Source organism: Gymnoscopelus microlampas (assembly GCF_963454915.1).
Source record: "Gymnoscopelus microlampas genome assembly, chromosome: 10".
NCBI classification, from domain to species: domain Eukaryota; kingdom Metazoa; phylum Chordata; class Actinopteri; order Myctophiformes; family Myctophidae; genus Gymnoscopelus; species Gymnoscopelus microlampas.
In genome coordinates this window covers 21218201-21290289 of record NC_139947.1, presented here as the reverse complement: position 1 = coordinate 21290289, position 72089 = coordinate 21218201, and the positions used below count along the sequence as shown (strand labels likewise).

The following is a 72089-nucleotide window of genomic DNA, read 5'->3' as shown; positions in this document are numbered from 1 at the left end:
CAGCAGAGGCAGTCGATTGCTACACCAGGCCGTTTGGCATTGTGTTGCTGCAGTATCCACATCATGGCACGCTGATAATGTTATAGGACATTGTTTACTGGACTGACCTTCAGTGTTGGCTAGTTAGTTCAGGCCATATAAAGTATGGCTATCAACAGATACTGGCTTTTAATTCATGGGCGTGAGCCAGAGGAGATAAAGGCTGATTTATACTTGGTTGCATTACGCACCGGAAATTGTTATTGTGAAAAATATGCCAGTGAAAATTGCAAATATAAAATAATTTAATAACTTTAATAATTAATTGATCCCCAAGAATATTATTCTGAACCCATTATTTAGAACATTATAGCCTAAGCAATTTTGATCATGTATTTGTAAAAAATGCTAATATAAAAAAAATATATTTATATGATGGTTTAGTCCTTATTCTGGGGTGAACTTTCGAGAATCATCGAGAATTGGTGTAGACTAGAGGCAAAAGGAGCATATCTAGTATAGAGCCTAGGGGATGCCAGTCAAATATAGGTTATAACATATAAGTGGTTAAGTCATATAATGAAGGCCTGTTAAATGTGTTTTGAATAGATGTCCTATGACACATTGTCACACCACCCCAGTAATAACATTTAGGAAGGTACAGCGTTTTGGATGAATCTTCACCCTGTGTTGACTTAACACGGAACTCTATCTAATCTGAAACCAACAGCAAAACGCTCATAGTATACGTATGTGACAACAGATATATGTGACACAGTCTGTGTGTGTTCATGTGTAAATCCAGCTGTTCTGCATTCGTGCGTCTGCATTCGTGTCTGTCTGTATGTCTCTCTGTCTGTCTGTCTGTCTATCTTTCAAATGCATGCGTACACACTTGTCACACTACACATGAGTGCCCTCATACACTACAATGCACACTGTAGGCTCTCCCTTGTGTGCATGTGCATCCATATTGTCACTTATACTTAACCCCTTTCAACCCGGTGTCCCTATTTAAGGCATGTCATTATAGGTGATTTTCTGTTCTTTCTCTTTTTATAAAAAAATGTATGTATAAAGATTTGTTTTCTTTTTCTTTTCATTCTTTTTTTTTTAAATAAAAAAAACATTCAAAATATTCCAATTTTTCTTTTTATTTATCCCTGTGGGGCAGGTGTTGTAGCATCAACAGCAGTGAGCGTGAAACACACAGTAGAGGTAAGAGTAGAGAGATGAGAGTGAAGTTAAATAAAAAATGACTCAGAGCCTGATTCATATAGTTGCACACCAGTGTCGCACACTGACAAATAGCAGATCTACAAGCTCACAACATGTCACGTTGCAGTCAGCATGTTCAGGTTTGTCAGTCAGCTACGATGTCAGTATTGTGACATCAAGCATGTGACTAAATAATAACTAGATTGGATCCTTTCGAACACAGGTATTCTTTTCCATTTCCTGAAAAGTAACAGTTTTGTGCATTTGAAAGGTGTAACATCTAACTCATCGCATTGGGTCACATCTTGTAGATCGGGTATTTCCCGGCGTGCCACACCATCGCATGACGAAGTCAAATATTCGACTTGCATAGAGAGAGGGCAGGGGCAACAGCATTATGTCACATAGCATTAATGTCCAGGCTAAAACGTGTCACTTGTACCTGTCATGGCCACTCCAGCAGGCTGTCAGAGGGGACATGTGCTGTCAGTGAGGTGTCTTGTCTGTTCAGCTCACTGTGGCCAGTAGACCTGTCACCTGGTGGAGTGGCCAATAACACACACACGCACGCACATGCACGCACGCACGCGCGCGCGCGCACGCACGCACGCACGTACGCACGCACGCACGCACGCACACACGCACACACACACACACACACACACACACACACACACACACACACACACACACACAATTTTAATTCCTTTTTGAGTCCATCTATAAAATACATACACAAGGGCCCAAATATTTTTCAGTTGCTTGACTTCTGATGCCATACATACTTGAAATAACATGTGCATCAGTGCATGGCTCCAATGTAAACAACACACATGAACACATTCACGGTCAACATAGGTCATACACACGCACACATCAGCATCATACACACACGCACATGTGTGCGCCACACGCACAAGCATAAAAGACACACGTCAAATAGAGAACATAAAACAGAACACACGTGCACTCTGACACACACAATACTAATAGTACACGCAGACACTGTAGAACAGCACATAAAGACATACTGTGTATACACACACACACACACACACACACACACACACACACACACACACACACACACACACACACACACACACACACACACACACACACACACACACACACACACACAAACCATTAAGCTCAATGTCGTCGGAATTTCATCACATTGTGACAAAAATGTCATCGTAACGCGATAATCTGTTAATTTCAGCAAGTGGCACCCTCATATGAATATAAACTAGAAAGGTGTGCTCATCAGAGCGCAGATATCCGCCAGGAGATATCCCTTCATTGTTGTGTGTGTGGTGCATGTGACAACATTGTTTTGGGGTTGTGTGCGGCGTATGAAAAGGCACAGGGCAAGGGGGGAAAGGCTATGATAAAGGATGCTATGGTTAATGCCTTGTGTTGTTATGTTATAGGGCATGTTAGAGACTGCAATAACCAGCTGGTCAGCCAGTCTATGAAGGAAATTCACTAAAGGGAGCAGCATTATAGGACCAATCCTTTACGTGTGAAATAAAGTTATCTTTTGGTGGCACTTTACATTTTGGATGCTATGAAGGAAAGAAATATTCAGCGATTGAGTCCCTTGGCCTGCTGGCAGCATGCACAAGAAAGTAGACTGATCAGCCTAGACACACTCAGACAGACAGACAGACAGACAGACAGACAGACAGACAGACAGACAGACAGACAGACAGACAGACAGACAGACAGACACACACACACACACACACACACACACATACCCCACCCTGCTTTCTTGGCAGAATGAACAACACTAATCATACGCATCAAGAGCGCTCCCTATCGTTGTCTCTGAGCTACGACAGCTTAAAGTGAGTTGAATGTGCTCGGACATTGAGCTTCTAGTAATGTGGTGTTTTGTGGTGTGTTGTCACGTTTATAAATGGATGCTGGTGTTAATCAAACGTGGGAGTGGACCCGAACTGACACGCACGCACGCATGCTGGTGTTAATCAAACGTGAGAGTGGACCTGAACTGACACGCACGCACGCATGGACACGCAAGCGCGCACGCACTTACGCACAGAACACACACACACACACACTGGCAAACGCCATGCCTGTGGCCAGAGATAATAATTACTGTCTACTTTGCTCTTCCTCTTCATTTAGTCCACGTATCTCTTCTTCTGTCCTCTCCTTTTGGGTGGCTGTGCTCCAAGCACCTTGTACCACAGTGGGGTTCAGTTTTGCTCACCCTCTCTCTCTCTTGCGTCCCTCTGCCTCTCTGTCCTTTGCAGTGGCCCTTGTCTAAGTGTGTATTAGTGAGCCTCTCTGAGGCCCAGTGCATTAGTGCCAGATGACCTGAGGCCCTCGCCAGCCACTGGTCCAAGGCTAAAACGATAAGGCAGGGCACTCCTCTCCGGTCCTCTCTTCTCCTCTTTACCCTACAGTCCTCCTTTGTCTCCTCTCCAGCTCTTCTCTCCTCCACTCCTGTCCTCTGATCTCCTCTTCTCTCCTTTCCTTCCTTCCTTCCGATTTTTCAAGGCCAGTTAATGTGGTGAGAATATTAACCACTGAAACTCTATACTATGTTATTGTACGTCAAATAGTGAAATAGTTGAGCTTGTAGATCTGCTATTTGCCTATTTGCCTATTTTTCGCTGTTTGGATGTGGGCCTTCTAGTGGGTTGAAACCTGGGTGAACTTTTGTTGGGGCTCACACACGCACCACGCACACACATGTCCATTCAGGAGAAATCCCAGGAAAGCTACTGTATGCATCCAATATTATAGAGGATTTCTGTCAGTTTTTGGAAAGGGAATACTTCTTAATAAGTGCCGAACATATTTGCCTCAGAACTCCTCCAGGCAATGTGAACGTGAGTTTAGACCTATTGCATTTCCTCAGCAAACATGTTGACATGCCAATGAGCTGACACAGAACCGGAACACATGTTTGATTTGAACTGACAATGATCCCCTGAAGGAAACGTGTAGGCATTCCTATTACACATCTGTGATTACATTTATTTTTATAATCAATTTCCTGTAAGGTGTCCCTGCAGCCAGTAACCAGTGGAATGATCACATATCAAAATGCGAGTGCAAGTCAATGGGGAACTGATGCATTTGTCCCCCAACCAAAATCTTATTACATCTTGTGGCACGTAATGGAATGGCTTGCAAATGGTTTTGCAAGAAACGGCCCATGTCCCCATTGACTTTCACCAACACTGAAGCCTGCAGTCTATTGGTCCCCCCCCACCCCTCCCCAGAGGTTTTGGTTAACCAGATCTGGACTGTGCGTTTATTGGGATTCATCACTGCAAACTCTTTGGCAATTAGAAAGGCCTTCATTCGTGTGAAATCAAGACATGACTGATGGGTATTTGGGATAGTGTAATTGTGTGTGTGCGTGTGCGCGCGCGTGTGTGTGTGTGTGTGTGTGTGTGTGTGTGCGTGTGCGTGCGTGTGTGCGTGCGTGTATGCGTGCGCGCGCGTGTGTGTGTTTGTGTGCACGTGCACTATTTGCGCGTGTCTTTGTGTTGATAGGTATGCAACAGAAAAATCTGATTAATGATGCTCATCTCGCGCTCCCTTGGCTGTCCAAATGTAAACAGAAGACTCAACTGTTAGCTAGCAGTGCAATTAGTCAGCGATGACAGGCCTCTCTCTATATATCTCACGCTCTTTCTCTCTCTCCCTCCTTCCCTCTGTCTGTGTGTGTGTGTGTCTCTCTCTCTCTCTCTCTTGTCAACAGGATAGACATCTCTGTACGCACCAGGATGTCAACAAGTCCGATGGCTGAAAGGTTAGTATTTACATAAAAATGAGCTTAGACTCTCTGCATTGGAAGCCTTTCCAATCATTGTGTCATTTCCTTTCTTTCCTTCTTTTTCTCTCTCTCTCTCTCTCTCCTTTTCTACTGCATACATATTCTGTTTCTACGTGCACAGCTCTGCCTCTCAGAGACACACACATATGCAAGCACACACGCACTCAGCACACTCGCTCACACAAACACACGCACGCACGCACGCACGCACACAAATATACACAGCTGCAAGTGTGCTTAGCTCACATAAGTATACACATTCTACATTCAGATGCACGCATGAGCACACAAGGGTATACAAATGTGCACGCACGCACGCACGCACGCACGCATAATCATAAAGGCTGTTGTGTGAGTTCAGTAGCTTGTAGACGTTGAAATAACGGCCATCTGTCATAGTCACTGCAGTCCATGCTCCTGCATGTGGCTGTGAAAGTACACGCATATATATTTATATTTGGAACCTGTTATTCCATTGACGCTACTTCACTGCTATTTTATTATCCCCTTCACTAGCTGAATAGAACAGAACGTGTGTCAAATGACCGTGATTCAGAGGCCCATTTTGTAGAAAATCACAGATCCGATTGTGAACACATGCGTGCACTGTTCTGTAGACCAGTGGTTCTCAAAGTGTGGTCCGGGGACCCCCAGAGGTCCTTGACAGGGTAACCTCCAGGGGGACCCCAGCAAGTTGAATCATTTTAATCCTATTTTACAAGTAGTGAGTAGTTTCGAAACATTTGGAAAAATCTTGAAAAAGTTTGTCAAATTTGGAATAATGTTATAATTTTTTTTAACAAAACACATCTTCTGTTATGCAGGTCCCTCGCACAATATTTTCAGATGGGGGTTTGCAGCCAAATACATTTGGGGGTCCTTGACATGAAAATCTTTGAGAACCACACAGTAAAGTCCAGAGTGTTCATTTAACTATGAAAGTGTACAAATGTAACCAAATGGATCCGTAAGCGGCGCAAGGATCCATTTGTACACTCTCAGAGTTACAAATGGATACTAACACTGAGTACTTTACTGTGTACACAGAACCAGTGCACAGTAAAATTCTGAGGGTTCATTTAACTCTGGCAGTGTAAAATGGACTCTTATGGGGCAAGAGCACTTTGGTAGAGGTTTGGGTTGTGTAGTCACCTTGCCATGATGTAACTCCAAAGGTGGAAAAGAAATAAAGAATAATTGCTCCATTGATTAGAATCAACGCTCCTCATTGACTTACATTGTACAGTGAAAAGAGCTCAACAAACAAGTCACTCTTTTAGCACATAAACGAATGCAAACAAAGCTGATTCAAAACAATATGGAACATCACCAGACCCAGTTTGTTTTTTAAATAAAAATGTCAACTTCCTGTTGATTTTACTATTTGAAGATCCAGATCTAGATCCGCGGATCCAGTCCGGGTTTTCTTCCTAATGAAAATGCCTAAATCAACAGAAAAATCACACCCTGTGTGAAGGAAGCGGTGGGCGGGGCTTAACTAATTTCAGTTCGTCCCTATTGGTCGTCTGAGTCCACTTACCAAATTTGTACTTGGTAGCATGCTGCAAACTGTAATAATGGCTGTTTAAAGCCCAGCCAATGGGCAGACAGAGGGGGCGGGGCATAAGTAATTACAGTTCGTCCCTATTGGTGCTTTTAGTCCATGTACAAAATTTGTACTCCGTAGCATGCTGCGAACTTGAGTTATGGCTGTTTAAAGGCCAGCCAATGGGAAGACAGAGGGGGCGGGGCTTCAGCAATTCATGCTCGTCCCTATTGGTGGTCTAAGTCCACATACCAAATTTGGACTTGGTGGCATGCTGCAAACTGGAGTTATAGCTGTTTAAAATCCCGTGCTCATCCCGTGCTCATACGGACGGACGGACATAACATACGCTGGGGGTCCCTGGAACCCTGGGGCGGGGCTTCAACAATTCATGCTCGTCCCTATTGGTGGTCTAAGTCCACATACCAAATGTGGACTTGGTGGCATGCTGCACACTGGAGTTATAGCTGTTTAAAATCCTGTGCTCATCCCGTGCTCGGACATAACATACGCTGGGGGTCCCTGGACCCCTCTTTGATAAACAGTGGTACGTGTGGGCAATGAGAGGAGAGATGGCATAGGCAGTGTCCACGTCCGTGTGTGTGTGTGTGTGTGTGTGTGTGTGTGTGTGTGTGTGTGTGTGTGTGTGTGTGTGTGTGTGTGTGTGTGCGCGTGTGTTTGTATGTGTTTCTTCGTTGCCGTGCTCATCCCGGGCTCATACGGACGACGGACGGACGGACGGACGGACGGACGGACGGACGGACGGACGGACGGACGGACGGACATACGGACAGAGTCAAACGTAGAGCGGTTGGCACCGCTAAAAACAACAACTTTGAGAGCTGTTTCACTGTACAGTCAAACAGTGGTACGTGTGGGCAATGAGAGGAGAGATGGCATAGGCAGTGTCCACGTCCGTGTGTGTGTGTGTGTGTGTGTGTGTGTGTGTGTGTGTGTGTGTGTGTGTGTGTGTGTGTGCGCGTGTTTGTATGTGTTTCTTCGTTGCCGTGCTCATCCCGGGCTCATACGGACGACGGACGGACGGACGGACGGACGGACGGACGGACGGACGGACATACGGACAGAGTCAAACGTAGAGCGGTTGGCACCGCTAAAAACAACAACTTTGAGAGCTGTTTCACTGTACAGTCAAACAGTGGTACGTGTGGGCAATGAGAGGAGAGATGGCATAGGCAGTGTCCACGTCCGTGTGTGTGTGTGTGTGTGTGTTAGGCCGTGTGGTGACCCACCAAAAAGTGCCTAGAAAATGAATTTCGTTCCCACGACTTGGGTCTACTTTTTCAATGCATTTTTGCATAGACAATACCCTTGTGGACTTTGGGTTAAAGTATCTCCGCACAAAATCCTGCAGTATTTTTTCACAAGCCAGAAATGTATATTAAAGTGAATAACCAAAAAACGAAAATCTTTTGCTGCTATTTTTGCTTGTAAAATATTGAAAACTGATTTTGGCAACACAAAATCTTTCTCAAATGTCATAAATACATGTACCTAACATCTGAAACAAGTATTGGTGCCTTAGTGTACTCATGTTTGAATTTTGATCATGAAATGTATAAAGAAAACGCTTCTACTGAAGTGATTGGCGCCCAGCACAATGAAACATACACATAGCACATTTAGCTAAAAGCTTATATTTCATACATAGAAAATGTCACAACCTACTGTGTACTGAAAGGTAGGAGAAAAAAAGCAGCACTCCTTGGCCCAAAATGGCTGAAAATCAGCCCTCTAGATTGGAATAATGCCAAAAATGGACTACAGTAAAATAAAAACACTAAAGCTCCAAATTATTACAACATATGGTATGAAATATTTATTAAAATACCACAGTGTGTCACAGCTTGTGTCATTTGTACATCAACCCTCCCACCCACCCCCCAGATCAGGCCTTCTGTGTCACTCACAGGTATGAACAGAGAAATGTTGGTTGACAGTGCAACGGCAGCTAAATAGTATACAAATATGACAAAATATGAAAGTGCAGACTGCATCTCCTGTGGATGACCACTGATCACACCATTGATGGATTTGGGGCACCAACTTGACTCAATGAGTATATCTTGCAGCCCTGCATCACCAAACCTTTTTCCTAAAATACCTAGGAAGGACATGTATGTATGTTCAGAGATGTTGCACTTGGTAGGGCAGTGAAAAACCAGCTGGGGGAAATCAGGGGTCAACCTCTGCTTCAATTTATCCTGCCTGCAACATAAAATGTTAGGGAAAGATGAGCACAAGTGTATCAATAAAGACGTATTAACAATGATCGCCAATTTAGTTTAAATATACTCTCATAGACGTTTTTGTGAGGGAATACATCTATAATATACTTTTCAGCATAAAGGTTTTTGTTTTGTTTCCCAGAACTGTCAAAGACACACATAGTATTTGAGTTACCTGTAGTTTGAAGCATCAAGATCCTCATGCTTCTTCACTGTGTTTACGAACATCCTTCGTAGCTGGTTTATTTTCAGTACCTCTTGGTCAACTATAAGCCATGGCGGATGACTCTCACCGAAGATCTTGTAGCGGTCAGCGAAGGGTGGTTCATTCACTCACACACACACACACACACACACACACACACACACACACACACACACACACACACACACACACACACACACACACACACACACACACACACACACACACACACTTATTATAGGTGCAGTAAGGTTACATTCACATAATCCTGGCATATGACTTCACAATACAATAAACATGTACTCTATGGGTATAAGTAACACCCTCTCCGCCATATATGGCGGCTGCCAATTACAGCACAATACTTTGCCAACCTTTTTGCCTCCTTTTTGGGCATCCAAAGCTGTTGAAACCCTCTAACAGCCAGTATGTGGGTATGTCCTATAGGCTGCCAAATATAAAAACAAATAGTCTGCACCTAATAGCCCAGCTCTGAGATGGTATGTAGTAGTGGCTGCTATTTAATGACCTTTGTCATAAAGGCTTCCTCTCGGCTAGAGTCAAAGCAAAGGTGCAGGCTATCTAATACTGAAATGACACACGGATGTTTAAAATACAGTAATAGCACCCATACAATCATAAAATGACAAATCAATATTTGACAGTTTGTTTACAATCTCTTACTTGGCCATATTGCCAATTAGCTTATGGGCTTTATCAGCACTGGTGAGATGCAGTGGTGGATATTCACTTGAGTACTGTACATGTTTTAGTACCTGTACTTTCAGTGGTGTAAAGTAACTAAGTACATTTACTCAAGTAGGCTACTGTACTCAAGTAGAATTTTGAGGTACAGTAGTTTTACTTTCACAACGCCACGTGTGAGCTTATAGATAGGCCTATGCTATTTTCAATTGCTTTTTTTCATGTGATAACATAAAAAATGATTTCAGTCTCATGTTAAAATGTGTCTCCCCCAAATAAATCTATTTAAAATAGCAGATCTACAAGCTCACAACGTGTTGTGATGTGTTGTGAGCTTGTAGATCTGCTATTTTCAATGCTTTTATCTGATAACACAATAAATAATTTCAGTCTCATGTTAAAATGTGCCTCACCTGCTGACGTTTCTGTTTGAGAGAGTTGATCCTTCTGCCGTTTTCCTCTCACATTAATCACATTAATGTATTTTTGTCAATAAAACGCGCTGGTAGAATGTTGCGTGAAACCCAGCGTCCTCAGGAGGCTTGTAAGAACCCATCCACACAATGTTGATGTTTATAAGTAACGTTGATGCACGTTCTAGTAGCCCTGAAACATTCAACCAGTCCAGGTGTTTGCACTTTCTCCATTAACGGCCCGTACATCTACATAAACGTTCATATTTCAGATTTAAAATGCTTACCCATGGCCATGGATGTTACAATGATGTACGGGCCCAGAGAAGTACCTGTATCTTCCGTATTGTTCAATAAAAAGCCTGTTAATCCGATCGGTAGCCATTTTCACCATATCCTTTCAACCATGCGACCCTATCGGATGGGAGGTGTATTGCATTCTGATACATTATAAATCTATGAGAAAATGGCCACCGATCTGTTAAGAATACTCTTTATTGAACAATACGGAATATACGGGTACTTCTGCGGGACCATATAGAATTGTAACATCAATGGCCATGCGGTAAGCACTTTATATTTGAAATCTGAACGTTTATGTAGATGTACGGGCCATAAATGGAAAAGTGCAAACACCTGGTTGAAGTTCGGTCGGGACAGACGACCGTCGTGTATCCATGGCTTGTTGTTCATGTATCCCATCTTGTCCGTGTAAATTCCTGAACCTCTTCTTTCTGGACAGACATAAGATCCATATAGCATCGTTTCGAGTCCTTTTGACGTGCTTTTGAAGGATATTGTCTTTGTTTTGATGTATTTTCTTCGGACATTACGGTTGCTATGGCCGTTGTTGCAGGAAGTGGTGAGGCGGAAGAGGCGACTCCATTGGTTGTAACGGGAATCACGTGTCAAAAACCGCACCACCGCTTTGAATGTATTACTGCGCTGCTAAGAAAATAGTACCGACTTTTAAACTCTAATTATAAAAATACTGCGCCGAATCAGATGTCGGTACTTTTTTTTCTTACTTACTACCAATAAATCTTTTTTAATAAGCAGAGATTATTCAGGTCCACTTGATGGGAACGAAACTGAACGATAAGGGGGTAGACAATACGGCCTATGTGTGTGTGTGTGTGTGTGTGTGTGTGTGTGTGTGTGCGCGTGTTTGTATGTGTTTCTTCGTTGCCGTGCTCATCCCGGGCTCATACGGACGACGGACGGACGGACGGACGGACGGACGGACGGACGGACGGACATACGGACAGAGTCAAACGTAGAGCGGTTGGCACCGCTAAAAACAACAACTTTGAGAGCTGTTTCACTGTACAGTCAATGAGGAGCAATTTTGAATTATCAATTTCTAAACAATGGAGCAATTATTTTTGATTTCTTGTTAGAGTTACATCATGGCAAGGTGACTACACAACCCAAACCTCTACCAAAGTGGTCTTGCACTTTAATATCCCTGCACCTGCATCTGATATCCTGAATTATGCAGCCAGCATGTGTTTGCTCTCGCACAGTAAAAACCTGGAGTGTTAATTTAACATTCGGGAGTTTACCATGCCCCTTGCCTTATTATTGTTTGACAAACGTTCACAGTGCTTACTCTTCTTGACCTTGCAATTTGTAAGTCACTCCGGATAAAGAGCGTCTACTAAAATGCATAAATTATAAATTGTAGCTCCAAACGTGCAGCCTTTGTTCTCTGTGACATTACACGATCAAGGTTTGGCTCAATCCCAAGCATTATTTATCCTGATGAAGAGATGAAATGTTGGCAGTAGCACAACTAAATGTTTTTGCAGTGAGGCTGGAGCGTGTGACTAATTTATTGTTCGTTTGGTTTATGGGCTCACCCGGCCGCGGTCAAGACCTCACCAACACAGGAGTACGGTTCTCTACATCCCATTTGTGCTCAGTCATCATAAAACTCCTCATCATAAAAATGGGACAATCCTGCAGCTATACCTAATCAGAATCAGGTTCAAGTTGCTTGCGAACCTGAGTTGCATGTTGTCTCCTGCCCCATCTACACTCTTCCCATGTTTTTACCCCAATTACACTCTTCCTGTATTATTGTGTTCTTCAGCACAGGAGAAACACAACCTATTCTGAGGGTGAATATTTGGCAAAAATGGCGTCATATTTTTTGGGCAAGGTTTGAGCTTGATCCAAGCCTAATCTGATCTAAAGCGTACCCTGCTTTATTGCATTTTACAAATGGGACCAATTACAAAAACAAAAACATGAATTCATTTGGGATTTTTTTTACTGAGGCAACAAATGAAGTGATAAGTAGAGTTATTTTCTCATAGACTTATATACAGTCTGACTTCTTTTCGCAGTCGCCCCCTGCTGGCAAATTGATAGAATGTAGGTTTAAGACACTTTCGCACTGGCTTCATTTTTCAGACCGGAAGCTTCCCGCTTGCATCTCCTCTCTTAAACAGATCTGTGTCTGTGATGAACAGTGGAGAGGGGATCCATGACACCATCATCATGATGATGATCACATAACCCTCAATGTCTAGATGGAGGACGGTATTGTACATTAAATGTATACAGTATTGCTGTATAGCTACAGTGCCATTAGACCGCCATCCATCCAATCCGGCATCCTGCAATCTCAATGTACCCTCATGGGAGCCAACGTTAGTCAACATTCGCCCAGAGATTCCTCCCTGCTGATGATGAGCACGCTAAAATGATTATTCTACCATATAACTCTAAAAGCTGTGACTGGCCATTGTATGGTGTCTTCAAAAGTGGTGTCTTCAAACCACGTACCGAATGTCACAATCCAATTAGGGTCAAAAGTCCCGTCCGTGTAGCCGTAGGCCCGCTGCTTTGGGGCAAGCAGCTTTAAACTTAATTTGCACCCAGGTGGTCTCATTGACTTCAATGTTAATGTCACCCCCCCCCCCCCCTTCCCAGCCATTTCAATGCATTCTCAATGTGCTCTTGTGTGCTAGCCCACAGCTTGATAAACCTGTTTTATTATTGGTTCTCACAGACGCTATCTATTCTGATAGTAATCATTGCTATATAGAGTGTTTGTTCAGTAACAGGGGTCTCTCCAGCTCTCTATTAAACAGAAAATAGCTACATTTTCAGGTTGGGATACCAATTTTATCCAATTACAGACTAAACACAATACTGTATTTGTAGTCTGCACGTACTGTAGGTAAATTACATTATAAATGCAATGACAATGTCAGGTTAACTATAGCTGATATATACATACATACTGTACATACATACATATATACAGTCACAACATTCGCCCTCCCTGATACCTCCCGGTATCATTGCGCTATAGGGATAATTCCCCTATAGTCCTCTGCCCCCCACCCTCCCACCAGCACCTTAAGCCTACCAATAGCCCCAAAACTCCTCCGTTTTTTGAGCCGTTGGGGGGCTCTTTCTCTTTGCCAGGTGTCACGGTGGGATCATCAAGACGGAACCATAAGGTTTAGAGAGCGTGCGTGTGCTGCTGATTGAGTGTGTGTGTGTGTGTGTGTGTGTGTGTGTGTGTGTGTGTGTGTGTGTGTGTGTGTGTGTGTGTGTGTGTGTGTGTGTGTGTGTGTGTGTGTGTGTGTGTGTGTGTGTGTGTGTGTGTGTGCATGGGGAGGGAGGGGCGGTCCTGCGGTGGTACGCAGCAGCGTAAATGACTTCTTAGCTGTGCAGCGAGATGTGAAGGACAGACTGACACAAGACGGCGCGCCAAGCAAACTAATGAGCTACATTTTACACCAGGAGAGAGAGAGAGAGAGAGAGAGAGAGAGAGAGAGAGAGAGAGAGAGACAGAGAGAGAGAGTGAGAGAGAGAGAGAGAGAGAGAGAGAGAGAGAGAGAGAGAGAAGAGGGTGAGAGAGGGAGGCGATGATGATGGAGAGGCGGAGAAAGAGACCAAAAGTGAAGTGGGGGAAAGAGATGAGGTGAAGAGGAGGGAGAGGACAGAGAGAGTTAAGACAGAGAGAGAGGGAACAGTTGGGAAAATGAGGGCGATAAAATGATAAGAGAGAGGGCTTGAATTCGCTAAGTTAGCAAGGGAGCAAGAGACAGGACGGAGGAGAGGGAAAGTGGGAGGAGGAGAGAGGGAGCACATGAGAGAGGGGAGAGGAAGACAAAAAGACAAGGGTGGAGAATAAATAGTGACATGACTAATGACCGGTCTGTGCCAGTGTGTCTCGTTCATCCTTGCCAATGACAATGAACAATATCGCTGTAGTAGTTTTTCAGAGATATTGCATGGTTACGCCATCTCACAGGCGCTGTAAACCAGTGATTCTCAACCGTTTTAATTTCAAGGACCCTGAATTTGATATGCATTAGGCCACAGGCACCCATTTCATGAGATTTGTATCCCTGGGACCACAATCTACGGGAAAAAAATTATGCTAGTCATGATTTTGTCTGATATGGTGGTCTTTCATTTTGGTCCAGAATTCCTTTACTGTCTAGTGTCTATGTATTACTCCCAATTTAGTCGTTATGCCAAATTAATTCCTCCCACTGCTGTTGTGCCCTACTGGCTCACCTGCCAGTGTGGAGCCCCGGCCCCGACCACGAGGACATGGCGCCACCGTCATACTGCTCCCCCGAACATGGCCAAAAGGCTCTATGCACAGCAGCCATATGGGAATGAATGAATTGGGCCCCTTCCTTACTTCCTTCACAGGTGTTACCAATACTGTAATACTAATTAAGGCTCTTCTGTTCCATTTAGTGTAGTACAGTGGTTGTCTTATTTTCAAGGACCCCATAACTCTGAGACTGTACAAATGCGGGTCCATTTGGTTCCATTTGTACACTCTCAGAGTTACACACCCACCATAAGGGGCCATTTGGGAACAAAAATGGAGTGTTTCTAGTGAGCCAACATGCACGATATCAGCACCCTGACCAGAATGGAACAGAGCCTTCATTAGTATCATTGGTAACACCTGTGAAGGAAGTAAGAAGAGGCCCAATGTCTTTCCAATATGGCTGCTGTGCATAGCGCCTATTGTGTTCGTATAGACGCTCTGCAAGCCAGATGCACCATAGTGATGGGCCGTGTTTTACCCCTGCACCACCCGAGCACCACATTCTTGTAAATAGCCATTCTTGTACATCCTCTAGTTATATTTGCTTACTGTACTTGCTATACTGTACATACAATCATGGTGAAGATGAACTATCAGTCATTTAGCTGAGGACCCCCTGGAACTCACTTAAGGCTCCCTGAACCCCATGTTGAGAATCGCCGCTGTACAGTACCTTGTGCTGTGGAGGTTTCAATACATTGTATTGAGTTGTCAGCTAAAAGAAATATGCACTTCAGCATTTCAATAGAGAGATTATGTGTGCATGTTCGCGTTTTAAATAGGCTTTGCTTAATTTGTTTGACCTCCAGGGCTCGTTTTTGTGTGTCATGAAAAACATGAATTTGCAACTAACCATAAACCACAACCATAAAAGAGGCAACAGTATTAGGCCTGTTACTTTACTTATCTCATTGGGAGCAGTAATTCACTCACATCCTCAAGACTACAAAGGTGCGCTCAATAGAGTGTAACTCTCTGCCAGGAAGCATGCCCTACCAATTTGTGATGGAAGGACAGGAGCATTGTAATTGCTGGTAGATCCCATATGCTGGACGGACAGCTTTCGGACGATTGACTATAGCTGCACTCCATAGCCTTGCAGACACGTACCCCATAGCCTGGAGGGGTGGTGGGTCTGAGGTTATGAATTCACAAAAAGAACGTAGTTGTCGTTGACCGATTTGAAACATTCAGTTCCTTGTCCTATACTGGCAGCATGCATAAGACAGTCTTCTACTTTGCAAGATTAGCTTTGGACAGACGAACAGACAGGGGTGAAAACACAACTCTCTCCCCTGCCTCCCGGCCTGGTGGCCTGGTTAGATAATAATGCATTGCTATGATTTATATCTGGTGGTCAGGAAATGTAAGTTTGTTACATGTCTCGTTACTAGGCAGAGTTATATTCCTTCTTGACACGGCTTTCCTCTGGCAGGCAGAAACAGATACATAAGTACTACACATCCGGGCACCCTAAAATCTCGAGGGCACTAATTATATGCAGATGTAGCGCTATAATGCTTTTTTCCTAAACCTCATATGATAATTAATGATCTAACAGTGAGAATATCACATCTAAGAATGCATATTCCTACAGTATGCTTGAAGTCAAGAATTATATACGCTAGACTAGCCTATGGCCAAGGACACTCAAATCAGTATTCATGAATATGAAAAACTCTTATCAAAGCCCAGAACCAGATAACTATCTATTACTCCTCTGAAGTCATATGTCAAATATGTAAAAATCTGGAACTGTTCCATGGAGAATAAAGTGGGGAATATGTTAAAGCTGACTGCAAGAGCACCCAGGGGGATAATCTGGGAGTACGGGTACTATTTTATGGTTCCGAGATAGCACTACCATAGAATCAATCTCATTTAAGTATATGAAAACCTCAAATATTCAGTGGGTTAAGAAAAATCTGCCTCCGTCCTATTCATTGTCTGTAAAACTGCTCCAGGTTTAACACGTTCATGACATCACAAGATGAAGTCTTCATTCCCTGGATTTAGCACAGTTGTTTCTGGACTATAGGAATGCAGTGTTGAATGAATCATTAAATTGAGGTGCCAGTTTGCAACTCTGTGTAACAGTCTCAATGTTTTGAAACCATTTCAAGAGACATCCCCATGGCCGTGTTCTAAAATCTTTCTAAAAAAGCGCTTCAAATTGGTGCTTTAAGCTGTATGCAAGAAATAACATAGATTTGGTGGTATTCAACTTCCAAGCTGCAATCCAGGACTTATTCTAATGAATACAATGTTATTTGAACGAATCTGGAGAGTAGCCTATGTTAATACAATAAAACTAGCACATCTGCAGTGGTTTGGAAGTGGTCTTCCATTGAGAAATGTAGACCGTATGGTGTCTAAAGGACATACTGGTTGACAAGTTGCCCTGCCTGACGCTCATAAGCCCAATATTTCCACTGGCCAAGGGGTGAGTCCCTTTTGCTGAGCGGTAGATGTTTAGTTTCCCAAGTTGGAATCTCTGGTGTCACAGTTGCAATTACCTCTTCAGGAGAGGACATAAAACTTTAATGCAGTAGGGTCTGTGTATTTTTCGATCATTTGAATTCTAATTTTATATTTGATAAATGCACCCAGTAGGCACACATTGGTTATTTTACTGAACATCACATTCATAACTGAAAGCTTTAGAAGACCATGTGGTTGTGTAGCTAGGCTAATGCTAACTGGAGGTTAAAGAAGCTAACGTGAATTATCAGCTGTTCCCCCTCTCTCTCCCTCTGTTCTGTGCTGATATACAATGCCATTTAAGTCTTTCTCTCCTTTGCTCTTTTAGTTGAGATAAGAGTCCATTTCCACTGCCTCTCTCATTATTGTAAGTCCTCCTTTACATGCCAAGGAGCTTGGCAAAGCAGCAAATTGCTTGTCCCACTAATACTTTATTAGGGGCTGTGAGTGTGCACACACTCTCTTTGAAACTCACTTGCAGTCTAACTCACTCACTCTCTCAATCAATCACAAATACTCTCTCCGTATCTAGCAACCGCTTGCACAAAACCTCGCTCGCATACGACATAGCTACACAGATCTTAATTTAACATACTCTGAAAGTGACCCTTATGTGTCCATTTTACACTTTCAGTGTTTTATCATGAATAGCTTGTCTGAGTTGTCTCTGTCCATGTTAAAGGAGGATTCCGACCGACGTTTTTCTTTTTATGATGTCCTAGGACAAGTGGTGTAGAAAGAATTCATAACTCCATCCTATATCATCAACAGTAGAGAATTAAAACAATATTCATACAAAGTAACAACAACAACCTAGTGACAACCAGGGAAAATTAGTTTGGATGTGTATCTTAAACACTGGAGATTTATGAGCAAGATCGGTCATCATTTATTCAGCTCCTTCTATTACCTAAGGTCCTTACATTCACTGACGAGTGGTAAAGTTGAAAAAATTCATAACTCCATCCCGAGTCGAGCTGCGGTCGACTCAGGATGTTTATGATTTTTTTCTACTGTACCACTCGTCTTCGCATATCGTAATATCATAAAAAAGGTAAGAAAAACGTTGGGCGGAATTCTCCTTTAACCTGGAACAATGCACTGGCGAGCCTCAGGAACATCTCCCTTTACTGCCTTTTTTTCCTTTTAGATTTTTGTTTTAGAGGAAGCCATTGATTCCATTAATTTCAGTAGAGTATTAAAATCAACTTGCAGACTTGAAACTTGCTTGAAATAAGTAACTCAACATATCTTTGCACATTAGTGTTGTTTAAGTTACCTTATTGATATGTTTCAATGCATTTTAAAGCACAGATCTATTTAGAAATAGATTAGATATGGATTTATGGAAACATTCTACATATTGTGAAGCAGTGAATAGACACTGCCAGTATCCATAGCCCTTTACAGATATATGGATAATGACGGACAGTGAGGAGAACTTTGTTTCCTGTGATGCCCTTTGGAAGCTAATGAGATGCCTGTTGGGGAGGTTGACCAGGGCTAACGGTTAGCTACTTGGCCATTGAACATCAATAGCCAATAGGACAAACCTACTGGAGAGTGACAGGGTCACAGCAGTATAAACAGTACGCTACCGATTTGTCCCTGGTCAGTTTATAAATCAGTGACGAAGAAAACAGCTAGCATTGAAAAATAACTGATGTTGGTTGAGATTTGTCTTGTGGACAGTGGAACAAGTTGTTGTCAACTTGAAGTATTTCTTGCTTCTTGGGGTATGATAATCATTGTGCTGGTGTCAGGCCCATGGGGTAGGAGATAGAGTTCTGTGAGAGAGTGACATGTAGCTGTATGTAGCCTTTGATGAGACGCAGATGAGACCTTGTGGGAAATCCCTTCAGACCAAACATGGACTCCCTGCGGTCGCAATTATACCAGTCACATCTCTCTCTCTCTCTCTCTCTCTCTCTCTCTCTCTCTCTCTCTCTCTCTCTCTCTCTCTCTCTCTCTCGTATGTGCATGGCTCTTGCAACACCACAGCAGCAGGACCGTTCTGTCCTCTACCTTTTGATGCTGGGCAGATCAAACACCAGCAGTTCTTTGATGATAGTGTTAGCGGCCTCCCCTGAGGGGAAGGTTTTCCTGGTGCTCTGACCCTCTTGGTTTGCCACTGGGAAGCCTGTTGTAGATAACACTGAGCAGCACGCTTGGAGTTTTGGTGTCCACGACTCTTCAGGGGAGGCCCCGCAAATCAGGTCTGTCTGACCAGGGGAAGCAGGAGGGGGGCCGTCCATTTTGAGGGTTGCTGTTTCTTTGTGATGTATTTGAGGACACTTAACCACTGCAGTGCAATGCATTGGTGAGCTTGTAGGTCAGCTATCTCTTTTACGTTGTACGACAACGCATAAAATAGGGCTTAAGTGGTTAAAGGTACTCCAGTGTAATGCACACAGTAATATACTGTGTTATTTTTATTTTATTTTATTTAGAGTATAAAAAGAGGCCATTGCAGGTCAGAGTTAAATTAACAGGACAGCTTTAGTCAAAATCCAGAAGATGATCTTCAGCCAGATGGCTGGCTCAAATCCAGTCAGTTTCAAATGATAGCACCATAATACCCCAAACAATAACTACACATTATTCCATATCCTATATCATCAACAATAGATAATTAAAACAATATTCATCCAAAATAACAACAACAACCTAGCGACAACCAGGGGAAATGAGTTTGGATGTGTATCTTAAACCACACTGGAGATTTATGAGCAAGTCGGTCATCATTTATCCAGCTCCTTCTATTACCTAAGGTTCATACATTCTCTGAGCCTCCATTAATGCGGCTTCGGAGCGCCATCATAAAACCATACAACTGATATGGACGTTTACAGCGCCTGCGAACGCACACAGAAGAGACTGGACACCTGAAGGTCAAGTGGAGACAGGGGAACAGTCAATTTCAAAGGACCTTTTGTCGAGTCCTTATTGAAATTCATCAATAAAAGTGGGCCGCCCTCAGCCTTTTCAGAAATAAAATTGTCATGCTAATTCATTTTGATTGCCACATTGGAGTGGCTAAACAAAATGAATGGCGGGGGCCAGATGCACTCGCCGAAGCGTAACTCTGGATATTTCATAGCGAATTACCCCTGATCGACGCGCCCCGTGGATCCACACTGGGCTCGGATCAAATGCTCACATGTGTGGAATTCCAATTGCCACTTTGCTAACCCACCGATTTGCATGTCGAAGAAATACACATTAAACCCAGAGTAAGCTACAGTGCTGTCCTTTTTTTGTGTGCCCCTAAATCAAATAATGAAGCACATTTGAATCATAATTTAAAGCAGGCCTATGTACTTTCTAAATGTAACCAACAAAAAAAGATCCAGCTGCTCATGAACCATATGACAAGCATTCCTCTTATCCGGTGATGTGTTCTAGGTTTTTTCGAAGGGCATACGATAATCATTCCCTGCGAGTGGTCGTGGTTACGCTTGTGCGTGGTCAATGGATGAAATGGTTAATAGAGGGCTACGCTTTTTTTCAAATAATTCTGCACGTCATACTACATATATAGCGTAACACGGTAGAACACACCACTGCTCTTATCATTTAACACAGTTCGAGCTCTCTCTATGTGTTTCATTAAGTAGCCATTTAGGCCGACATGTTATGCTCGAACAGTGTTCTCTTGTAGGCTACAAGCAGATCACATTTGCACCAGTGGTGCAAAGTAATTAAGTACTGTACATTTACTAAAGCACTGTACTTACAGTAAGTAAAGTTTTGAGGTACTTTGACTTCACTTGAGAATTTCAAATTTTCAATACTTTATACTTCTACTCCAACTACATCGCTGAGGCAAATATTGTTTTGACATTACCACAATTATTTGAAAACTTTAGTTACTTGTTACTTTGTTAAATTATTGTTAAAAACATACAGTATGTTAACCACTTTCATACAATTATTTCCACATTCAACACCATGATATCAATCAGGCTTAAGTGGTTAAATATAAACAGCTGACACACACTTGCTTCAAGGGATGGGCAACTGGAACAAATACACGGGAAGGCGTGTAATTTGTGACCACAGAGCACAGTGCAAGAGTACACACTCTGGTCGGATAACAAGCTCTCCATGTTGCATGAGAGACAGGGCTCTCATGGATGAGTGGAGGGAGGATATGCTTTCCAATGAGCCATCTGGACATCGGACCCCCGGGGGACACAGATCAAAACATGCTGGGTGTCAGTCTGTCTGTGTGTCTGTCTGTCTGTCTGTCTGTCTGTCTGTCTGTCTGTCCGTCAATTGATCTAAATAATGGAAACAAAGCTCTTGAGCTTCATAGTTTCTTTTCCCCTGGACCTGGCCTATTACAGTATACCTCATCATATTACGTAGTTTGACGACACAGTTATTTCAGTTATTCTGTAATAATAATATCTATCCATCCATCCATCCATCCATCCATCCATCCATCCATCCATCTATCTATACAAAAGAGCATCCACAGTGAAAAGCAGTTGAGTCTATTTCGGGAAAAACATATCCTTCTAGTAATGACTCATTTAGCTTACCAGTGTGACACTCTCCCACCCTCTTTCTCATTTCTACATCTCCCTCTCATATCTCCCCCCCCCCGCCCCCTCCACCCACCCCTTGTGACTCTGCTGCAATCTGTCCTATCTCTCTTTCCCTCTCTCCTGTGGTCATCTCTATCTCTATGCCTCCTCTCGCTCTCTTCTATCCACAACCCCTCTCTCTCTCCCTCTTGCTCTCTCCCTCTCTCTGCCTCTCTGTGTTTCGGTCACTGTGATTGGAGGGCCCTCAGGGCAGTGATTGGGTTCGGCTTGATGCTGTCAGAGTGACAGTAGACATGTGAATCATGTCTACTACCCCCCGACACACACACACACACACACACCAACACACACACACGCACACCCACACGCCCGCACACACACACACACACACACACACACACACACACACACACACACACACACACACACACACACACGCACACGCACACGCACACGCACACGCACATATAAACACACTCGCACATGTACAGTACATGCGTACATCCATGTACAGTGCCTCTCTGTAGGCAGCACACACCTACATACATGCGCACACACACACACACACACACACACACACACACACACACACACACACACACACACACACACACACACACACACACACACACACACACACACACACACACACACACACACACACACACACACACACACACACACACACACGGACACACATGCCCCCTTGGCAATCATTCCTGACACCCTCAATCTGTCACAGCTGAAGCCCAGGGGACGCAGTCTTCAAGACAGCGTGGCTGGGACAACACACACACAGCTCAGCGCAGTTTGACTTCATCAAGATTGGCAATGACAGAATGCCTGGCTGGAATGGCAGACTTTTTTAATCTGTTGCATATTTCACAGTTGAGGATATCTTGTTTTCTAGTTCATGGCATGGAGAAGGATCCTGGGGCCCCAGTGGGCAAACATCATTTAATCAACCATCATGAGGCTCCGACACACAAGACTGTACAGATTGTATGGCTTTGGGTTAAAGCTGCAGTCCATAAGTTTCATATATCATACTGTATATATTGCATATATTGTAATGTGATTCAAATGTTTGTTATTGTTTCTCATTATGTATGTAATTTATATGTTGTTATCAGGGCGTCCTTGAAAAAGAGAGCTTGCTCTCAATGGGCTCAATGGGAAATTAGAACTAATGAGATTAGAACTAGGCTTGTCACAATTATTACATAATCGCCTATTATTGCAATTATTTGAGATAATCACAATCTTTTTTTGCATAATCGTCATAATCATTTCCATGTTGAAAAATTATAAATTTCAAACATTTTCCAAAAATAGCAGAAATAGCAGATCTACAAGCTGATAACACGACGTGATGTGAAACGTTGTGAGCTTGTAGATCGGCTACTTCCACTATTTGAAAAAAGTATGTATGTCAAATTTAATATTAAGTTATTAAATATGTCAGTTGTATATTGAAGTTATTCGTCATATTTGCACATTTCGTATATGTATATGTATATATGTATATTTTCGTATATGTTCCAATGTTCAAAGTCAAAAACACAATTAAATCGTTAATCGCAATTATTTCAGTGACAATTAATCGTCATGTAAAACTTCATGACCTGACACTAGGGTCTAATTTCTCAATAGAATAGTTGGGAGATCGCCTCCAACCCTTGCAGATGTAGGCTACTAGTTATATTGTATTAACATACTCTGCCATGCAGATTTGTTAAAATTCCGGATTGCAGCTTTTAGTTGGCAAATTTACAAAGAGTTGCATGGATTCCCAGTCAAGGCAGGTTCAAATAATGTTGTATTATCTTCACATTCTTATTTTTTGTTAAAATGTAACAAAAAAGTAATAAGGATAGGCATTAATACCTTTTCGATCAGGTTAAAAAATATATATTCTTGTCTCACTGGAAAAAAAAGAGTATAGAAATAAATACAGTTTAAATAAGTTCCAGATTGCAGCTTTAATCGTAGGGCTCAGTTTAGACACACAAGGAAGTGTGGCTACAGATTGAGCTTTGAGTTAAGGTTTCAGGAGATTAACAGCACCGACCGCGTGGCAGGGAGAGAGAGAGAGAGAGAGTAGAGATGATATCAAACTAATTTTCAGCTAACAGTAAATCAAAACAGCATGGAGGGCACGTCTGATTTTTTTTTTTTTTTAAATATAGCCTCAACACACAGTGTGACCGTACGTCAACTGCAAGGCCAACATAAGCATTTCGTTATTCTTTAATTGAAAAGAAGAAGAAAAAAGTAACGGTAAAAAGGGAGCTGGGAACAATCCACTTACAACAATATTTTACAATATGTTGAGTACATATTTAACGCCTGAAGGGATGTTATTATTAAAAAGTTGTTTATCTCCTATACAGAAAAGGATGTGATCGAAAAACTGGAAGCACAGAACACACAGTCCACAATTATGCACTGTAAAGTCCTGAGCGGTAATTTAACTCTGAGAGTGTACAGATAGAATCAAACGGACCCTTAAGGTCTGTTTGGTTCCACCTGTACACTCTGTACTTTGTCTGCTCTAGGTTTCCTTCTACATAATAACTCTTCAACAGAATTAGTAGATCTACAAGCTCACAACAATGAGCTTGTAGATCAGCTATTTCTGGCGAATGTCCCCATAGGGGGGGACATTGCTTTTGCTATTGTCTGCACTCAGTTAGTCTCACGTAATCAGGCGATCAGATATATCCGCCTATTTATTTGTCTGGTGAAATGTACAGTAAATTCAATATAATATATATTGAATTTACGTCCACTGCCTTGAAAACAAATCATATCACTGTCCCATAATAACTGCATCTGCAATGCAGTTATTATTATTATTATTATTTTGTGTACAGTTTTAGCCCATACATTGAATTTAGATGTCACACCAGGCGTATTAGTAGGCTGAGATCTCTGATCGTCTGGCTACATGAGACTAGCACAGTATTGCACATCTATCTATCATAGTCGAGTCCAATGGAATTTTGCTCTTGTCATGGTGCACAGCACCATGTAATATATACAATCACTATAAAAAGTGATTTAGCTGCTTTGGCACCATGGGCTTGAGCATGAGCATGTGGAGCTTTGGTGAAAATAATGAAGGTTACTGGTGTGTGAGCCAGCCAGCCTCCCTGCTAGCTAGTTACTGGCAGTCCAAATTGTCCTCTGAAATTTAAATTCTCTGTGTGCCACCTGACAGTAGCTGTATTGAAGAGCAAATCAAACAGGGACTCATTTAATCCTCACTGCAATTAGACTGCTTGAATTACACATAGAATTATGCAGTGTGTTATGACTTGATGGCAACCCTGTATTTTGCATTGTGAGTGAGTGCCAGCTGGCCATATGTTGCATCAAACCTTGATTTGCCTTGATGTAAATATCCCCTTCCTTCTCAATCTCCTTATTTTATGTCAGATTGTATGTTGTGTGGAAATATGTTTAGGCTACCCATTTCTTTACACAGCATCTTCTGTGTGTCTGCGTATTGTTGTGGTTGTTGAGGTATTAGTCAAGTACATTTTACACATAACTGAAATCAATCCTCTGCATTTACCCATCCTAACTGTGTGTCTGTCCAAATTTCTTGGGCACACTGCTAGTCGGCCAAGGAAGTAAATATTTGATGAAATAAATATTTTTCACATAATATTTTATATTTAGTGAATTCATAATCTCCCTCTGTCCCTCCATATGTGGGCAAGACATGTCATCAATAACATGTCATCAACATGACGTCAGAGAGTCACGACACGGTCTTGTTTTGCTGAAGGCATATAGCTTGTTAATTGTCTGTATGCAAGAAATGTGTAGATGAGCGAGATAGATAGTGCCAGGAAACAGTCATGTACGCACATATTGACCCTGGTGTTAAATGATGCCACTCAACGTTTTAAAATCCAATAAACAAGTCAATAGTGCCGCATGGCCATGCAGACCCTCATCACAATCAATTTCCTGCCCCTTACACGGGTCATTGGCACATTGTGACCCCTGACTTCAAATTATCAGGAGGTGGATGGCACTTGAGGCACATTATAACACAGCGACATTATCTGGCAGGCAAAATATATGACAGTGTGCCATGTTACCAAGAACGTGTACGAAAAAAAGTGTCTTTGAATTCCATATTCTTCCAAACACCTTGAATCTTTGACCTTACTGTGTCCTCGGCGTGTGTGTATGTGAGAACGACAAGTCCCGTGGCTAAATTTGGCCCAGACCTCTCTCCTTGACTCACTAAATGAGGGGAGTGAAGGATGTTGTGCTCTTCTGCATAAACGCTCGCAGCCAAATAGACTTTATTAAGACCCATAAAAAAACAACATTAAAATTCACAACCGAGGGTGCTTCGCATGACCCCCAAAGAATGATAAATTAGCTTGTGTTGCACTAGCAAAATGACCATTTTATACCTTTGTACCTCTGTAGCCTAAACCCCCCTTTTCCTTTCCGAATGACGGTTGCCCACTCCAGAGTTATTTTGAAACAACAAATATCTTTTTGTGATTTTTGTTTTTTTCCGCCCTCTCCTTCTGTGTTTGATTCCGTACCCCAAAGGAAAGCAGTAGATTGTGTGGTCAATGGCAGGCAGCATGTCTTTTTTTCACCACATACAGTACAATATACATCTGGTACATATAGTAGTCTATAATCTAGTACATCAGCTGCAGGTACTGGCTGCCCTACTTGTCTGTTAAGATTAATTTATACTCTATCACGGGAGGGTGTCGCTTGCCAAAAAGAACAGATCTACGCATGTCATACTAACTACAAAGTATAAATTAGGCTTTAGCTGGAGACTCGGTGGGGTGTAATTGTCAGAGTGTAGACACTGTCTTATCACTAGTTTGAGGGATGGCACAACAGATTCCATGTGACAGAGGCACTTCCATTTCCCAAGAGAGACAGACACGCAGGTGTCTGGGTGGCATTTTGAGGAAATGCTTATCAGTGACACTCAGGGTGTACAAGTATGATGCATGTCTCTGAGCACACAATACACAGGAGGACAGGCGTTATATATAGATTATCACACGGTCACTCGTCACTGCCCGAGCTTATCCAACCGAGGGCAGGCTCGTGCCTGCCCGAGGAGGGATAATTCGAGGTCAATAACGAACGCCAAGTGAAAATTTGTTTGTCACATACCATAGGCTGTATTTTGTTCACTTTTCCCCAGGCGGCTGTATCCGAGTGGGTAGAGAGGCTGTCTGGTAATCAGAAGGTCGCAGGTTCACCCCCCTGTCCGGCCAGTCTGTGTGTCCGAGTGACCCTGAGCAAGACACTTAACCCATGGGGACCGTATTAATGGCACTTCCTCACTGCTCCTAGTATGGGTTATAAATACAGAGGAATATTTTCACATAATGAAAATGTACATTGACAAATATCCCCATACAACGAAAGGGGACAAAATTATTATTCTTATTACTACAAAGAAAGTAGAAATACACTTTAGATTAACATTACTGTCAATGTGGAACAGCCAACAAAGGGAATTTCCCCTTGGGGACAATGAAGTCAGGTAAAGTATAGGCCCACTGGGATTCACCAACAGTGCTGGGAGAGAGTTGGCTCAGTGTGTTGCTGCCATGTCTCACCTTCGTGGTATGCAGCTATTCTATGAACCGTTGAAGGTCACCATTTTCCACTCCATTTTGGTTCCTTTGCACTCAGATAGTGTCACAGTTGGGAATTCTACCAAAAAATCTGCAGCGGTTTGGCCGAGTTCCATCCGTGTTTGACATTTTGAGTTCCTTAAGCAGGGAGGTTGCTCGCAGCGCTCGTTCAGCAGGGACAATAATATTGATCCTTTTCACAGTAGCCATTTTGACAGGTACAGCTGAAGGTAATGATCATTAATTGTGACCCATGTGTTTAATTTAGTAACTGTGTGCTAGCATGGACAGCTCATGTACAGTTAACTTCGTGCTGGCAGAAACATTTAAATGTAACACACAATTAACAGTTTATATCTGCAGCTGTGTTTACCTGTCAAAATGGCTGCAGTGAACAGGGCCCATTTGGCTGCTGTTGAAAGCTGCCTGCTGTATAACTCCTGGGGAAGTTATGGCATGAGCTTGCGCTGACTGGACATCTCTGTATAACTCCTATAATAGAACAATGTTTCCCAAACCTTTTAGCTTGAGACCCAAAAGAGAGATTTTTATGTATCGCTGGGACTCAAACTAGTGAAATATGCCTCCGATCTACACTCACTACTTCTTAAAGTTTAATTTTTTTTATTTATGACATTCTTTGGAAAACATTTAGTTTTTTTTTAATGAAATATATATCAAAAAAGTGTATCTTTTGAAATAATATATATATTTTTAAATATATAGGTACTGAACATTTTTATGGGTTACTCGCGACCCACAAAAATGTATCCGCAACTTAAATGGGTCTCGAACCACTGTTTGGGAACCAGCTTGCGCTGATTGCACAGCTGCTGTATAACTCCATGGGAGTTTTTCTCCCTGACATTCATCACCCCTCACCCATGGCAAATAAAGGGTTAGGCTTGGTATGTGATAAATTCATTTATTGTGGTGCTGTGCTCATGCCCATTGGGTAGAGTGGTATCCTATGTGTTACTAGTGAAAAATGTCTTTATTTAATATGGTAACAATTTCTATTAATAGTGCTTTTTAACTATTGGAATCAATTTCTGTTAATAATGCTTTTAACAATTAATAATGCAATTATAAGACATTATAGAGCATTTTATAATTAATTATAAGGACTGTCAAGTAATATCTCATATTTGCTGGTCATCGTGTGCTCTGAGTAAAGTAATTACATTCCTGGAGGTCTAGGCAGAAATGTTTTGTGTGATGACCACTTACAGTAGCTTATAATCACAATATAATGCATTATACCTGTAATTAAAATGCATTATAAAATCATTAATGTAGTACAACTATGAGAATTTCAGTGTTAACAAAAAGTTCTGAGAGTCACCAGCAATTACAGTATGAAGAATTATAATTCTTGACCTTATAAGTAATTATAAAATGTCTATATGATTCTTGTTATAAAAGCAAGCAGCAATGTGTTACAATTACAAGATTTTCAGGCCTGAAAATCTACTAGTGCTGATTAGAGCACTACATCACGCAAACCTGGGTAAATCAAATCCGGATTTTACATTTGTGACCGGATTTGGCCAATCAAATCTGGATGTTACATTTGTAACGCCCACATTGCAATTTTAATATAAGAAAATTATACAGTGTTATCACATATACATTTCGCCTTTTTGAAAGCCTTTTTTTAAAACTTCCATTTCTTTGAACTGGGGTTGTATTGTCACAGCAGGAGTTCCAGAAGACCAGGCATACCGCTGTTTTCTCATAGGAACCCTGTGTAGCCTACTGTAAGTCTCTACCAATAATGACCATGTGCTTGCTAGCTTAAATCCCCAGCGAGCCGTCATTGGCATCTCATTAGCACTATGCTAAGCTAATGGCTCAGTAAATTGACTTTTATGTGGGCATAAAAGCTAATTCGCTACGCTGCGACGCTGTTCACCGATGCTGTGTTTAGCAAGTCCAGGCCCCCAGGAGTGTGTTTGTGTGTCATTAACCATGTCCAGATGTCTGCTGTAAAAAGGAAGATAAGACTACAAAACAAAAATGGAGCAGATACCCTGAAACTTCAAAAGGGAAGATAAGGCTCCAAAAAGAAATGGAGCCGGTACCCTGAAACGTCATCATGCACCGTTATGGTTGCTTTTCTCTGGGACGGACATTTTCACAACATTAAGAATAGCATTTTCAAAGCTCTGTTTGCCAATACAAGCAAATTTTCAACCATCACCTCTGTCTGTCATGAGTCTGCATAGTAAAATCCCGTTCATTTATCAATTTGTAACTCTGAGAGTGTACAAATGTAACCAAATGGGCCCAGGTCCATTTGGTTACATTTGGCTAAATTTTCTTTGATACGGATGCCTGTCCGTCTGCCCGTCCATACGTGTATGTCTGTACATCCATATCTATCCATGTACTGTACTGTACATATGTACGTACGTCCTAACCTCGTGACATATGTCAGGAACGCCATGAGGGAATTTCCTGACATTTGGCACAAGTGTCCACTTGGACTCAAGGATGCTAAGGTCAATGTCACTGTGAAGGTCACGCACGGCCCAAACACACAAACGCACACACGGACGCACACGCGTACGCCCACACACACACACACACACACACACACACACACACACAAAGAGGCTGCCTGCCACATGTATGCAGGTGATGCAAACGTGTGCAGTGCACAGATGGACACGTAAACACACAAGCCGAGGGAAAGTAGGCTCACCTTTTATCCTGCTGTTTTTTTTTAAGAACACATACTGTACATTACATTTACATGGAGATATATTGTACTGTAATTCTGACAAAGAAAGGGAAAAAAGAAAAGAAAAACTAATTCCCAATATCTTCTCTCATTTTCTGCCTTATTTCTTGCTGAAATTATATTTATGGCACATAAAAATACTGCAAATGCATTTGCTATTTCAAGTATATTACACATCTGCAGTCAGGCGACTGCACATTCTGTTTTACGACCCAAATATGTTGCATAGCAAAACATATGCAATTTAGACAGCAACGCTGAAATACATTTCATCGCTCACGAATGGATTTTAATCACAGAATTTAACTTATGCGACAGCTCTTTCAATACCCCCCCCCCCCCCCCCCCCCCAATATAAATATACCTATATATCAAAGAAGGAAAATCAATGTCTAAACACGGCTCCTGATGAATACAAATGAGTCCAATGTATGTAAGACTGCCGATGTCTGATTTGGACATGTCCCAAAAATATACAAGAGTATTAATGACATGTTGTATATGATTTATTTCACAGTGTATCTCAGGATGCACAGACCCCAGCTCACGCACGCATGTGCGCATGTGTGCACACAAACACACGCGCACGCATGCACGCACGAGCACGCACACGCACACGCACACACACACACACACACACACACACACACACACACACACACACACGCACACGCACACGCACACGCACACAGATGTCCGATGAGCACACCCGTTTAGTGTGCAGGTGATTTTACTGATGAAATCTATGGGGATAGCTAGTCTACAATTGCATCACATACAGTACATACGATATGAGCCACGTCAGTCAACAATGTCCCCATGTCACTCGCACGGTCACCGCCCCCCTGTCCGTCCATTCACCTCGTTCACTGGAGAAAGTGTCACATCCAAATAAGTTTGTATCATTCCCTCAGAGTCTCATGCCGTTTCAAAATGTCCACTCGATGCATGTGGTTTCTGGAGTTAATGTAGGCTAGAGTGTAGCAAGTTTTACTGTACTACATGTACAGTAGGACACAAGGGACATGGCTGGAATCCGTTCAAAGACATGTCTCAATCCCCAAGAATGTTCCTCTTTATGAACGAGCACAGTCATCCAACACATCTCTGTTGTAGTTTGGAATAAACCTGGGATGGATCCACAGCAGTGGTGGGAGAGGGGGGGGGCTCTGAGTTTTGAAAGTCCTTGTCATGAGTTTTAAGCAAAGCCATTAGTAAGGAAATGTCCACGAGATGTCCTCCCCAGAAGAGCAGATGTTGGCACATGACAAAACAATACAAAGTAGTTCAAAACCAACTGAAATACCACAAATGTTCTTTACAGGTGTTTGCTGTAAAATTAACTTTTCATAATCTGATTTGGGTGAAGATTCCATGCCGATGGTGTGCCATGACGCTCTCCTCTCAGAGAGTTCAGGGTGGTTTTTGGACCAAATTGAAGAGCTGAGGGTGTTTACTGTGGTGATGGAGGGTTTCCAGGAGTTTGCAGTGAAGGTCAGGGCTTTGTGTTTCAGTGATGAGCGTTGCAGTGGTGAGTGGACGCGATGGTGTAGTGATTGGCCTCAGTCCCTGTTGCAGCATGGATGTCGATAAACCTGCATGACAGTGGGCAGAGGAAGAGGAGGGGAAAAAGGAGGGAAAAAAACTCATTACCAGGTGCCGGGTTGTGCTGGGCTGAGCCTTTGTCTTTTCCAGCTGTTATCTGTTATGCTAATAAGGGTAATTTATAGTTTGTCGAATTTCAAAAGGGTCTATGAAAAGTATTAAAAAGTGTCAATGTGACACTTTGAAAAACAAAGTTGAAATTACTGTTTTTGACCAGCAACATGGTTGTGCAATAAAGTATAAATAAAAAAGGGCCTTCCACACCAAGACTGATAGCTAGGAAGATAAGTATTTAACGGTATTGATGTGATCCTCACACTGATGAACGATAACGTTCTGTAAACACGTTGAACGTTGTTGAACATGACATCCTGTAAATCTAGATGGATTTTGATTGGTTGTTAAGGGTTTCTATCATTCTTCAAATTGCTCTGAAAGTGATCGCGACTATATCGCTCCCCAGTGACGTAATTGTCATGGTGGACCACACCATTATTTTTTTTCACTACTTTTTTTTAGATTTGTTTCTTTAACCACAAGCCCAAAATAGGAACGTCTGTTTGAAAGTGGTACATGTTTATGGCTAGTTTAATCATCCTGCTGACAGTTCAGTCACAGTCAACTAGAATTCTAAACAGGCCAGCGCCAGGTCACAAATGGGGCTCAGAAGGGCTGAAGTCTTTCACAGTTGGAATCTGTACAGAAGCGGGCTGGTATTGTGAGAGACTTCATACCCATCATTTTCACAGCACAGCATGACACGTCACACAGCCCTGTGGAGGAAAATGGGAAATTGAACTTTCTCCACAAGCTCGAGCTCGGTCTAATAAAAATGTTCATGATTGGAAATCAGACATTACAGAAAAAGTCTGGACTGGCACATACAAGTACACCCCTGTCTTGTCGGTTTCAGGGAGAAATTCTGAAGTTGATGACATATTTTAGATAAAAAAAAAAGACCAAGGGTGACAGAACTAAATATTTTAAATGTTCGCTTTAAAAAATATATAATCCAAAATTTGCCACGAATTTTCACAATTTTTTTCAAAGATATTTTTTAAATAGCCAGAGAAATCTAAAAATGACACACAGATGCGTTCCCGGTCTTAATGGGTTAACCACTTAAACCCTAACGGAAAGCGTTTGCAGAAAATAGCAGATCTACAAGCTTTCAACGCGCCGCATACAACACGTTGTAAGCTTGTAGATCTGCTATTTTCAGCGAATACATTTGATGTAGAGCGAAAAACAGATAATACACTAGCATAGAGCCCTGAGGGACACAGCTCAACCATATGGGGTTTAAGTGGTTAAAGCTACAATCTGTAATTCTCATGTCCTACAGAGGATTCAAACCCCTGTCTCCCACGTGGGAGACCAAACTTCTACCGCTCTTCAAGAGGGATTCTCTGCTTGGCCAGGGGAGATATTGCGCTTATGAGCTTCAGACGGTACTTCTTGTCAACCAGTCGGTGTCCTTCCATCAGGGTCAACATCTCTCAATGGAAGAGTTAGGGAGGCCACATCTAAGCACTGCAGATGTGCTATTTTATTAACATACTCTACCAAGGTTCAAGGTTTCTTTATTCTTACATCATGTTTATGGCTACATAAGAGCACAATTAATACAACCCCAGCAAATAATAGAGGGGGGGGGGGGGATAATAAGAGGATAACAGTATTTAGTTCACAGTTTATTTGTTACAAACAGACAAACTGTTTAAAAAACAAACTGTTTGTATAAAATTACGGATCACAGCTTTCAAGTTGGCAAATTTACAAAGAGTTGCATGGATTCCCATGTCAAGGCAAATCAATATTTATAAATGATAAATGTCCTCAACGTGCCTTTAGTAATAATACCTGTGCTCTGTATTTGAGCAGTCATGTTCAAGGGGGCGGGATTCTATTCAAGCTCAAGCAGAATCCCTTCTGCTCTTTAAAAAGCACTAGAGGTTCAGGAGTTATGAACTAATCAATTTACCGTAATTGCTTTTAAGTGATATTTGATAATCAGTAATCTAATAAAAGAATCGATTAATAATCAACCCCTATATTCGGCATCTCATTATAGGCAAACATCGTAAACATTTTTTAAAATAGCTGATCTAAAAGCTCACAACATGTCACAATGCAACACTTTGAGAGCTTGTAGATCGGCTGTTTTCAAAATTTTTGCACGACACCGTTGTGAGACTAAGTATAAAATAGGGCTTACGTATATAATCGGTTCATTGATATATACAACTTTTTTTTCTTCAAAACCCTGCTTCTTGATTATTCGATGAATCCAAAATGTAATCGATAGAATAATCTCTAAGGAAATAATCAATAGTTGCAGCCCTGAAAAGCACTCAGTTACTGCAGGCTCACCTGCACGTAGGCTTGGGCAAACCTGAATGCAACTAACCGACCTTGACAACGGTTTCCAAGGGAACAAAGCTCGACGGAACATAAGGCTGGTCCCCAAGTCATATTAATTACGCTGACCAATTACCACAGTCGATGACGTTTAGGGAATGACATTTGAAAACCACACATTTGCTTAACCACTTGGACCCCAGCATCCCTACAAGCTAGCAGATCTACAAGCTCGAGCTGAGCTTGTAGATCGGCTATTTTTGGTGAAGAGATTTGGTGGAGAGTGAAACAAGAATTAATTGGATATAAACATATCCAATTTGACTGTGTGTGCAGTGTTGTAGTGCTACTCAGTGCTACTATTAGAAGTGGGGGAGCACCCCATAACACACTTGCTCGCGCACATGCATGCGCATTCACGTGCACACGCATTTGCGCGCACGTGTGCAACGCGCGCGGACACGCATGCACACTATAAAAACATAGTAAACAGTATTGGTATCAAAATGTACTTAAAGTACCAAAAGTAAAAAGTACTCATTATGCAGAATAATATTATGCTTCACAAGTTGTCAAATGTATGAAAATCATTTGAAAATAGCAGATCTACAAGCTCACAATGCGTCACATCGCGACGCATAGTGGGCTTGTAGTAGCCTGGTTCCTGACCATAGACCCCGCCCACTCTCTGAGTGAGCTCCTCTTGGTCTGGCATTATAGACAGGTTTCCTGTTAGTAAACATGAGAGGATATGACCGCGCAGAGGAGGGGGAAGCCTATAGAGGGCGCCATTACCCGCAGCAGCTCTGGTCAAATGTCCATTCAAAAAAGAAATGATCTTCACCGGGTTTAATGAAAGTAGATTAAATTATGCAGTTTGTAATACCTTGTTTACTCAATAAAAATGATTTGTCGGAAGCTGGATCTGTTTGTATATAATAGCAGCATTATGCCTATTATGCCTATAATAGCAGAATTATGGCTATCTAACTCCCGAACATAACAACAGAGTGAACGGCGCAACAATTCGTTTCCCCCGAGCATGCGCAGATTGCGCATTCTGCTCTGTGATGACGTCGCGCGGAAATCCGTCAATAATGTCAGCCTATAGATGGCTTTTCGCGATCGAAGAGATACCTGACAAATCAGAGTCTGAGGTGGGAGTGGTCTAACGACAAGCCAATCAGTGAATAACTGCTAAAACAAGCTGTACGATGACGTCAGATGTAGGCGGATCCGTGAATCTCTTGTGATTGGTTTAGGGAAATTCGAATCCCCTCCCTCTAGCAATCGCGGACACTGCAGCCAATGTCAGACTGAAGCTCCACGCAGCTTCTGTCTGATAATCAGGCTAGGCTTGTAGGCTATTTTAAAATGACAGAAATGTATATAGGGCTGAAGTGGGTAATGTATGTTTTGTAATAATACTCAAAATCTACAAAGTAACTAGTAACTAAAGTTTTCAAATAATTGTAGTGGAGTAAAAAGTATAATATTTGCCTCTGAGATGTAGCGGAGTAGAAGGAAATACTCCTGTAAAGTAAAAATACCCCGAAATTGTACTTAAGTACAGTACTTGAGTAAATGTACTTGGTTACTTTACACCACTGGCTATTAGACGCTGACACGATCGTCAATCAGATGAGGGACTCGAGTGTTAGGATCCCATCTCCAGGAGGCCGTCGTTTAGGATAGATCCTATAGCCCGAAGGGACAGTCGTGGGTTTTATTTGTTGTTGTTGGTTGTCAGGGCGATATCACAACCAATCAATGGACGAGTTCTGTCTGGCCTCGTCCGCTGGTCGCGGTGATAGCACTGGCCTGGCTTTTTTTAAAGTCACGCCTCCTTTCCACAGCCACGCCCCCTTTCCTGCCTTGGGTATAATTAATATCATATTTAATATGAACGGGAGTACACACCTTCTTATTGCCGGGTATGTACAGTATAGGACTGTGTGACACACAGTCAAAAAGTGTACCAAGTAGGTCCGTTTCGTTAAGTATAGAGGGTTTACGTAAGTGGTTAAGTCTTCCGATTACATTCCATTACCCCCCTCCCCCCAATAAGAAATCTCTCCATAAATATATCACAGAGTGCTTCCTTACTTCTGCAGGAGACTTGGCCATCTTAAGTAGCCTCTCCTTTTCAAGTAGCCTCCATGGGCTTTGTTAATGTGCAGCCGTACGCATTTCAAAACATCTACCTTTGATTTCACTTCTGACTGTTTCTCTGCATAGCCAGATCAAAGTTGCACCGTACTCTGGTGGGAGAAGGAGCCAATTGGGTCTTACTCACGTGTTAAGAGAGCATTAATTAAAGAAAGGGACACTGTGAAAACGTCTCTTAGAGTTAAAATGAAGACTCAGGACTTTCCAGTGTGGAGGGAGCAGTTCCTGATGGAAAATAAATGATTAAAGCATCCGACCGTCGACACAACATGGCTGTATGCTGTGGCCTGAGTTAACCACTTAAGCCCTATACTTCGTCACACAATGCATGGTGAAAACAAGGTACACAACGTACGTTGTGAGGTTGTAGATCTGTGATTTTTGCATTGTTTTAAAAAATGTTTTACAATATAACGTCATGCCTAAAATCTGTATGTAGGCTAGGATGAAAGTGGTTTAGGGGTGAAACAGTTGACTAATCAATGTAATACAAAATATTACAATTTAATAATAACAATCAAACATTTTATTATTTTTTTAACAGTAGCAAAAATATCAAAATAGCAGATCTACAAGCTCACAGTGCGGCGCCATGCGTCAAATATTGTGCTGGTAGATCGGCTATTTTCGTTGTTTTTGTGCGACACCGAAATATAAAACAGACAAATCGATTTAGACGATTGTGAAAAATCGATTAGAATTTCAAGTTGACAAGTTGTTGATAGATTATGATGAATACATTTTTTTTCTTACAAAACGTGCTTGTCGATTATTCAATTAATCACAACAATATTCAATTGCATGTTTAATATTCAATATTCAATTGCATGTTTAGATGGAGACGCAAGGCTGAGCGTTTTCAAAGATTTCACACTCTGGAAGGTGGCTTCACTTTGCTACGTTTTCAACCCCCGACAACACCATTGCCGTCTAAACGGACGGCACATCTGATATTTCATTTTGCCGTTATTCTCTAGAGAGCAGGGCCTTCTTGTTAACATCGCAGGCTCTTCAAAGATGAATGTGTACTTCTGTGCTCTGAAAAGACAAGTGCTTCACAAGATGCAGGAATGAAAACGTCCTTGTGGGTGTAAATGCACCAAGGCTGTATTGTCTCTGAGCTTCATTCGGTATAGAAGATAAACTCACAGTACTTACTCGCTGCATTCTCCCAGCTCTCTACGATGGCTCCTTTGGCAAAGGCTAGAAAGAAGAAGAGAAGGTCGACATCAGAGAAACAAAAGTGAAGACTTCACAGTATTTTACCAAAATAAACTATCATGCAACCCCCGCCCCCCCCCCCCACCCCCCCACCAACCCCACCCCCTCAGTGAATTGGCCTTGGACGCGGAACAGCATATGTCCTTGTTAAACCACAGATGGCGCAGCTCTCAATTATATCCAAGGCAGTGTGTTGGAGAAAGAAGGTTATTTTGTCATCTGCTACATTTTATGACCTCCATGGACTCTGCCTCTCTTTGTAACGTCCGCCAGAACTTCTGGGGTTAACGGACGAGAGTGACCCGTGCTTCTATGAATCTATTTCACCCACGTTGATTTCAAATTAATAATCTAATGTATCATATCAGCTGTAGGGAATAACAATAAAGAAAAGTAGTGTGTTAATTTCACCTCTCTGTAGCTCTCTGAGCAACAACTGGCCATTTCCCACTCTCGCACCGTGTTAATACTGGACATGAAATGGCTGTGTTTTCCTCTTGACTGGAGGAAGAAAACAGCTCCCTCGGCTTCTTGATGTTGGTGAATGAGCCACTTTTGTGCAGATAATGGCCGGGCTAATCATAATCAGGAAGCTAATGGCCTGTTCAGCCAATCGCGCCGGTCGAGGCGGGACGGCTGTCTGGGCAGCGCATTGGCATTCCCAGCAGCCCCTGCTCTCCCCTATGTGCTGTGCCAGGCATTCTGCAGCAGCGGGGTGAACTTGGTATTCTGCTGCCCACCCGGCCTGCCGTTCCACGTGTCTGTCTGTCTGTCTCTCTGTGGCTGTCTGTCCGCCTGCAGTCCTCTGATCCACCAACATGTCATCTAAATGCTAAGTATTTTCTATTGCATCTTTAAATCAAAACAAGAACTGGGTGCCGAGGGCGGGTGAGGGGTGCAGGGGGGGGGGAAAGCTGATAGGGCCAACACAGAATCTTCACAGCAAACCTCTTGGCTCTTTGATTACATTGAGGGGGGGGGGTGAGAGAAAATGTCGAGTGAATGTTTAGACCCTTCTGTGTTTTCTCTGTCGGTGTGAGAGGAATTCCAAGATCATGCCATCTATTCAAACGTACGAGGGCGAAAAGCTACATGATAGATGGCAATACACATAGACTTGGTGCTTTCTTCCCCTGCCATTCTAGGAAAAAATAAGAAAAGAAAAAAACAAGAGCTTTTCGTTTTCCTTTCAATCTAAAGACGGGCACTGCTGTACCTTTATTCCTCCCCACAATAGAACCCCCACCAATTCCCTCCCTCGCTCTCTATCTCGCTCCCTAGCTATTGATCGGAGGGATTCTTGAAGTCAGGAGCAGAGTGCTGAGGCGGCAGAAGTCGGGACTATTAACTGCTCCTACTAATTAAAAGGGTAACAAGGTGAGGTGGGCCCCCATGAGATGAGGTGGGCAGGAGACAGAGAGGGCCTGCTCGCCTGCCAACCATGAACCGCTGAGCAGTACTCACACTGCCCATGCTGGTTACAAGGCAAGAAGCCAGGGGCACTGCAGACATATTCATCTAACGCTGGCACGGGGGGGGGGGGGGGGGGGGATTGAGAGATTGAGGAGGGGATAGAAAGACACTAATGAGCATTTTGCTAATTGTACAGGTTGCTAATTGCCCATGCTGGGGGTGAAAGTGAAACTCCTGTATCCCAGCCTGGAGCGATAGGTGCTTTTGTTCGAGCCTGCCTTGTGCATACAGTAATCAGCGTAAATGATTACGTTTCAGAGTTCAAATGAAGGCTGGGATCTATGAAAGAGTGCCAGCAGGCGCTGGCAAAAACATTATAAACGATTCAATTAAACTCTTTCCCTTATCATCAAAACAGCATATTTGGAGGATCAAAGCCTCTTCGAAATGGAGCACGCTTCAGATTACCCAAATAAACGCGCAAAAAAGGGTAATTCTGCCAACCCCTCTACATAGAAAGTCTGCCTAGTGGAACATCCACCTCAGGTAAAGCAGCTTGTTTGTTTACTGCTCAAGGGGTGTCAGGGTGGACTGCTATATAGAGGACTTCACTGCCTTCATGAACTAAAGACTCCCAGAGCTACAGTACTAGCTATTAGCAGCCACTAGAAATGCTGTTATTATAAGGCTGACACGCACAGGTACAGTATAGGCTACTCAATACATGCATAAAGCAACGTTATGCCTTTTTTTCAATATCTCTGCTGTCCGGCAGAAACCAAAAATGTTCATTTTTAAGGAGATGAAAAAGAAAGTGGAGTTAGAAGGTTTTGTTCATCATTGATAAGAACAGCTGAATGGACCTCCAAGTTCACAATGAGGTTGGAGGTCAAAAGGGGGTGGAACCTGGAGTCAGCTAAACCAGCTATCCGGTGGAGTTAGCTGGTTTAGCTGAAAGTTTGAGGATCCAATGGAGTTAGCTGGTTTTGTCAGAAGCGCTTTTTAATGCTTTTCATTGGTTCAATATTTTTTTTTACCAACACACAGACGTAAAGGGTGTTCAATTTATGGAAAAAAATGCAAAAGCGTCAAAATGGAGTTAGCTGGTTTCTGCCGGACAGCAACGATACCATCTTCATATATGGGTTCTCGCCGATGGCATCATTTGAAGAAATAAGGTACCTTCATCAGGTATCACAGTTGGGGATACCTGATGAAGTCAGTTGGACCGAAACGGTGTACTCGCAACGCATTGACTGCCTGCTCCTACGCACCTGTCCCAGACAGTAGACCTTTTTAACATTACTCCTGTGGGGGAAATTCAGTTTCAGCACAACGCAGCTGATGGCTGCTCAGATGGCTAGGATGAGCATTCAGGGAGGAACTGTTAGGGGATTAAGTAGACACTGCGTCACTTATTCTGGGTGGGAACTGAAGCTGTACAGGGCCAAAAATGTGTAATTATCTGTGAAACACCTCACTCTGCCGGCTCTCCGTCACTGGTTGGGTAGACATCATGTGGAAACTACTCCGGGCGGTTCATTGGTAGGGTGACGAATGTGTACATTCAAGATATTTTTCAGTGCTGATTTCATCACTGCGGGCAGAGGTGCTTGCAGTAGAATAATGGGCCTACAGTAAGTATTACAGAAAAGAAAAGATCCAAGGGGCACAAAAATGACTTTGCGAGTCAAATCTGCCTCTGTGTTTTCATTCCACAGGCTGTGCATCCATTAACATTATTCTAGACCATAACTTGCTCTGAAATGTGTGTGGGGGGGTGCTCAAAGTGATCGCAGAAGAAGGGCAACGCATTCGCTCCGAGAGTGAGACAGAGACAAGCGACTAGTAACATGCAGCAAGAAGAAATAAAGAGCTGGATTAATAGGTGGTGGCAGCAGAAAGAATGAACCACAAAAGATGTTGCTTTATTTATCCTTCAGAACAAAGGCATTGCCAAAGGAGACATCAGCTCTTGTCAGTGATGTCATGAACTTAACTAGCTTCTTAAATGGAAACCGCAACATGAGAGGCTTGGGAAATGAAAAGATAAAAGGAGGAAACTGGGAGTCAGTGAACGGAATCAAAGTAACCTAAACGTTTCTCTCTCTACTGTATCTCTCATGTCTCCATCCCAGGTTCAATGTTATCCGGCAAGCAGACGAGTACAAAACCAATACGTGCATTTCTCATGTACACTCGATAAATGAAAGATCGAGAAACAAATAGGAATGGACAATATTTGCTTATCTACCATAACATCTATCATTTGTCCTGTATGTAGTACTGAGATTCATGCTGACTGAATGAGTTGAATTTCATCGCCCCTGCATGAAAAGCATTGGAAATGGCACAGCAACCCACAGCATCCTTCTCTTGGAGTTCGGCCAGCTTACAATCTGATAAGTTGACCTGACAACTGTCACTTCACCAACAGGGACCAGAATACACAGCAGCCTTTGGAATTAAACCAAGTAGCACAGTCAGCGTATACAGTGTATACAAACTGGGTTTGTGCTCCTTTTTTTTTTTTAAAGAATACATTTCTACTGTAGTGCAAGTACCAAACCTCTGTCCTGGTATTTTAATTCATTTTAAAAATGGTGAACATTTCTCTGAGGACCTCCATTCCTAAGAGGTACAGATTAACAATGGCAGACTGTGTTGGAAGTCAGGAAGCTCAGGGGGACACTGGTGACCACGCATTCCACCCAAATCCTTTCAGGGTGTTATTATCTCGGGGTAATACATGACCTACTTTTAATTTTCATTGTGAATTTGTGGCACCGGTTACTTAATTAACAGCAACTGAAATTGAAAAAGCTAATTCAATTTGTAGACCACACACACACTGCACATGCTCCTCTTGATGTGAATTTATATTTAACCAGGTTGCCCAAATGAAATCATGAATTCCTGTCAAATGTGACGTCCCTTACAGTATGAAACCTATTCAGAACAGGCAGCCAGACTTTACACAAAAGAGTAGTTGGAATTCATTTAAAAATGTAAACATATAACCTGGTAGTTTGGTGCAAACTAAAAATCTGTCCATTTATAATTTTGGCACATGTTTTTATCGTATCAAAATGACCACAGAATGTTTAAATCCCAGGATACCTTTCTCAGTATAGTTGAACAGACAATGACAAGAGATTCTTGCCGTTAGCGAATAACTGTCAACAAACTGTGTGGTTAGCGTGAAAATTAAACTCGAGTTTTGTAAAGCAGTTGCAGTATGACCTGTTCAATCCTTTCTATGAGATGAACGTTTCAATTTTATATAGTGTAGTGGTAATGAAGTTGTGGTTGCTATTCACATCTACAGTACTACTTGCAGTTCAGTGTGATATGTTGCCTGTATGTACGTAAGTACAAAAGTAACTGTGTAAGTACTGTACAGTAGGCATTTGAAAGCTATGCAATATTGCGAACAGAACCGCGTTGCCTACACATTAGCTTTGTTTTATATAAAATGTTTTTTTTCCTTTTTCTTTTCTCTTTCTTTTTTACAAATACTAGTACAGCAAAGTACTGATAGAATAAAATATCTGCATTTATTTTTGGTAAATTATTTTGAGATTTTTACTACTTTCTTAACCACTTAATACCTATATTTAGTTGACAGGGGTCCCCTGCCTTTTTGTCATTTTTGACTATTTTGAAAAAATATTTTAAAATGTTTTTCAAAAGAGTAAAAAATGCCCAAAAAGTTAAAGGCATAAGGCGGCGTGCAAGATAGGGCCCCAAATCTCTTTGCTCCAGAACAGGCACGGCACGCTAGGGTTCATGTGGTTAAATCACATAATTAAAGCCAGGAAATATCTATACCTCTGCCAATTATATTATATTAACCTCACTTTAAATATGGCCGTAGGCCAAGCTGGGTAGAGCACCATTTGTATGTACAGAATGTCTTCCCTTCCCCTCAAATGTAGACCAATCACAGCTCATGCTCTCTTAGTTACACCTTACCTTCCAACATACAACATCTTTCCTGTGAAGCACCCAACGAGGTGTAGACTGTCACCACACTATGATACCGTCGCTGTCGGCCAGAAAACTCACCACGTAAATCTTTTCCATTATAATTAATTTTATACTTAGTTGTATGACAGTTTTGCATAAAGCTGGTGAAAATAGACGACCGAGAACCTCACAATGCATCACCATGTGAGCTTGCAAATCTGCTGTTTTTGCTGTACATTTGTGTATAGATAGATGTAGATAGTAGTAACAAAGGCTTGTGACTCCGCCGAACAGCGATGATATGAATACACAGCAGCTAGGTCGTATAGAGCGGCTTTAACACTGAGATAAAAGCTTGTGATTTGTATGCCTTCATTCACAATCTGCACATAGTCTATCGATAACAAAAGGATTGGACAGGGAGGCCACGCCGTTATTAGACTCTCTATCTGTTCTTGCTGTATTAAGCAATTTCAGGACATGTTGTTCGGGACTCTGAATTTGTATTAATATTCCCATTCGTTTTATAAATTGTCTCACACTATTAGTCAGAATGTGGTCTTTCCCATGAGGGGACAATGTGTCTGGCAGCTTTTACCACACATTTCTTCAGCTGCCCTGAGGAAACCTTACACAAGGACCTACGTCTGTAGGAAGCTCAGAGCACCCAGAGGCAGTGGTATGGGGTGGAAGCACACACAGGTCCCAGCGGCTTTACTGCCTCTTGTTTCTCCAACATTTGCTTCTTGTTCAACAAAATGGCTGAATTGCACCTGCTGACCAGCCCCAACATGAACAGCTACCATACATACCCCAGTCTTCTGTCTTTTTCTGTTAAGCCTGACTTGCAGCCTACATAGCGGTCACTGCAGTGTGACTGCCTAAATTACTAGGACCTTTGATCCGAATGTATTTCACAGCTCTAATAGCAGTGGTGGTTACGTGCAATTATATGTAAATTCAGAGGAATAATGTCACTATAGTTCACAGCGGAAATATACTCAGAATTACATGTACCGTACATAAACTCCCTCACAGGTCTTTCCCAGGTCCACATTGCTGTCACGTACACATACAGCACTATATTAAAAGTACTGTATGTTCTGTAGAGTCACATGCAAATGAGACAGAGAGTGAAAATCATTTCTGAACATAAACTAGAGCAGGTGTCACAGTTAAACACATATGGAAGCTTGTATGTTCCATTAACCACTTAAACGCGGTATACTTTGACGTACATCAAAAAGCGAAAATAGCACATCTACCAGCTCACAACACATCACATCGCAATGTGCTGTGACCTTGTAGATCTGCTATTTTTGTAGAACGTTTTCCTACTAGTGTTTTCCTGTTTTTGCCAAATGTTCGCTTATTATGACATGTCCAGAATAAGGATGCTAGGGTTCACGTGGTTAAAATGAATTGTAATCTTGGTGACTTGACTGTACTCCATTGTTGTACTCCTCTGTTCTCTGCTCAAGGCTAGCCTACCATAGGCCTTGCTAGATTTGACTCAAATACCAACGCAACGTATTCTCACATCTACGCTCATCATATTTCGTACCTTTGGCGTCCAATGCTGACGCAGAGGATGCCCTTTCGCGTACCATGGTACGCGAAAGTACAACTCGGACAGCACTGAATCGACCGCGCGGCCATCGCACGTGGCGTGCCAATAATAGTTTCTGTACATTTACAGGCAGTCACCACCAGGCCATTGACAACCCCAGGCTGTCAAGTACATCAAACAACCAACATTTCCAAATCCATTTAGATCTAGGAGATAAACGGCTCCATTGGTGACTGTGTCTCTTTCATGTTCCCTGTGAGGAGAGACTTCATTAGAAATCTCTCTGGTCTGGCAGATTATCAACAGAAGGATATAAAGGAATTCTGGCCATATGAAACATGACTTGAGTGTTACTAGCTTGTCATAGACATTATAATATTACAGTAGAGGTCATTGCATAGGTGTGTGTCTGTCTGACAAATATTATTTCATACATTTGTGATGTATGAACAACAGGTGAACAACAGCAAACAAAATGTATGTGTGTTGTTTGTTTTTCAACACACCTTAATTTGGTTTAAAAAACAACAGCAGCAATAAAACAAATACAAATGCACCACTGCAGCTATTCAGTTCCACTCCAGGCAACACAACAGCTGAGCAACAGCATCGCAATTATGTAATGTGAGTAATTTGCCCCCGGCTACTGTCAAGTGTTGTCTCAGGGACATAAGTTGCACGTGAAATCTTCAGTGACAGTGTGATTCAATTACAGAACCTGCATTTCATGAAACAAAGCTCCCTCTTCCCTGTAAAGAAACTGTTGCTGTGGTGTCCGTGTGGCACGGGGGTACATTTCCTTACCACCATCTTCGAGATTTTCTCTGGTGCCTCTAGCTTGGCCGGGCGTTCCATGCAAACACTATTGGCCATGTTCGAGGGTGGTTAGACGGGCGGACAGGGCGATCTCTTTCGCTGCACTAGTGACTCCTAGCTTGCCTGTTCAGTTGGGAGCTGAACTGTGAAGAATGTGCTATAGTCCTCCCGGTGAAACTTCTCGATGCCAGGGGAAAGAAGCAGACTGGTAAAAATAATAAAATTATATACACTTACACAAGCTTCAAACTGAAAAGAATTAATTAAGCACTGTGTCGGAGATGTCTCTCACACAGCGCCTTCGCCTTCGCGTTCCCTCCTGAAACTAAAAGTAAGGGTCAGCAGCGACAAGGGACTACAGTGCACGGGGAATTGGGAATTTACATAATGACTAAATTGGTTGAAAAGGGGAAAAAGAAAAAAAGAAGAAACTCTTGCAGCATAGAACATCATTTCAGGGAGCTGCCTAGTCTCTTCCATAAGTCAAGAAGCGTTTTTAGCCGGGTTTGTTTTAATTTGCACTCGCGGCACTCGTGTGGCAAAGGCCAATGCTACAGCGTTCACTCACCGGGCTGTGCGCTACTGATGTGATCTACTGCACTCCACTTTCATCTTGACCGCGTTGTCGACCATTCACCTCAGCGACTGCCCTCCTCTTCACACCCATAAACAATTAGGCCTCTTGTGCGACCGCGGCAATCCATATCTACAAACATTGGATGTCCAGACACCCTCGGAGCACACCGCCAGTTTGAATGCGGTCCCAAGACGAGACAGCCCACAATCAGGTTTGCAGCACCAAACCTAACCCCCCCCCCCCCCTTCCCATCGGGCTCTCCACCCAGGAGAATATCATATTTGAACCTTTCAGCGGCTCACTAGTGAAGACAAATTGCCAGCTTGTTTGGGGGGCCTCTCGAGAGTGATTCATATTAATGGCTGCCTGGCAATGGGAGCGGGCTGCATATGCAAACTCCATTAGCGGGTTAGCCTGGAGTGTGTGACCTGGCAGTGCCACCGCTAGCAACACACCCCAGAGGGGGGGAGGGAGCGCAGAATTTAGAACGAGTTGCAGGTGCAGGGGGAAAGTGTGCGTGAAGTAAGTGAGTGTGTGTGTGTGTGTGTGTGTGTGTGTGTGTGTGTGTGTGTGATGACAGGGAGTCACAAAGATGAGGACCTACATGCAGGCACATACAGTACACACACAGATGGGCAGGCACAATCTGCGCTTGCGCGCACACACACACACACACAATATACAAAGTGCTTGGCTGATTGCCTAACTGCAGCTTGTCGCTTGCTCAATTCTCTCTCTCTCTCTCTCTCTCTCTCTCTCTCTCTCTCTCTCTCTCTCTCTCTCTCTCTCTGAGTCTGATCAATCCTCTTTATAGATTTCTCATTTTCATCCATCTTGTGGAATGTGCTTCCCTCTCATTACAGGTCCTTACAGTACAACAAATGTCTCTTCTCCTTAGCTGCCAAGTCTCGCCCCCTTCCAAACAAACAAAACACAACACAACAAAACAAAACCAAAGTAAACAAACACACACACACACACACAAAGCCCCAAACAAACATCGCTTACAATTAACTTCTCCAAAAGCCCTTCACTGAAAGCCAATGGCGGGTATGCAGCGTAATCGGCATTTTTTAAATAAATGTATTGATCTTTTAAAAATCTATTTACCAAGCTGTAAACACAAACAGCGCAGTGGCAACGCAAGCATGAAATCTGGCACAGCGGCGGGGGGTGTGGAGGGAGAGAGAAGAGAGAAAGAGAGAATAAGAGAGGCTGAAACTCATCAGACTCAGTCACTGGCTGACCCCTGACACCGTGTACCTGACAATGAGCTCTCTGTCCCTACTGTCACCGCACACTGACCGCTGACACCAACACACTCTGTCTGCGCTGTCTCCCTGTCTCTATAGGTTACTTACTGTCTATTCTGCTTATTCCTTCACTCACCGCCCCACACTCTCTCTCCCTCCCTCCCTCAACCTCAGGTGAACCTCGTTGGACTGCAGGTGAAACCGCCAGCCAGGAATATAATTTAAAAAAAGCCGTCCTCAATGCCCTCGTCGGGTTTTTAAGTTGCTGAACACGTCGTGCGGTGGGCCTGGCTGTGTGTTGACGGGATCGAGCGATGTCACGCTCTGATCCACTGAATGCAGAGCGCGTGGTTCACCTGTGAGGAGAGCGCAACATTTTTTGCCCCCCCCCCCCCCCCCCCCCCCCCCCTCGTCTGACACTAGCTGAGACCCCCCACACACACGCACACACAGTAGACACAGTCTGCATGGTTAACATGTTAACCACGGAAGCCCTTTTCGTACAACAAATAGTGAAAATAGCAACATGAGCTTGTACAGTAGATCTGCTATTTATTTTATTTACAGTGGGGGGGGGGGGGGGGGCAGGACCCCAGGTAACACTGGAAACTGGGAAACACTGGATTACCGTGACGGTCTTGATGCGTCCGCTGCCTCTGGTGCAGGTCCAGCCCGATCGGTTGAAAAGGAGGCCGCACGCCTCGCCCTCCAGGCAGGGAGCCATCTCACACCACTGACGACTCCTCACGATGCGCGCTGTGGGTAGACAGAGGCATGCAGGGCAAATTAAGGCGATATAACCTCTTAAACCCTATAGCGTCCATATTGTGGTGTGGGAGGAGGATTGGGGGGCACATTTGGAAAAAAAACAATTTCGGAGGGTCCTAGACCAATCCTACCAAAGCTTTGACCGACATTTTTTGGGGAAAACTTAACTTAAAATCAAACACAAATAACTTTTTTTGAGAAGAACATTTTACTTTAATTATGCAAAGAACAAGCAAACAAGTAACATTTGACTTCATTTAACCACTTAAGCCCTATTCAAACATGTTCAAAAATAAACTTTTGAAAAGTCTCACCTGCAATGACATCCCCAAAACTAGGGACACCAGGGTTACAGTGGTTAAAAATCAGTACGCATCGGCTGCATAATTGCAGATACCGATGTCATCAAAAAGGTCAAATAATGGCAGGTATATCGACCAGAGCGATACATCAGTCGGGCTCTATAGGCAGGCCATCAAAAACAGATGGACTTGCTTTGATTTCTATCTGAAGTTTATTTGTCTGCAGTGGCTGGAGTGACAGACTCTCGTTTCCTCTCACTCTCTCTGTAATTTGTTCGTGCGTGACACTGGATTAGCATTCGCCCCGTAGTCCACGCTGATAAGCACTGATTGTTCTTTGCACAGTGCGGCAAAGCAACACTCAAAAGGTTATCTGCTCTCTGTGGACCTGGCCGCAGCCGCCCGCCGTGCTCCCGTCTGCCCAGCCATCCCTCGGGTGTGCAGCGAGGGAAAAATTGAAAGAGAGGGACTGAGGTTTGTTCGAAGGGCCATGCTGAGAGCCGGGGGGGGGGGGACTGAGAGAGAGAGAGGGAAAAAGAGAGAGAGGGGGGAGACCTGGTGACATTTCGCCGTAAGGTAACCCTGGAACAAACCTTGTTAACACTCTGTCATTTGAAATAGGTCCTTGGAGTCAGACCCTGGCACTGCTATGCCATAAAGACATGTCATCCAGTGAGATTTATTGAGCCTTGCGAACAGCGGTCACATGTATGTACGAACACACACACACACACACACACACACACACACACACACACACACACACACACACACACACACACACACACACACACACACACACACACACACACACACACACACACACACACACACACACACACACACACACACACACACACACACACACAATTACAGCTCATAGATAGGAGGCCATTTCCCCTCAGCAAATAATGGATACTGTTGACACACATGAAGAAGGCATTCTGTCCCCGTACATGGAAATGAGGGTATGGAGTCCATGTTGACTCCCCTCCTTTACATGAAGAAGACGGCATAAACAAGACACCCACATCCCCCACCGCACCCCGTCCCCCACAACACATACAGCTAGATTTCAAGACATCATTATTTGTGGTCGGCGCTGCCCGTTGATTCCACTGACAAGCGGTGGTCGGGCGAGCGCGACCCCGCTACTGACACAGCAGCCCGCCGCGGTGAATTCCATTGTCACAGCCATCCGTCAGGCGCAACAAAGCGTAGATTTATCAGTCACTTGCAGATGTAGTTTTGAGTGCATTACGGGGGCTGGCAAAACTCAATTTCCAGGGGCACGGAATAAAAGCTGAGTAGGCAAAGCAGAGGGAGTGCTGACTAACGGCAGAGTGCATCAGCCCACCCACCAAGGCTAGTGGAGCTTGGCTAAAATAAAATGCATTCTTCATCCACTGCTTCTGCTGCCCGTGGCTCTAGATACTGTTATATGGAACCCACACTTGTTAGTATTTTTATTTATTTATTCAATGCCATCTACGTATGAAGATTTTACTTGATCAGTGTTGGCTGGTGGATTACATGCGTTCAAGCAGAATGCGCTCAATGTAGCTGTATAATGCTGCTGTTAAGTTTTCATTTCAGCCCATGTCGAAACTAATTTGCTTTTGTGCGTACTGTACACACACACACACACACACACACACACACACACACACACACACACACACACACACACACACACACACACACATCTAGAGATTTTCCATTTAGCATCTCATTCAGTCTTGCGGAAAGAAATGACCGTCATCATGTTATCATGTGTCATTATGTTTTATAAGATACGGTGTCATTATAATACCTCTATGAGGTTGCTGAAATGCTCGGCTGATGCAAACAGCTGAGTTGCTGGATGGAATGTAAATCTATACAGTATATCTTTTTACCCCCCCCATCATTTCGGCTTTTTTGCACAATTTCGCTGAGTTTGGTGCAACTAAAGACCTGTCCCTCCAGGAGGGATGGCCGTTTTAAGCCCTATAGTGAATCTGCTATTTTCGAAACATTTTGAAGAATGTTTGAAATATATATTTTTTTAAAGTAGGGCTATGACATGACGCAAGCAACGCCTATTGCGGTGGGGAGAGAGAAGAAGTTGTGTATGGTAAATGGTGCAATTATTTAGCGCCTTTATCAATGTGCATGACATTCACCCATTCACACACACACTCCGATGGCGGTGGAAACCATGCAAGGCGCCAACCTGCTCATCGGGAGCAGTTAGGGGTTCAGTGTCTTACTCAAGGACACTTCGACAGTAAAGGTGGCTGCATGCTACCATTTCAGCTGATAACCCTTTCACCATTTAGGTGAAAACGTTTTCACCTGAAAGGTCATAGTCGGGTGATGGCTCTCTGCTGCGCTCTGTTCCGTGTCTCCCCTGTTTCACAACACTGTTCACGACGTGCCTGTGAAACCAAGGGGACCGCCCACCCAACTTCTAGACCAATCAGAGCGCCAGGGTGATTTCTGTTAGTAAAAACAGAGAGATGAGTCGGGGTGAGCGGTGACTCGCCTATCACCGCGGGTCAGTGACGTCATGTTGTAGTTTTCCAACCACCGTGGTGAGAGGGGAGAGGATCACCTAAAAGCGGAGTATGCGTCCAATTCCGTTTACCCATTCAATCCGGGAAAGCATCTCTGTCATTTTAAATGTATTTGGCTATTCAAAAATAGCAGATACACAAGCTCATAGCGCTATGAGCTTGTAGATCTACTATTTTTTAAGAATTGAGGAAATGTCTGCAAGTCTTTGAATATATATTTTTAAAGCGAACATTTGTAAAATATTTTGTTCAGGGACCTCCAGAAGCTAAAAATGTTGTTTCAAAAAATATGTATTCAAAGATTTGCACAAATGTTCAAGATTTTTCAAAAATAGCAGACCTGCAAGCTCGTAGCGCGGCACTCGGTGCCGCGCTATGAGCTTATAGACCTGTCCAGACATTTGGGGCAACTCTGGCTGCTGCAGGGCACCTGGGTGGCCTGTCCAGATAGACAGATGCCGGCCGTGTCGGATTTCCACCCAGAGGCTGTGGACAGCAGCCCGGGGATGTCAGCTGCCCAGGTCCCAGCAGTATATACTGTATATAGAGACTCGCCTGTCACTGTCTTTGGCCCGTCCACCAGATCACACATGTGTCTCAGCGAAAAGCATGCCAACCAAGCCCGGGCTGTCCCGGTCCCAGCCTGGCACGGCCTGAGGGGCCAGAGAGGACTGGGCGAGCATACGCTTGCATTGGTGACACTTAAGTTAAAGGTCGGGTCTATAATGCGCTAAAATCTCAATTATAATGCATTATAATGCACTTGCAAGGCTATAACACTCGTTATAAATGCTCATAATTATGCATAACAACTTACTGTATAAACAGGTTTATGAGATATTCAAAGTGCTGGTCATAATGCATTATAACCTCAGCAGAACAGCTTGTTATAACTACCATAACTTAATTAGTTATGAAGTGTCTTTGTAATTAAAAAGTAAGTAAAAGTACCTCAAAATTGTACTTAAGGTAGGGTAAGTGATTTACTTTGGTTAAAATAAGTGTTAAATAGCTCTATATTCTGATAGTACTCATTGCTATAGAGTGTTTGTTCAGTAAAAGGAGTCTCCCATGTCTCTCCAGCTCTTTATTAAACAGAAAAGGCATTTTCAGTGCTCTCTCCTGATTGGCTTAAATGTTGTCACCTACCTGAAAATGTACTATATTCTGTTTACTAAAGAGCTGGAGAGACCCCTGTGACAGAACAAATGCTCTGTAGCAATGATTACTATCAGAATATAGTACTTTAACCTTTTTGACAAAAAAAAACAGAAAACAATATCACATACCCTACCTTTAAGTACAGGGCTTGAGTAAATGCACTAGTAAAGTAACAGTAGTTACTTTACACCACTGTACGCATGTGACCACAGCAGCATGAGAACGTAGGAGGAAGACAAAGAGAGAAGGGGGGGGGGGGGGGGGGGTTGCGGTGGAGAGGATGATAAGGGTATAAGATAGAGGGATGTGCAAGAGAGGAAGAGTGGGAGTAGAAACCGAGGCAGAGAGAGAGAGAGAGAGAGAGCGCTGGAGAAAGACGAAGCTTGCAGCTGTAGATACATCTTGCTGCATGCAGACTCTCTTCATATTAGCTGTCGAGCTTTATATGGCTGTGGTGGCATGGCAACAGTGGGCCAAGGAGAGAGCGACAAAGAGAGAGAGAGAGAGAGAGAGAGATAGGGGGAGAGAGAGAGAGACAGAAAGGGAGTGAGAGAGGGGAGAGAGAAGACGGAGAGAGAGAGACAGACAGACAGACAGACAGAAGGGGGAGAGAAATCAGGCGAGGAGAGGAGATTACAATGAGAGGCGGGAGATGAGCGGGAGATGAGCAAGAAAAAGCCCATAATCCCCCTGTGTATTCAGACTTAATCAGCACAATAGCAACACACCTCGCCACAAAAACGAGAGGCTAAAAGCCAGCAACACCTAACGGAAGCCCTGGCAAGACCAAGGTCTTGTTTTATACAGTATAACACTGAATTTATTTGTCTTTTAATGTAAACGGCGCAAGCAATGCCAGTTAGTCGGCTTGAAAAGCAGTGGTGGAAAAAGTACTCAATTGTTTTACAAGTTACAACAAGTAAAAGTCCGGAATTCAAAATGTACTTGATTAAAAGTACAAAAGTATTGGTATCAAACTGTACTTAAAGTACCATGAGTAAAAGTACTCATTATGCAGAAGTTCCCTTTACACAAGTTTTCAAATGTATAATTTTTTTTTAAAGCCTTTGAAAATAGCAAAAAGTACAATATTTGTAGTGGAGTAGAAGTTGAAGTACTGAAAATTGTAAATACTCAAATAAAGTAAAAATACTTCACAATTGTACTTCGTAAAAGTACAGTACTTGAGTAAATGTACTTTAGTTACTTTACACCACTGTTGAAAAGAATTTTACATATGAAACGGATCCACTCCAATCGCACAGGCAGCTGACTGAAAAGAGTCAAAGTTAGCGAGGCGTTTGGAAACCTTCAAACACCTCAACTCAACTCAACTTCATTGTCACACCACAGGTTTATAGGTGTAAAGAAGTGGGTGAAATTCTTTGTCGTACAAGCTCCATCATTACAGTTTCACGCTGATAGGCGGAACTCTTTGTTCACAGCAGGGAGAATATTTTGTGGACACGCTACTGCTGATGCAGCTCCAGCTACACTCCGTAAGTGTTATGTCCGAGAGGTAAATGCAATTATGTCTGAAGTACAATAAAGATGGCGGCGCATCTAGGGTGCGATCCGGTGTACTGTCTGCTTCAAATAACTTTACTGACGTTGGCAACCAGTAGGTGTACCCGACACCAGGGTCTACATTTCTCAATGGAAGAGTAGGGAGACCAACTCTAACCACTGCAGATGTGCTAGTTTTATTGTATTAACATACTCAAAATGGCATTTTATTCATTAAAATAAGTTCTGGATTGTACCTTTAAATGAGCTCTAATATATCATGCAGATTATCACAGGGTGTTTGAGAGCTGTTTCATTTGAGAGCCCTTTCCTGAATAAGCGCCGAAGTAATATCCAGAGGACACTCAGCCTTTGCTGTGATAATAAGAGCAAAATTACTAAGATGAATAAGTGAAGGATACAAGCGGGACTGTGTACTTTTCAAGTAAGAAAAAAGAAAAAAGAAAAAAAGGCTACAAGGGAGAAAGGGGAATTCTAATCAAAATGGAGCTTTAAAAAAATGCATTATCCTTCCGAAGGCATATCTGCTTTATTAAATGGAGACACAGGAACGAGGTGGTTGGGAACCATTTCAGGTCAATTAAATTTGTGCCAGCGTGGCGTGCGTAATAATTAGGGTGAGCCTCCAGGATGCCCTGATGGTAAATACCTGCTGAGCCGTAAAGCTCTGAGACAGCATCTTTATAGGGGGACCATTGAAGGTGCTTAGGTGCAGTATGGGTGAAATTCTGTAGCGACGGACAAGTTTTCAGTTGTCAGCGACCTGGCGGCGGAGCTTGCCAACATTCAGGCCCTGTCTTTAATGCACTGGCTATTAATGGAGCGTACTGGGGGAAGGCAGGCTGGGCAGCCAGTAATAATCAATCTCTTGCCAGTGTAATCATAGTTCTCTCTTAGTTAATTGTGTCTGTTGAGTGTTACAGTCCGCTTGTCTGCCGAGTCAGAGAGCAAGAGAGCGAGAGAGCGAGAGCGAGAGCGAGAGAGAGAGAGAGAGAGCGAGAGAGAGGGAGAGGGAGAGAGAGAGAGAGGTGTTAATTTAACTGGGATTGTAAAATTGGACCTGCAAGGGCCTTGAGATACACAATGCCATTGAGCGTTTGGATTTGGCAAACCCTCCCATGTCGTGTCGTTCCTCTCCTGCTGCAGAGCCGTAGCATTCCGCATACACTGGAGTCAGCATATGGCAATTACTGCACAGTAGAGTTTGCTCGGCTGGTAATGTCTTCACGATTTTAAAACCACAAGTTAAATCCCTGTGTTGCGCTGGGACAAAATCTATTGTCCACGCCGTATGCAAAACAGAGCGGGCCCAACTCACGGGCCTCAACCTCGGACCAAGTCAAAAACGCATGACAAATGAGTTTATGCCCAGCTCCAGAGCAGCGATGCAGTGGTAAGCAGTTCGTTAAACACTTTCAACCAGGTGTCCCCATTTTGGGCATTTTATAAATCGGCGAACATGTTCAGAAACACAAAATTAAAAAAAAAGATTCAAAAAATGTTCAAAAATAGCGATTGTAGCAGATCTACAAGGCAGCTCACAACGCTTCACGATGCGACATGTTGTGAGGTTGTAGATTGTCTGTTTTTAGGTGGTTAACAGATAGTGATCATTATTACACACTCACCGTCGACACATGCCGGACGGGCCCGCGTGGTGCCTGCAATCTGGCCTCTCCGGCAGGCGCAGCGGGCCGTCTGCCGGGCGATGGTACGTCTGGGCATGCTGCTGTCTCGGTTCAGCATCACTATCTCACAGGTGCCCACCGCCAACTGGCCTGGCAAAGGGGAACAAAGCACATCACATTACCATAAAAAAAAGGCCACAGCAAAACAAATTACAAAAGCTGTTGTTGTTCATAGTCCAAAGCACACACGCAATCCCGTGGTGTTTGTTGGAAATAAAGATAATTTGCTGACGTCTGCTCCCACCAATCAAAACGATACCTTGGCGGAGGTGACCTGTAACGGCTTCGTAGCACGGCAGCCTTTAACCCATTGAGACCGGGAACGCATCTCTGTAATTTTAGTCTTTGGCTATTCAAAAAATAGCAGATATACAAGCTCATAGCGCGGCACCGAGTGCCACGCTATGAGCTTGTAGATCTCCTATTTTTTTTAAATCGTGAAAATGTGTGCAAATCTTTGAATATATATATATTTTTAAAGCGAACATTTTTAACTCAAACCTTTGCTTCTGGGGATTCTACAAATGTCTCCTAAATCCTAACAGTTTTTTGAAAAAAACATATGTTGCTATAATATGGTGGTGCTCAAACTTTTTCATGTCAAGGACCCCCAAAATGATATGTATTTGGCTGCGGACCACCATCTCACAATATTTTGTTCCAGGGACCCCCAGTAGCAAAGATTTTAGTTAAAAATGTTCGCTTTAAGAAATATATATTCAAAGATTTGCTCACATTTTCACGATTAAAAAAAATAGCAGATCTACAAGCTCATAGCGCGGCACTCGGCTATTTTTGAATAGCCAAATAGCCAAAAAAAATCTCAAACCAAGGCGTTCTCGGTCTTAATGGGTTAAACCAAGTCAGCTGAAACATCAAGGCCATGGGAAGTGGACACACTTTCTTTTAAATATGCTCCATGGTGGCTGTGCACAGAATTACTTCAGAGTTCTCGAGACATTACAAATTGATGCATAACTCCAGGGCGACGGCATTCTGGTTTATTCGTTTTCTTGTTTTCTTTTTCCTATTTCTCCTTTCTGCGAAATGAAAAGTCAGAATGGATACCTCTAAATTAATTACCCATATTTAAGTAACCCACATGGGTATTTCAACATCAAATGTGCTGTTTGGCAAATAGTGTTTTATCATCACTAAAAACATCAGAGAGGGTGCATTTTTCCTCATCACCTCATGCCTGGGGAGCAAAGAGCCTGTGAAAAATCACTTTCAAACTTTTGCCTCAAATTCTTTAGACAAATAATCCAATTTGAGTTATATCCGTGTGAAAAATTGAGAGAATCCCCAAACTATTTAAGTTGGATGAGAGAGAGAACTTTTTCTGTAACACCCGGGAGAACATTCGCCAAGGAAATAATCACTTTGCTCATTTCAGAAATGTACACCTGTAATTACTCTTAAAGCAAGGTTGAACTACTCCGAAGGTTAAAAGTTTAGTTCTTCTGGCCCCTGCTTTCTTGGCTCAACAGCTTTCCGCTCCATCCAGAAACTGCAGATCCAAGCATTTAGACGGTATAATGATCAGTATTATCTGGTCAATAGTCTCCTCACACACACAGCTGAGTCAGAGGAACACACACAGCTCAGGAAACATCCCAGCCCTATGGGAAAACAACGCAATGTGCTGTAGCGTCAACAATTGCAACATTGTTTCATTGCCTGAACTGAACATAATGATACCTACAGTATGCATGGAGACCTATGGATGGCCTCATCAACATTAAATAATAAGTGGTTTTGTTGAGGTGGCGTACTGTAAAACACCTGGGATAATTGTAGCTTTTTATTTACACTGACCCTGTCCACAACGCACATTACTACTCTGAATGTATTAACTGTTATACTGTATTAACCCTCTTGTTTTCTAAAACAGTAGCTCTATTCAGGGCACACTTTTATCTACCTTGGGGGTTAAAGGCCTACTTTCCTCACACACTTGACAGAAAAACAGTTTTATGTATATTTTTTCTATACCAATTACTGACAAAAGTTACAGACTGGCTTCATGTCGAAGTGTCCTTGAGCAAGACACTTAACGTAACTGTTCCCGATGAGCATGGTTTCCTCCACTGTCTGTGTGTGAATGGGTGAATGTAATGCACATTGTAAACCACTTTGGAGATATATATATATATACCTAAGACGTATTCGAAAGAGACATCTTACTTCATCTCAGCTGACTTGATCTGACCTCAATTTGAACTCTGTGGTTGACACATTTAATTCACATAAAAGAAGCATTTAATTAAGAAATACAAAACCGGTGTGCATGAACTACGGTCTACTGTCCATGTTTGCCACAAATGCAATTATCTCATAAAGCAGAAACTGTGTATCACGTTCAAACACTTCAAAAATCTAAAGAGTCATTTAGTCATGAATGAAAGCAGACAAGACGTTGAAGCGAGGCGGAATGCATTTGAAGTGCAAGGTCAAAACTTCCCAGCAACTGAGAGGGCACACATTTGTACACTTTCAGAGTCACGTTAACACTGAGGATTTGACTGTGCATCTAGTGAGGCTCCACTGGCGCTCACTGATTTAGGAATTTCAACAGCGGCGTCTTAAAATACCCACAATCTTTGAAGGTGACGCACATCTTGCCACCCCCCCCCTCCCTCCAATGGAGGAGTGCCTTCTCCCGTGTTTTCAACAGATGAATGGGCCCTCTTGCAATAAGCCTGAAGGAAGGACATAATCGCATGATTGCTATGTTATTTGAGCTTATCGCAATTATTTTTCATTATCGTTTGAATCATTTCCATTCATCCAGCATGAAAACAGCTGGAGGAAATAAACAGATATGGCATATTTCCATCATTATTTCCACATGGTTGTCCATGCTCTATTAACCACTTTCAACCTAGTATCCTTATCTTGGGAGCCATTCAGTGAGAAATTGTTCAAAAATGTTGACACAAATGTCCAAAAAGTAGTGAAAATAAATAGCCGATCTACAAGCCCACGACACGGTTGAACAATTATTAAAATAATCAAGGATATGGTCTGTTTTGGCAATAGTACAATTCTATAGTTATTTACTTTGTTTATTGGAACCAGTCATTGTAAGAAATGTCTTTGTATATGTTACTAGTGTATTTTCGGGCTGCTGTGTGGCCTTCAAATCTAGCCCTATATCGCGCTGATCAGAGCAATGGTCGAGTTATGGCCATTTGAAGTGTTAAACACTGCTCTAACACTGCTGTAGGTACCCCATATGTTTTGCTATCCTCATGCCAGACCCCCTAATAGTGTTTGTGGCAGGCTTGGTGCGGATTGGATCATAGGAGCGCCTGTGGCCCCTTGGGGCCCCTGGGGGCCACATGTAGTCCCTGCAGGGTGACTATTCTCATGGCAGACCCCTGAACAGTATTTGTGCCACGTTTGGTGCGACATACTGCAGGTTCCCATATCGCTATGTCGTCAGAAAGATCGGTTTACATTTAAACATAGGATTTGACATATCTGCCCTGTGCAATTTTACTTTACAAAGCCTTAAAAGGGAAACGGCAGAATAGAGTTGAAGTGAGGAACAGTGGCCAGTGGCACAGAGACTTATGGATGGGGGGGGGGGGGGGGGGGGGGGGGGTGGTGGTGGTGGGGACTCGGAGACGCTGCTTTGCACCTTCAGCCATGGCCAGCAGCGCTCCATCGCGCATAGGGGGAGTTCATTCATGTGACAGGGGGGGTGGTTTCTGTCGCCTAAGTAAAGACATTGGCCTCGTCTCTCTTTCAGATGATGAAATGCGAACGTGGCGGCGACAGCGGGCGTGCCAAGTGACGGATGACACGGGGGGCTGTTGTCTGTGGCCACCGGTTTCCATCACAGATGACAACTGCCGAGGCTGTGTCCCCCCCCCCACCACCGCCCACCCCCACCCTAGAGCGCAGAGACTGTCTCCCAGTGCTGACTGGCAGGCGAATGACCTTATCACTGGATCACACCGGCATCCACTTGAAAAGCCCCATCACATACGACCGAGACACTAGCACGGACGTTCGAGCACACGGCTCCGGGCATAGTTCTAGCTGGCTGTGTTATTTCACCCATGTCTGTTAAACGCACGCCATGGCTTTGAAGTGAAATATACAGAATATCAGAAAACCATAGGACCACATGGTTACATAACTGCAGGGAACAGGTTACCATTACAGCATGTCAACTCACTTCCACAATTTGTCCTTTCTTATTATGTCCATTATGTTGAACTGACTGGTTGCCATGATGAAAATGTTCAACTTCTGATGAAAATAATACTCCCAAGCACCCAATGTTCAGGGTACGGTGAAAAAAATAAGTATAGATGCAAAGTATACATTTGATTTACATGGTACAGACAATTTACCAACCTTTCTGTTAGAATTGGGCTAATCTACCTCCTGTTTTAAGGCCCCTGAACAACAAACAAAATAAGACCAACTAGAGATCATTTTTGAACAATGGATTTGTGTTGGCGGACTTCATGAAAATATATCTAACAGTAGACAGAATCCCTGTTTGGCCAGGGAAGATTTTGAGCATAAGGAGCTTCAGGCAGTACTACTTGTAAACAAGTAGGTGATCTACCCGACACTGGGTCTAAGGGTGCATTCGAAAATAAACTCTGAGAATCTGCTCAGAACTCAGCTGAACTCTGGTATTGATGTCTGCCCCCAGAGAGTGCCCCAGTGGTCTCAGAGTGTATTTCTAAACACACCCTAAATTTCTCAATGGAAGAGTTGTATAAGAGTTCTATAACATACTCTACCATACATATTGGTTAAATAACGTTTTATTCATTCAAATAAGTTCTGAATTGCAGCCTTAAACTCCCATATTTTTTCCTCCATGCCATTTGCAATCCCACTGCTAATTCAATCCAGGAGAACATCTACTGGAATCTTATTTCAAATAGCATACGCTATTCATGACATCTCTATAGCACTGCGCATCTCATTACCTTAACGCCAGGTGATGCCTAAGGCGCAGTAGGTAGTACTATACATATACGCTAGTAGGACACCGGCAGGTGAAGGAACCAGATGTTCTGATGACCCCCACGCTATACCGCTGTGATCTTATGTTCCTTAGCAAGTAGGGCACAAGAGCACTGGAGCGACACACACACACACACACACACACACACACACACACACACACACACACACACACACACACACACACACACACACACACACACACACACACACACACAGTATATCAAGTTTAAAGAGGGTATACGGCTCAGTTCCAGATGTTATGCATCTGCTGTACGACAATCCGATTAGTATGTATGACTGACCATAAACTGTCTTATTCTCCACAAATCACAGCACTAAGACTTGAACCTGTGTGTGACTGTGTGTAGATGAGATCAATTAACTGGGAAGGATGTTGATATGAGTGCATTTTTAGGTTAAAAAAAAGAAGAAAAAACATATAACCCATCTGCTGGTACACAAAATCAGTCTCGCTCACATCACAATATTCATAACGACTGGACCGCCCCAGACCACTAACATTATACTGCATTATTAAATTGAGTGGTGTTTCTCTTTAATTGTACACCTAGCAGGGCTGACACTGCAGTACTGTAGGCTACATACTCTTGCACTTGTGGGATGTACATCGTCTTCCGCGTGGGACAGGTGGCTTAGATGTGTCACCAAAGCCACAGCATGTACTGTATGTGATCTGGTGTAGCCAACGTGCAGTTGAGTTTACGTTTAGATCCTGATTTTGGAGAGTCCTAGCCCACCGATTACAAAAATAGAACGATCTACAAGCTCACAACGTGTCGCAGTGCCATACCTGCGCTTGTAGATGGACTATTTTTTGTAGATGGACTTTTTTGTAAATGTTTTTGAACAGGGCTTACTGCAAGTGGTTAAAGTTTCTATATTTGAGAACATTTATAAGCAAACAAATAAATCGAAATAAACACAAATAAAATGTTAACGTAGGTATATATACATCATCGGTTGCATAAGTGCCCATACCGATGTCGTCACAACAGTCCAATAATGACAGATATATCCACTAAACCGGCATATTGGTCAGGCTCTATTTATGTTCTCTACAAATACAGGCTTGAGGCATGAATGTATACCACTGTGCTATGAGGCCAAACAGTATCTTTCTGTGATTGTAATGCGTAGGGGGATTCTGAGGCAGCGGTGAGTGCTGAATTAGGCCTTTAGAAAGCACACCCTTCTCATGTTCTTTATGTTAATGCGACAGACAGAGAAACCAGCGCACACCCAAACCATGCCATAGACTGTTATTCCTCCATAAGTGCCAAGTTATTTTGGCATCTGGAAGTATTGGTGGCTTCAGAATTGCAAGCACAGCTTCCTCTGTGAGGAAAAATATGAACGCGGTATTGGGCCAAGAGAGGTTGTATGGTACCCGAGATGTAGGGAATTCAACTGAAATCATTTACACCTCTCTCCTCGCCCCGGAGGAGAGAGGTGTAAATGAACACTTTCATGGAACACTTTCAAGCCCAATGCCTTCTACAGAGAAAATAACAATGCAGAAACAAACTGAGCACTGCACTCAACTCGACCACGGGGGAAGGCAAAGCAGACAGCTGAACGGAAATTCATATTCAGGGAGAGCTATGAAATATGAGGTTTGTGTGCTGCCAAATTGATTTAGCTGTAAAAGAGAGAATTCTTTTTCCTTTTTCCCACCATAAACATTCTCACAGGTTTGCAGCTTCAGCGCATACTGTAGCAGGGCTGGTTGATTTGCTTACGACTCGTTGCCAAGGTCATAATCAAAGCTGTCTTCCTTATGCATGCCTAATTGAAGTTTGGATCGGAAAGTATCGCTTTTCACTTCAGAACGTCAGTAATTCTCCGCCATTCTAGTTAGTTTGATGCCTGGACGGTTGAGCAGTGCAGCGTAACAGGACAGTGTAGCACATCTCTCCGAGTCCCCAAAAGAATACTAATACTCTCCTTTTTACTCTCCTTTTTTATTTATTTTTTAGGTGCCTGTTCTACAAGAGGCAACTGTGTCCCACATTGAGAGACAAGACACAAGAACGTATCCTTCCCTCTATATCCTGTGATGATGTCTCTCCAAAATACAGTTTCATATAGACAATCAATTCTTAAAGGTCCATAGCGGTGTCATCATTATGTTATTATTCACAGCTTTTGTCACAACATACATAAACACCATTTTCCGTTAAAATGTTGGCAAACTGAGTAACTTAGTCGGTTAACCGTTAAGAGTTATGGACGTTTCAATTCCGATTATAAATCAAACTTTCATCTACTGTAGGAACAATTCTGTGCTAGATTTTTCAAATCCATCTGTACAGAAATTTTTTTAACAAAACGCAATTGAGATTTCTTATCTCAATTAAGTTCAAGTCTCTTCAAGTTGACCTTCATGCTGTACTGAAGATAATGGAATTCAAAATCAAACCATTGTATGCTTTGCAAAATAGTCATTAACCATAGTCAATGGGCTAAACATACTAGACAATCATCTTTTAAAGATAGAAGAGAAAACCATGATGGAACCTTGGAGCATTGTTTACATAAGAGTACATGTTCTGGTTTGTGAGTTACTGTATGCACATACTGTATCCATTTGTATCCACTGTATCCAACAAAGAAACATTGCACCAGTCCACAAAGTGGTACTGCTTGCACAAGTCTACTGTCAAAGGGGCAGCTCCAGGCTGTAAATAGAGATGACAGCATAAATTAAATAGCTTTGAAATTGTTATTCTTGTTCTATATCATAAAGACTGGGTTGTTTAAAGGAGTAGCTGACCCAAAAAAATACTTTTTTTCTATCAATTACACACCCCATGAAGCATTTGAATTCATGGAGATTTTTTTGTTTTTCTCGCATTCCTAAGCCAATAATTTGATTACCGGCAGAAAGATGCTAATGTATCCGGTAGGAGACTCAAAGGAGTCTCTTTGAGTCTTTTAAATACACCCGCTCATCAAATTATTGGCTCAGGAATGCATCAAAAACAAAAAGATCTCCATGAATTCAATGCTTCCTTTAAGGCAATCAAAATGACAGGATTCCTCCCCTCCTTTACAGTAAGTGACTTATTGGGCTACATTTATCAAATGTGAGATGAAACAATTTGATCATAAATCACAGGGCATTGCATTTAGACAAACAATGTGGGCTTTATCAAAGTTTTCTTTATCAGTTTATTCATAGGGTCTGAAGAGATTTAAAAAGTTCTCTAATCTGTTCATAACTTCATATTGTATTCGTTAAAGGCGAAAACATGGCTGTAAAATGTGTTTGCAGACGATTTGATTGTAAAAGTGTGATTCACTAAAATGTCTGAAGCAAACAGATTATGAAAGTCAATTTGGCTCACATTACTTTAAAGTTTGGCAGTTTGCATAATGGAGGACAACACTGCACTCATAACAGTAGAGTATTTCATTTGAAACAGATTTTAGGGTTCATTTAAGCATTTACATTGTGGCTTTCTCCTATTATGGCAATAGATGTTACTTGTGATGATACAAGTACAATGGTTCTTCTAGGTAAATATTATTATTAAATCTATTATTAAGCGAATATAGCCAGCGAATTTGGCCATTTCCTTTATAAGGAATTTGCTATCTAATTTTCTATGTTAGTTATGAAAGACTTGGACAGTGCGTCCATCCATTGTGGACATTGTGGCTGACGTGGGTTTTTGTAGGCTTGGATTTTTGTCAAATAATAATAACAACATGTTGCAGAACTTTTGACACAGACATTCCACAACTTACACTGCTGAGCAATATATCTTTTTCATTCTATTTCCATTAACAAAACTTTAAGTTTTTTTTTTCCTTTTGCCTTTTCTCTGCCATCTCTATTGCCACCAAAGTAAGGAATTCCAAGCTACTTGCATGGTATTTCAGGGGCGTGGATTGGTATTTATCAACAAATAACAAGGATACAATAATGTTGTATCTTTGTGCATTATAAATTCAGTACATTTTTGTTGTTGTTGTTGTTTGTATCCACTGATCCATACATTTACACACAGATTACGAAAAAAATGATAAATGAGGCTTGTTGTATCAAAATGACCTTGACCTTATTACGGATACGGAAGTCTGAATATTTAGTATGAATCTTTGAAGCAGTTGCTTGGTGTAACACCTTGATCCTATATTCTCCCATAAAACAATTGCCTTATGGCATTAAAAGGCAGCCTACTGAGTAGAGCCTTGCAGTCAGTGTCTTCTTGTTACTTTACCAATGTGCCTTATAAAGATGTCATGAAATGGCTTCACTGCTTGCTAATTATGACCTCGGATATGCTCTGAAAGTGTGAAAAACACATTTTTCATTTCATTGGCACTTTAAACCAGGGCTTCCCAAAGTTTTCCATGCCAAGGATCCCGAAATAGCCTTTGGCTTTGAAAACCTGTGCCTTAAACTTCTAAATGGGAGAAAAATTGCCTCTGTCTCGAACCTCGGCTGCGACCCCCCCTGTCGAGCACTAAGGTTTGTGGTTGACAAAGCAGAGAAGGGTTGCCGCTGCTCTGTGACTGCACCACTGAACCGGAGTGGGCCCCAGTGAGGAAATCCAGACATTTCCAAATTTATCGTTGAATAAACTGGCAGCGCGGAGAGGGGTCTGACAGGCCATTCATCGTGCCGGGCGCCGGCCCAATGGCATGCGTGGACAGGCAACAGCGCTTTGATTTCCTGTCTCTACCGCCATGACGGATGGCGGAGCAACGGAGGGGGGAAGGCGGTGTGAGGCAGCCACTCGCCACAGCACCTCACCGGCTGCCATCCGCTTGGCCCACTCATCCACCCGCACCTTGCCTCATTGCTGTGGCCTTCGGGACCGGCCGAGTGGACGTGGTGCGTAGGTGTTGTCTGGAAGTCATTTTAAGGTGTGCTCTGGCTCATAGGCCCTCCAAGAGATAAGAGATTACTTTCAGGCTTAAAGTTACAATCCAGGACTTATTTCAATGAATAAAACGTTATCTGTATGGTAGAGTATGTTGATAAAATGTAACTAGTACACCTGCAATGGTTGGAGGTGGGGTCCCGATTCTTCCATTGAGAAATTTAGACACTGGTGTTGGGTGGGACACTGACTCATTGACAATGTCAATAAGTTATTTTAGCAGACAGCACTCCAGCTTGCACACTAGAAGCACCGCCATTTTATTGTGGTCTGGACATCGTTGAAATAACCTCACATAAAACATACGGACTGTAGCTTTAACCTAAGTATCTAACTCTGACTGATGGAGGCACAGCATAGAAATATGCATCCAACAGCAGCAACTGATCACACAGCTACTTTCAAAAGGTGGATCTTTTGTAGTAGGATTTGCAGATTAGTATTGAGGCTTAAGAATTACACATCGCTACACAATTCAGTTCAAAGCTGGACTCAAATATGGAGGCGAGAACCCCACCTCCACCCCCCGGCTACTTACAAGGAGACTGTCAAAGTTCAAGTCAGATACAGCTGTGTATAAAGCCTGATTTATACTTCATCATAATGACAGTGTCATGTGCCAAAAAAGGTTCATACAGTACAGCTTGTAGATCTGTTTTTTTTTTGGCGCGCGACACCATCTTACAACAGACTATACATTAAGCATAATTGGGGCATGCAATCCCCGGAGACTGCTGTCTTACTCTAGGAATATCGGCCACAGCTAGCGGAACAGAGTTCATACTAGATTGACAAATTGATTTTGTAGCTCATAATAATAAAGCAATGACATGGTTTGGTGATGAAAACAGGCCAATAATAGATGGCTTTTGCGAGAAGTGTTGTACTTCCTGAGATGACACAGTTGCTTGAGAGTGATTGATTGAGGGTGGCGATGAGAAGGAGATGAGAAGAGATGGGTGAAAACATGGTGCGTATAATGCCCAATTTATAGCATCGCGTGGGACACCGTCATATGACGGAGCATAAATTAAGCATCTCAGGGCAAAGGAAGAACATTTCACTGAACAGGCAATTCATTTTACATCATTATCAAATTCTGTACCCGGCATTGGGCCAAAATACATTCCATGTGGGCACAATGCCTGCTCCACGGTGGTACAGGCCAGTGGCCACTGGTTCTTAATGTCGGGTCTGGGGCCCACCAGGGGGTCCAAATGGACCCTTAAGGGTCTGTAACTCTGAGAGTGTACAAAATGGTACCAAATGCATGGACAATTACTGGTCCTTTTGGTTCCAGTTATTCACTCTCAGAGTTAAATTAACACTGAAAGTGTAGATTATGTTTGTACACTCGCAGAATTACAGACCCATAAGTGTCCCCCATTTGGACTCCTGGTGGGCCCCGAACCAGGCATTGAGAAACGGTGGTATAGCCTAGGCCTAATTATAGGCTACTTCTGGTCGATGGTTGATTAGAAGATTTAATCTGCTAACATGGTGTGTATAATGAAAAAGAGGAGAGTCTTCCTAACAAGTTCCATTGCTTTATGTTCTGCTAATGTATCCTCCACAAAACTGGGCTCTTTAGTGTTTTGTTAGGACAGTGGCCAATGAAGTGGAGTGAATCATGTTTTTGCTTTATGTTCTGGAGGCTGAAGGTGTAATTGCTGTAGGGGATGCATTATTCAACAGGAAAGGTTATAACAGTAGCATAGCATGAAATGGACGAACATAGCCGAAACCTGAAAGGAATGATAAGGCTTTGAATATATATAAAATTAAAGTATTGCCAGCTGCAGTAGCCTAGGCCTATAGCAAACTACGGTCGGAGTGATGTTCTCGTCTTTTTTTCTTCTCACTGAAAGAAGGATCAGGATGTATGGTTTAACCAAAACCGGCCCCATTCATTCACTAATAATCAAACCGTGAAAGAGAACAAGTGTAACCTATCAGCTATAATAACAGCACATAATGTATAATGTGAAAGAGGTTTGATGGTTGCGAACATAATTGCTGTATAATTATGGGGCATTTGCAGCAGTAACAAAAAGAAAAGAACGTGCATGCACATCCAATATGTTGGGCAGGTGCAGCAGGGGCAGGGCAGAATGAAATCATCACAAAAGATGACACTGCAATGTATAGCTCCTAAAGTATATTATATATACACAGAGTATAGATAGATACACACACACACACACACACACACACACACACACACACACACACACACACACACACACACACACACACACACACACACACACACAGTAATGATTATCTCTGGCCATGGCGTTTGCACCTGCGTGTGTGTGTGTGTGTGTGTGTGTGTGTGTGTGTGTGTGTGTGTGTGTGTGTGTGTGTGTGTGTGTGTGTGTGTGTGTGTGTGTGTGTGTGTGTGTGTGTGTGTGCGCGCGTGCCTCACACACACACACACACACACTCACTCACTCTGGTAGGTCCAAAGTAATATAACAGTTGTCTTTTTCCACCCAGGTGTGATGTATATGTTGAGTTCTTACCCTCTCTCAGGAGATGGGAGTAGAACATCCACAGGAGCAGCAGGCAGCAAAGTGACGCACCTCCACCTGCGGAGAACGTCTTCACTCCCGACTGCATCCTCCTCCCTGCTGGCCCCCCGACCGGTCCTTCCCTTATGGCTTGTTGTTGTTATTCCAACTTTAAAAGGTCCTGGTTTACATGTGAAGATGCTCGACACGGGGGAGGAAAAAATAGTTACTCCGGTGGTGTTTCGATTGTCTGTCATTGGCGTCCATTTTGAGGTATAATAGCAGAAGAGAGAAGAGAAGAGAAAAAAAAGCCCAGGCCAAAATGTGATGGACAGATAATATCCCGTTGATCAAAACAAATCCCGTTTGTATCTCGCAAACCGGCTGTCAACGCAGAGAGAGGAGCGGGAGCCGAGCTCTGCGTCGAAGACAAGTTCAACTAAGCGTATACGTACGAGTCCGAGGAGAGGATTTGGCAAGTTTATGCAGTCAATCCTGTGGCTGGATTATCGCAAATTAGGTTTGTTTGAAGTATAGGCAACGAGATAGAACAATACATCATCTGGGGGTAGATTTGATCCTCGGATCGCAGTAGAATGATGGTGGAAGTTCAACGGAGACCTCCTCGGCATCGAGCGGCGTCACCTTCCCTTTCCTCTGCGCTCGGCGACGCAGCGCACCGTGTCTCATCAACTTCTGCACTGAGACCGACTGCCAGCCGAGACAAACATTACATTACAAGTTGATAACATGGCTAGTCTGCCATCAATAAACAAGCACAGCCCTTGAGTGGCGTTTAAAGAAAACAACCGAACCCAAATAATGCATCATACGGTGTAATAAAGGCCACAATTTGGGCCAAATTACGCAAAAAAAATGTCACATCAGAAATAGTGCGGTGATGATCTTTTGGTGCGCAACTGATCTTCTGCTGCCCGTAGGCAGCTGCGATTCAACACGATTTAATGGTTTGTCGGTGGTCGAGGTAACTTGGAACTTAACCGATCCATATATGGGCGCAGGGTATTCCTTTTTTTTTTACCCCAAGGGATTTAATATCGATTATTTCTTATCAGGATCATCTCGAACGTTCGCTGGGTGTTGCTCCTCACTTGTTCCAGGGGGAACCGCTCCTGTTCGCAAAGTCAGCGCTTCTTCACAGCATCACACACTTAATTACAGCAGAATTGAAAGGGACATTTTAATTCCCATCGTGAAGAACCAGCGGGTATCTAAGCAGGTTTTTTTTGTCGAGTCACAGAATCGTAGTGGATCAGTGGAGTGAATGCAGGCTCTCTTCCAGTAAAGAGCATTAATCCCTGGTGGTGTCCAAGGGGGGGAAATTGGTGCGCAGTGTGTTGCTTTGTACAATATGCCCCTCTTTTCCATCCCATCACCGCACACTGTAAAACCCCGAGTGTTCATTTCACTTTGAGTGTACAAATGGAACAAAATGGACCCATAAGAGTCCATTTTGTTCCATTTGAACACTCGTCTCTCAGGGTTACAATAAATGGATAAATTAACAGAGGGTTTTACTGTGCAGCGCCACTTTGAAGAGAAAATAATCTGCCCTGATTCTTTTCTGAAATGGTACAGAACTTTGTTTTTGTTTTGTTTTCTCAGATAAACTGTAAATCCCAAAGTGCAGATGATGGATTTTTATTTAAACCGATCTACCAACCGTGCAATCGAAAGATAGGCCCCCAAAAACAACATGCTCCTTTGTCCCTCATTATGCATTCTCTTGTTGGTGTTAATTGCCCTTGAGCTTTGTATTCAGGTCAGGACAGCCTTGTTTGCGGCTCTGGGTTTATTTGTAATAATGGTTAGACTAGGCCCATTTAAAGCTGCAAATCAGAATTCATTTTACAATAACATTAATTTTAACCAATCTGTATGGCAGAGCTGGTTCTCTAATTTTTTTTGTTGTTGTTTTACTTCTGGGACACTAGCCTATTAATATTATTATTAGCCTATTAATAGCCTATTATTATCATGATTAATATATTATGGCTAATTGATGTATAGGCCTACTGCTCGGTGCTCCTACTTGCGTGCTGGTGTCATGCACCAAAGATCGCCGATCTACAAGCTCACAACTCATTGCACTCGTTTAGTGACTTGTGAGCTTGTAGATTGGCCGTTAGTGTTTTCTGCGCGCAACTAAACCCCCCCCCAGTGGCCAAACAGACACACACACACACACACACACACACACACACACACACACACACACACACACACACACACACACACACACACACACACACACACACACACACACACACACACACACACACAATGGCGATTAGTTCAACATTTAAGACATAAAAAAACAAAATGTGACGCACTCATGACATTTTAAACATGATTTTTGTTACATTTTAATGTAATAACGTCCAAGAGCTAGAGACAGCACAGCCAGGCTTTATGGCACAGAGCGCTGCTGCACCAGCGCACCTGTTCATAATTAGTGATTAAAGTGACTGTGAGAGAAGTTTGCGCTACAGAGCGACGTTAATGGACACTAATGTTATATTATTTTTCTGCTGTTTCTGTCCCCATGTGCGCGTCACTGACCAGCAGTAAGTTGTGTTTCCATGTTTATTAAACCGTTATTTAATCCTACTTTGTTTGTGGTGCTGGTGCATTGACTCATCCTAAACAGGCAGTCACATCATGTGACCTACAGGAGCTGTATGCCTTTGTTAGGTGATGCCTTGGGTTATCGTCTTTCTTTACTCCTTTACCTGTGTTTATTTCATTTTGTAATGTTATATAATGTACAGTAGAGCTTACAGTATGTTTCATCCTAATTTGTTTCAGGAGCTACACACATCACCTGTATGCTGTCTGTTTTTGAGTTGGGCATCAGTAAATGGTTAAACAACTCACCTTGCCTCATCCTTGTGTTCTGACCAACAATCCAGGGCGAACCACCAGCACCTATCTCTATCCTTCATGTAACAAAGGTAGGCCTGCAATATATAGCCTATACAATTTAACTTCTTAAAACAATTTCCACATTGTGTAGACCAGAGGTCTTTTTCAAGCCAAGGACCCCCGAGAGAGAGATGAAGCAGGGACCCCCCACTCCATAGCCTATTGTATATAGAATTGTATTGCAGATTTAACTTTTCATAGATTTCATATAGACTTGTTTGACATCAGTGCATGTTGTGTAAATTAATGCTTTTGTTTGTTTGTTTACACATCATTATCTTTTCTATTGATATGTTGGATTCATGTTCATGTGTATTTTCAGACATTTAACCACTTAATATACTTGCTAAACTTGACCTTTAGCTCTGTACTTGGTCTGTTATTTTTTTCCGTCTACACCTAACCTCTTCGCAATGCAAAAGTAGCAGATCTACAAGCTCGCACTGCAACGTTTTGCGAGCTTGTAGAACTGCTATTCTCTGCGAATGTTCCCCCCAGAATAGGGATGCTCGGGTTCAAGTGTTTCAAGTAAAAAGTTCCTATCACACAATGATTTGGCAAAAACAACCAAACCCAAAATCATCACATAATAAGGACACACTTTGGGCCAGATTACACAAAAATGACACATCAGAATACTGCAGTGATGATCTCTTGGTGAGCAACTGATCTTAGCTGCCTGCAGGCACTAGGCAGCCCCCCTGTAGTAACTCTGAGGACCCCCTAGGGGTCCCGGACCCCCTGTTGAAGACCCCATGTGGTAGAGTTTGTTAATAATATAACTAGCACATCTGCAGTGGTTGGAGGCGGTCTCCCTACTCCTCCCTACATTCCCTACTTCCCTACATACATACCCTGGTGTCGGGTAAGACATCCTACTGGTAGACAAGTAGTACTGCCTGAAACGCATAAACACAATATCTCACCTGGATTAGCAGGGATTGCCTCTTGAATGAGCGGTAGAATTTTGGTCTCTCGTGCAGGAGACAAGGGTTTGAATCCCTGGTAGGACATAAAAGGTACGGATTGCAGCATTAATTATAAGACAGTGGTTCTCAAACTTGTTCATAGGACCCCGAAATTAATATGCACTTGGCCCTGAACCCCCATCTGAAAAGATTTTGTGACAGGGACCCCCATACGAGATGTGTTTTTCAACATTTTTCTTATAGCACATCTAAAAGCTCATAACACACCGCATCACTTTCTGGTGCTTTTTCACAGATGATGAACTGGTTGTTGCCATGCATACAACAGAAGGAGGAAGCGCTGCCTGGGTTCTGTGGCTTTCTCAAACAGGTACTCTTCAGTGAAACGGGTAGATATACATAAAAGCAAAAAAAACAACAACAACAAAGTTCTGCTTGTTGTTATGCAGACTGTACAGTATAGGAAGAAAAATACGGAGGCCCTCCGTCATGCATGGTCTGGAGGCCATGTTTGTGTGCCTACACTCAAGCCTAATTTACGGTATACTTCGTCATATGACAGTGTTATGCACTGAACCTGGCGGATTTGCAAGATCACAACGTATCACAACCGCAACCCGTTGTGAGCTTGTAGATCTGCTATATTCGGCACACAACTTTTAACACCCGAGATTTGAA

General features: G+C 42.8%; 1 protein-coding gene across 3 annotated transcripts; it reads right to left on the bottom strand.

The window, feature by feature from the left end:
- Window positions 1–30554: 30554 nt before the first annotated feature.
- On the bottom strand, window positions 30555–68725 carry tafa5l (TAFA chemokine like family member 5, like). 3 transcript variants are annotated; one of them, XM_084069273.1, is made up of 5 exons: window positions 67549–68725; window positions 55050–55199; window positions 47734–47861; window positions 37445–37489; window positions 30555–31746 (listed from the first exon to the last, which is right to left on the bottom strand). In XM_084069273.1, exons 1-4 carry the CDS (start codon window positions 67643–67645, stop codon window positions 37466–37468), a joined length of 399 nt encoding a protein of 132 aa, XP_083925399.1. In that variant the 5' UTR covers window positions 67646–68725; the 3' UTR covers window positions 30555–31746; window positions 37445–37465. The 3 variants fall into 3 exon arrangements, with proteins under 3 accessions (XP_083925399.1, XP_083925398.1, XP_083925400.1); XM_084069274.1 differs by having other exon boundaries at window positions 31713–31746; window positions 37436–37489; XM_084069272.1 differs by lacking the exon at window positions 37445–37489.
- Window positions 68726–72089: the final 3364 nt, after the last annotated feature.

What these genes read in the sequence shown, in the direction of transcription:
- tafa5l (XM_084069272.1), bottom strand. Translation starts at nt 67,645, where the DNA reads ATGCAGTCGGGAGTGAAGACGTTCTCCGCAGGTGGAGGTGCGTCACTT. An exon ending in CCGTCCGGCATGTGTCGACG is followed by an intron (nt 47,862 to 55,049) that starts GTGAGTGTGTAA and finishes GTCTACCCACAG; the next exon opens with CGCGCATCGTGAGGAGTCGT. An exon ending in GACGCATCAAGACCGTCACG is followed by an intron (nt 31,747 to 47,733) that starts GTAATCCAGTGT and finishes ACTGTCATGCAG; the next exon opens with GTTTATCGACATCCATGCTG.